Below are 70,971 nucleotides of genomic sequence, written 5' to 3'. Positions count from 1 at the left end.
TGTGACTTTTTACTAGTGTGTGTTTACTTTCAAGTAAAAAGAAAAAACAATTAAAAACAAAATAAACAATTGTCTTTATGCATCATGAGGACCCGAATGATTGCGTGAATACACATGTGCATGCATGAGAGATTGGGAAGTGTCTGAGATTTCTCCTGCTTCCCCCAGTGCTGAAAACTCTTCCCAGGGTCCCTCCTCCCTCAGGTCAGATCACCCAGTGGGTGCCACAACTGGGTCTAAATCCCATTCCTAAACAACTTCCCACATCTACCCTCCAACCCTCCCAGTGACTCCCTTGGGGGTCCTTCCTGCCCCCACCCTATGTCCCAGAGCCCCCTGCCTGTCTCCTTTGTGACCTCTTCACACTGGTTATCATCCCCTCCACCCCACGCAGTTGCACCTTGGGCACCACCAAGGCAGGAACCTGCCCCTCTTTGCTTTTCATTTATATGCACAGAGAGGAGCCTAATAAATGTTTGGTCAGTGACATAAGAATGAATACTAAAGGAACCATCAGAGGGACGCTGGACGGGAAGGGACCTCTGAGATCAGCCAGCCCACTTTCCTACCCAACACCCAAATGCCCTCGGCTTGACACCTCTGGTGATGGGGCAGCCGCTCCCATCCAAGGCAGCTCACACCCCGCTTCCTGTGAGGAGTTAGTGGCTTCCTTGGGTTAATCAAGAGCAGGGGCAGTGGCTGAGGCATTTCCCAGGTAAATTTAAAGTCTGTGGTCAGTTCAGCTGGTAGTTTAGAAGCTGGACAGGGTGAAATGAAACCCCTCCATTTCTCCAGCCAGGAGAGACCATACCTGCTGCATACTGCACCTCATCCAGTTCCAGCAGGTCAGCCCCACCCTAACCACCACGCTGGCCAAGTAAATTAAGCATTAAAGACAAACTAATTAGTACTTCAGGGTAGCTTCATTCAGAAAATTACCACACCAAGGAGGTGTCTCATTTCGAACCGACTTAATTAGAAGACACTTGGTAAATTCCTGTAAAGATGAAGACAGCACTTCCCAGAAACGCTTAACTGAAATGTTTTACTCTGTATATCAAATGGTTATTAAATCTTTAATATCATAATTCCTTAAGAATGCCATTGTCAGTGACAAACATCAACCCTCGCAACGAAGGAGTCAACTCTTCCCTCCTCTTGGCTCTGCAAAACTGCAGGAAGTCGTAATTTCCCTGGTGTACTCCGTTCTGTGCCAGCTCTGGGAGGAATCCACCATAAAGATAAAGAATTGGAAGAAGACTGTTTCTGACTGTTTCTGACTGGTTGACTTGTGGTTTAGAAAAAACCGCATCTTTCCCAGGTGAGACGGCAGGGGTTGGTTGAATATCTGCCGTGGTGGGTGGGCTGTGGTCTGGGGGTAGCACAGAGATGCTGAGTGAGTTGCCTAAGTTGCCCAGCAAACTGGAGGTTGGAGAGAAGACCCTGCCCATCATCAGTGTGGGATGGCCAGGCACTGTTCCTGCCCTGGATGTGGCCTGAGGTAGGCAGGATGGTGTGAGCAACCTGCTCTGTCCTCCCACTTCCCACCTTGAGGGTTTCCTCCCAGCTCAGCTCTTGGGGGACTGAGCAGGTCTTCCTACAGGATGGGGGTCAGGCCTTCTCCCAGAGCACCTGGCCCTGGCATGACTCGGAGGAGGAACCTGGCAAACGGTGGAGGGCCGGGCAATAGGTCCACTGAGCCACGGGAAATTGACAAAATACAGAATTTCTCAGGCTTTGGGGGTGGGTGTGTGGGAGGGGGGACTGAGGGAGTTTGTGAATAGAGTAGGGGCCTTCTCAGAATAAACTGAAAGTTACCTTTCTGCTGACTTGCTGTGGGGCTGGGCAACTGGCATGCCCACTCCTTGCTTCCGTTTCCCCACTTACAAAAGAGGTGGAAACGTCATGAGGGCCTGTGTTTGGAGACAGCATGATCCGAGTTTGAATCCTGCTTAGTTATGTATTTTGGGATTTGGAACCTCTGTCCCTTCACCTTGCAAAATTGGGAGCGTGGCCCCAGGGCATGCAGGTCAGAGTTCAGTGAGTGAGCACAAGTACATTGACAGGCACCGCTGCTCAATGCATTGATTGGTGTTGATTGTTCCTGCCACTTCAGCTGGGTTTACAGAAAGAGGAAAGGGAGAAGGTGCGGCTGGTGTCACATCCAGATGAGGAGTAAGGGGGACCTGCTGACTTGCTCAATAGGGCTCTGACAAATAATCAAGCCCTCAAAATGGAGCTGGAGACGGTTGGTTATTGGTTGCCCTGACCTGTGCAAGCACCCTAGTGAGTCTTCTCTCTCGCCCCGGCAGGCGGAACGCACAGTGGGTAGTGCAAGGACTGCTTGTAGATTCTGAGAATAGACTTAGAGCGCAGAGCTCCGTGGGACCATCGGAATTGGCTAGCCACCCCCCCTCCTCAGACAGATGGGGGTACTGAGGCACAGAGAAGGTATTTCAGGTTCCCATCTGGAGAGCCATGGCCGAGTGGGAGTCAGGGCCTGGCCCCCTGGCTCTTGGTCCAGGGCTGCTGCAATTCACTGCTCCAGTCCACGCAGCCGCTGGCCCTTCCAGCACCTTTGGGAAAACTGCAAGAAGGTGTTCCATCCCCCTCGCTGGAGGGTGCGGGCTGGATTTCAGCGTCCCTGGCTCCCTCGACCGCGTGCTCTTGTGCAGGGCACAACCCACACAGTGTATGTGGCGTCTACGCTGCCCACTCTTCCTGCAGCCAGGACCATGCACACTGTCAAGAATTACCCAGAGGGCTCTTCCACGGGGGCTGGAGAGGGAGGGGGTGGCTTCCCTGGCCCTCCAGACGCCCCCCACCCCTGCCCTTCGTGCTTCTTTGCTGGGGAGGCAGGGAGGTGTCTTTATCTACCTGGGTCACAGCCCCCTGTGACTTACCCTGATTCCCCCACCCACTCACACAAAGCCCATTCACTAATGTGCCCAGCAACAACCTCATTCCCAGTTTGACATATTTCTAATATTATGTTTGAAGAATTTTTTGCATCTTGTGAGTTTTTCAGGGAGTTTCTTAAGCCAGTTCTTATTAGGCCTTAACTCCCGGTCAACCAGTGCACTTCAGAAGCTTCTAAGAACACATGGCAGACCTCCTGCATCCTGTCCTGATTTGCTGAGGGAAGTTGTGTGAATTGTCAGATTGGTACTCTGGAGGAAGAAGAAAAAATGCCCTTCCTCCTTCAAAATACAGGACAAGTTATAATAATATAAGTAGCAAGAATAAAACAATGCTGTTTCCTGGAATAAGCTTTTCGTGTTTTTTTTTGGAATAAGCTTTTCTTATTCCTAGTTGTAGGGACCCCCGTTTTCACCTTCTCTCACAGTGTTGATTCATAAGAAATATTGTTACATACAGGAAAACTTCATCTGTATGGGATATTTATTTGCAGTGGTGTTTGAGCACTGTATTTTTTCTGTGCATTACCTTAGTGTCAGAATGTTGTCTTTATTTTAAGATCATGTGCATGTTCTCCTGCCAAAGAACCTTTACCCAGACCCAAACAAACAAAAATTCCTTCATATTCTGAGAAAATGAGGCACAGCATGGGAAAGGAATAGGAAGGAGAAATCAGTCACAACTTGGGACACAGACATATGTCTATAAAGCCAGTGCACACAGGAACAGTGGGCCTGGGTAAAGGGTGATGTTGGTAGGACCAGTAAATAAAGAATAATAAAAGACAAAGGGAAAGAAGAAGAAATGGAAGACCTTGGGAGAAAGTCATTCATGTGTAGAAGAAGGGGCACTCCTTCCCCTGTAATTAGGAGAACGTCAGTCTCAGCAGAATTTCTCACTTTCCTTATTTTCAATTCCCTTTCATCTCTCCCCCTGCCCAGAGGAGGGGGGATTACTAGGGGGACTTGGAAGTGTAAATAGGGGCCTCTCTCTAGCATATCCCCCAAAGGATGCACTGAAGGACTAAAGGGTTGAATAATTTAAAAGCAAACTGTACAACCAGTAGAAAATAGAATTAGTAACTTCTCTGGAAAGGGAAGGTGCTTCAGACCTGGAAACAGTGGATGAACATGTAGAAGGGTAGGTGGTGGATGGAATAGGTCTACATTTCCATATGTAAAACAAAACAAAACAAAACATAATTGAAAGGAAAACATGCTTGAAAGATTTTAAAATGCACCATTTGAACCAGTAATTCAATTTCTGGGGAGTCTTTGCTAATGAATAGACATATATAGAATTTCGTTATGCATGAAGTTGTTTATTGTAGAATTATTTATGAAAGTAGGGGAAAAAACAGAAAATAACCTAAATATGCTGTGATTGAGGAATGGCTCAGCCTATTTGAAAGAACACCAAGAAGTTATTTTAAATGCTCTTTCTAAAAGTGTTCACTGAGAGTCAGTGATACAATGCATTAGCAATATAGGCTTGGGATCGGCTAACTTGGGTGAGAAACTACACAACCTTGGAACTTAATCTCTCTCTCTCTAAACCTTAGTTTATGCATCTGTAAAATGGGGATAATGATAGTACCTACCTCATAGGGTTATTGTGAGTGTCACATGAAATAATATATATAAAATACTCAGCACGAAGTAAGCCCTCAACTGTCACATATTATGATTATTATTACTTTTGCATAACATAGAAAAATTATCTATGTTCATTCATTCCTTAATTCAGCAGATATTTACTGAGGTCCTATTTGTGCCAAGCACTGCACTAAATGCTGGAGCTATAGCAGTAAATGAGTTAATGCTAAATGAAGAAAAATCAGAAGGTATGCATGCAGCATGAACACAGACATGTTAAAAATAAAAAGATGCCGTGGGGGAAAAAAGATGAGACAAAAAATAAACCAAGGTATTAACTGTAATTTTCCTTGGATAGTGAGGCCATCGGGTGGTCTGTCCTTACCACCCAATTTTCTTTAATGAGTATGAACTTTTTTTTTCACATTTTATTTTATTTTTTTTAACATCTTTATTGGAGTATAATTGCTTTACAATGGTGTGTTAGTTTCTGCTTTACAACAAACTGAATCAGCTATACATATACATATGTTCCCATATCTCTTCCCTCTTGTGTCTCCCTCCCTCCGATCCTCCCTATCCCACCCCTCTAGATGGTCACAAAGCACCAAGCTGATCTCCCTGTGCTATGTGGCTGCTTCCCACTAGCTATTTATTTTACGTTTGGTAGTGTATATATGTCCATGCCACTCTCTCACTTTGCCCCAGCTTACCCTTCCCCCTCCCTGTGTTCTCAAGTCTATTTTCTAGTAGGTCTGCATCTTTATTCCCGTCCTGCCCCTAGGTCCTTCATGGCTTTTTTTTTGATTAGATTCCATATATATGTGTTAGCATACAGTATTTGTTTTTCTCTTTAGGACTTACTTCACTCTGTATGACAGACTCTAGGTCCATCCACCTCACTACAAATAACTCAATTTCGTTTCCTTTTATGGCTGAGTAATATTCCCTTATATGTGCCACATCTTCTTTATCCATTCATCTGTCGATGGACATTTAGGTTGCTTCCATGTCCTGGCTATTGTAAATAGAGCTGCAATGAACATTGTAGTGCATGTCTCTTTTTGAATTATGGTTTTCTCAGGGTATATGCCCAGTAGTGGGATTGCTGGGTCATATGGTAGTTCTATTTTTAGTTTTCTAAGGAACCTCCATACTGTTCTCCATAGTGGCTGTATCAATTTTCATTCCCACCAACAGTGTAGGAGGGTTCCCTTTTCTCCACACACTCTCCAGCATTTATTGTTTGTAGATTTTTTGATGATGGCCTGAATGTCTTTTATGAGTGGTGACAAAGCTCCTATGTTTTTAAAAAGTCAGAGAAAAATGATGGAGCATACTGATTAACATTTTATGACCCAGTATCATGCCGTGATGTGGCGTTGTGAAGAGCAGGGCCCGGTGGTGAAGTTGCCTCTGAGACCCTCATACGTGTCCTGCGTCACTGCCAAGCCAGCCTCGCCACCCACGTGGGAACACCACTGAGTCACGAGCTGATTTGCCTCGCATATATCCACATGGCACAGAAAAGTGTGCAGAATCAAAACAGAAAACAGCAAAGGCAACCCCAGAGGGCTGGTTGCAGCTGATGGCAGGGTCTGCAGTATCACCTAAGGAAATACTTCTTGGCCATATGACAGTAAGGAGGCAGCCTCAGGGGAGAGGCCTGGGAGGCTCTGCAGTCTTTTCTGGCCTGGCGTTCCCTACTGCGGGGCTGAATGAGGACCCTGTGGCCTGGAGATGGGCAGGAGAGTATCTCTTCTCTCTCCTGCAGGAATGGTCCTCGGAGGCCTGGCTCACACCCCCTGCCCTGGAAGCCTTCCCAGTCCCCCGGGAACCTCTCCTTACCACATCCCAAACTCCTGTTTGGAGAGACCTTGGCAGCACCTCTGACGTCACCCCTCCCCCCAGCTATGGGAACACTTACTGAATCTCTGTTGCCTCTGTGTGGGCACCGCGCCCCTGGGGGACCCCATGGACTGCTTGCCTGTGTCTGCAGTCATGCAACACCCAACTCTATGAAGCAGGGTTTCTTCCCTGCACCAGCAGGTGGCTTTATCATGCAAAAAGTATCCCTTTGTTCCCTTTCTGAGACCCAGTTAGGTATCAAAGGCTTCCTTCCCTGGGGAGATTCCAAGAAAGTGGCCTCCCCACTGCTCTGGGGAGGGGCAGGAGAAGGGTTCCAAGGGTCAAGGGCACTTGTTTGGTTACCAGGTCTTCTGGGTGCATGTGTGCCTCCCTGCCCTCTCCTGGCCTTCACGTCTCGCATTTCCAAATGTGATGAGTAGGGCGGTGGGGGGCGGCTGAGATCACTGCCACAGCTCTGACAGTGCAGCCATAATGCAAGCTCATTGCACCCTCAAACCAGGCTTCGTGGTGGCTCTCCTCATCATCCCCACTTCACAGATGCAAAGATCGAGGCGCTGAGACATTAAGCCACATGCCCAAGGTCACCCCACTAGTAGGTGGTGGAACTGGTGTGAAAAACAAACCAGGTGCTATTGACCAGTCTGCCCAGCATATTTTAGGAGACTAGCTTAAGTTTGGGGGGCAGCTTCTTTCTCCTCTATCCTGAGGTGCTGCCCCAAAGGACAGAGAACCAGGGGGTCTGCAGCCTGAGTTCTGGCCTTTACCCAACCGCTTCAGACCTTGGGTAAGTCCTTCCATTTCTGAGTGTGGGAAGCAGAATGATGTTCCCCACCTGCCTAAAATGCCTGGGTCCTAATCCCCAGAACCTGTGAATACGTTTCCTTACATGGCAAAAGGTACCTCACAGATGTGTTTAGGTAAAGATCTTGAGATGGGGAGATGACCCTGGATTATCCCAGTGAGGTCAAAGTAATCACCAGTCTCCTTCAAGTGGGAGGCAGGAGAGTCCGTCAGAAGAGGCGACACAACAAAAGCAGAGGTGAAGGAGGTTTCAAGCTGCTACGTGGCTGGCATTGCAGACCGTGGATGAGGTCAAGACCCAAGGAATGCAGGCAGCTTCTAGAAGCTGGAAGAGGCAGGGCAATGATTCTCCCCTAGAACCTCCTGAAGGAAGGCAGGCATGCTGACACCTTGATTTGAGGACTTCTGACCTCCAGAGCTGTAAGTTAATAACATTTGTGTTGTTTTGAGTCACTGCGTTTGTGGTAATTTGTTATAGCGGCAACGGGAAACAGATACACAGGGCTTCAGCTGTGCCCTCTGTAAACAAGTTGGGCGCTGGTCAGAGGGGCCAACACGCTGTGCTTCTCCACAGGCAGCCAAGTCTACGCCAGCCGGGCCTGGAGTTGTTTTGATTGATTTTGTGGATTTTCTTTGGGAATCTTTTTGGCCATTCTTTTTCCTCCATGGAAGGAGCTGTTGCTTTGTCCCTCGTTGGCACTAGGGGGTTGGCCCGTGAAGAGATCAGGGATGAAAAGAGTGGGGCTTTGCCAGGCGGGCCTTGTTGGGGGTTGCTGGGCCTTTGCCTTGAGACCAGCCCCCCAAAGGCTAAAACTGCCCTCTGGCTCCCATGTAGAATTAGAGCCCTTTCCCCAGCCTCCCTTTCCCAGAATGGCCTGGGTTGAGGGTTCCCTCTATCAGGGCTCTGCTCTCCATGTGGCCCAGGTCTCTCTTGTGTTTCCAGAACTGGCACAGTGACTCTCATGGAGCAGGTGGTCAAGAATTGTTTGTTGAATGAATGATACAGTGACACAGACACACAGCTCAGTAAATCACAAGGTCTTCGCTATACCTGGACACACGCTTCTATAGGTACCTGAATACAAGTGAGCACACACACAGATAGCAACATGCACACACAGACACACACATATAGGAATGTCTACACACACACACACACACAGATAGGAACATGCACACACAGACACCCAGAGGGGAATGTGCGCACACACGTGCTGTTGAGCCCCTCTTCTGAAGGAAGAGGAACCACCTCTGTTTTGTGGAGAGAGTTGAAATGCCAGCTAGCTTAGCAGGGCCCTGGAAGTTTTTATGAATCCACAGGCACTGGGGGCTTCCCTGAGGGCCCAGAAGCTGAGGAGGACCAGGCAGGAAGGAGGCGGCAGATCTCCCATTGATAGTCGGTGGGTAGCCAGATGTTGGCTGCCGTTGGTGGGCACACACACCTGCACACAATGCGAGCTGGAGCTGGGTATGGGGAGGGACTGGGGCCCCTGCACAGATGTCTGAGTCCACCTTCCTCCAAGGGGAGATGAGCCCCTGAAGGTTAGGCCCCAAACCACAACCCACCTGGGATCCTGGAGGAGACCCAACTTTGGGGCAGTTATCATGGAAACGAGGAAGTGCAAGCTCGAAATTCCACTGGTAAAGAGACAGGGGAGGGAGGCAGGGTACTGAGCAGAAAAGAGCCTGATCTGTAGTGGGAAAGGCTGGCTTCGTGTCCAGGCTGCCACTGACCTGCTGGGTGACCTTGGGCTTGTTGATGAGTATCAGCTTCCTGATCTCTGAAATAGGCTGATGAAGGTGCCGACTCCTCAAGGCTGGAGAGGGGTTTAGATGAGAGAATGAGAAACAGATGCTTAACTCATTGCCAAAGAACTGAAAAATGGTCGGAGCTGAAGAAAATGGAGTCACTCAGTACAAAGTCTACTCAACCCATCCTAGACCAGAATAACCAAGGAAGGAGGTGAGGAGTCCTCTCCAGCCGCTTCCCACCAGTCAGCGCCACAGCCTAGAATCCTGCTCTCGTTGGGCTGATTCCTGGGAGGGGTATGGCCCATGCTAACCAGGTGCTGGCTTGCTGTGTGACCTTTAGTAAATTTTTATTTTTTTTTGGCCGCACCACGCGGCATGAGGGATCTTCGTTCGACCAGGGATTGAAACTGTGCTCCCTGCAGTGGAAGCGCGGAGTCTTAACCACTGGACCGCCAGGGGAGTCCCTTTAGTAAATTGCTTTGCTTCTCTGAACCCCAGCTGCGTCATTTTTCTCCAGCCTGGAAGAGTCGTGAAGCTCAAATGAGCTTCAAATGAGAAGCTGTGCATCTGCAAGTTTCAGGAAAAGTGAGGAATTCTCAATCAGTTGGGAGCATCTCTGGCTATCCTTGGCAATTCATTATTGATGATACCACTCTGCCAGGCCAGCTGACCCTTGAGTCTCTGACCACGGTCCTCCTGCCACCTCTCACACCAGGCTCATGGGTGTTCACTGAGGCTGTTGACAGGATCCAGTAGCACCAGATGGGCCTCTCTGGGCCTGGCTTCACTTGCTCCCGTTCCCTCATCCAAACTCAGGAAAAGGCCCAGGCAGGTTCCCCAGCCAGCATGTCTCCCAGGGCCCACACACCCTGGGTATCAAGACAGGGGAGTCCCCAACCACTTGGAGCCTCCTGGTTTCTGCCCTGCTGTGTGCTCCCTCCAGGAGGGTGGAAACATGGGGGAGCCCAGTTTCATCAGGAAACAAAAGTCCTACAAGCAGATGAACCAGAGCCTGTCTGGACCTGCCCTGCGGCACCAGTGCTGAGTGAGCCCACACTATCTCACCTGCTGACCAGGAGCTCCCACGAGGCGGGCCCGGGTATGATTCATCTGGTCCTGGGCACTCAGCACGGGCCTGTGGGCTGTGGGCGGCTGAGATGGAGGGTGGGCTGTGAGGTCCACAGTCACTGGCTCGGTTTCCATTGCCATGCCCTGTCTCCTCACCCCTCCTTGCTAAGGGAGGAGACCTGGCCCCATCAGGGCCTAGTCCCCTGCCAGGTCTAGTCTGCCCAGGCTGAGTATGGGGTGAGCAAGGGGTGGCCATGGCCTTGAGCAGCCGCTGCTGTCGGACCTGGGCTCACCGGAGCACGGTGCCGGGTCAGTGGGCAGCCTTGTTTCTGAGCCTGCCACGCCCTCCCTTGACTCATCTGGAGAGAGCATTGCCGTGAGGGTTTCTGGCCTCTGTATTCACCTTTGGTCTGGTTTCTGCTCGGGAAGCTCAGAGCAGTTTTGTTTTTAAGTGCAAACCCACAGAACTACTTTCCCCTTTCTCTGATGCCCCAAAACAAACAAAGGATGTTGGTCTGCATTTTGGTTTGTTTTGAAGCTGAGGGAAACGGGTCACCTCAAGAGCTTCAAGGGTGGCCAGGCCAGTCAGGGAGTGTGACGGTGTCTGAGGAGGGCTGGGTGGTGGCCAGGCTTGTGCCTCAGTCCCTTGGAGGGTGGGCTGTCCAGCCCACCCCGTGTGGGCCCTGCTTCCACGGAGTCCCCTATTAGCAACAGGGAGGCTTGGAGCTGGGGACTCCTCATGGGGCCTGGGCAGGGCCCCGTACTGAAGGCAGGAGGCCTGGGGCAGAGGCATGGCTCTGAGGACCCTTTCTGTGTGACATTAGGCAAGGCCTGCCCCTCTGTGAACTTTAGTTTCCTCCCTGGTGAAATGAGGTATTGAGGGTTGGTTTTTTTCCAGAGAGAGGAAATTTTTATTTCATTTAGTAATTCACTTTCTGTTTTTTTTAAAATTATTAATTCATTTATTAATTTATTTATTTATGGCTCTGTTGGGTCTTCGTTTCTGTGCGAGGGCTTTCTCTAGTTGTGGCAAGTGGGGGCCACTCTTCATCGCGGTGCGCGGGTCTCTCACTATTGCGGCCTCTCTTGTTGCGGAGCACAGGCTCCAGATGCGCAGGCTCAGTAGTTGTGGCTCATGGGCCTAGTTGCTCTGTGGCATGTGGGATCTTCCCAGACCAGGGCTCAAACCCGTACCCCCTGCATTGGCAGGCAGATTCTCAACCACTGCGCCACCAGGGAAGCCCTCTGTTGTTTTTAATTTATGAAAATTAAAAAGGAAAATAAACACAATATTGTTGTATAAATTTGAGAATCTATTAAAACTTTTTACATCATGTTAACTTTTTGTTTCATGTGCACGTCACTTCATCAAACCAATACTCCATGTGGCTCTCTGGGGAAGTTAAGGTAATTCAGGGAGAAATGCCTTCTAGAGTCCCCTCTTTCTTATTTGGGAAGTAGGCACACTATTGGGTACCTGGGTTTTTCTTCAAAGGGCATTTGGAGATGGGGAGCCAGTGGCTTCTTTTAAGGCATGAGTGCTGCATGCTTAGGGGTTTCTCTTGGTTGCCAAAAGGGGCAGTAATTTTCCTGCGGACTGAGGGAACTAAGGCCCCGCTCCCCGTCCTGAGAGGGGCCTGTTTTGGTGGTCCTGGTAGGCTCACCGCCTACAAGGGCTGTGCTCGCACCCCTTGTTTTCTTAGTTGACAGGCATGGGGGAGTTTGCTCCGTATGTGTGTGATGGGGTGCTCTTTCTGGGATCCCCTGTAGCCTACAAAGGCCCACGCAGGCTCCAGCCAGGAGCAGTCTGAAAGTTTTGGGGAAATGTCTGTGGGCAGACACCCCACACTCTTAGGGTGAAAAAAGCCCCTGGGGGCTGGAGGCTAGCGCCTGCCCCCTTAATCTGGAGGACTCTGTCTCCTCCCAGGAGGGTTTGAGAACAGCCCTTTTGGGCCTGATTCTAGTGCCACCTGGTGGCTAATTCTCTAATAGCAACCAGGTCTCCACCTGGCGGTAGAGGGTTCTCAGCCCTCGCTGCGTCCTAGATTCACCAGAGGGAGCTTTTCAAAGTACTGCTGTCGGAGGGCCATCCCAGACCAATTAAAGCGTCATCTCTGGGGGTGGGGCCGGCATCAGGGTTTTGTAGCCCCTCTGTTGCACTTTTAACTCTTTGAAATGTATCGTTTATGTGTTTGTTTTCTTGTTTATTGTTTGTGAACCCCATATGTTGTAATTCCTTGAGGATAGAGGCATATCTAGAATTTACTACAATACCTCAGTCCCTCACACAGAGATGTGATTTAATAAATACCCTTAAAAAAAACTCCTTTATTTTGAAATAATTTTAATTATAAAAATAGTACTGAGGGCTTCCCTTGCGGTGCAGTGGTTAAGAATCTGCCTGCCAATGCAGGGGACACGGGTTTGAGCCCTGGTCCGGGAAGATCCTACATGACGCGGAGCAACTAAGCCTGTGTGCCACAGCTACTAAGCCTGCGCTCTAGAGCCCGCGAGCCACAACTACTGAGCCTGTGTGCCACAACTACTGAAGCCCACGCGCCTAGAGCCGGTGCTCCACAACAAGAGGAGCCATTGCAATGAGAAGCCCGCGCACTACAACGAAGAGTAGCTCCTGGTCGCCACAACTAGAGAAAGCCCGCGCGCAGCGATGAAGACTCAGCGTAGCCAAAAATAAATTTAAAAAACAAATTTACTAAAAAACATTGTACTGAGAGTTCAGATATACTTTGATTCTGCTTACCCTATGTATCATTTATAACCATAATACAATCATCTAAAAAAAGGAATTAACACTGATACCATACAATGTGCTAATCTACAGATCTTTTTAAAAAATTTTACTGAAATACAGTTGATTTACAAAGTTGTGTTTAATTTCTGCTGTACAACAAAATGACTCAGTTATACATATATATATTCTTTTTCATATTCTTTCCATTATGGTTTATCACAGGATATAGCACAAGGTCCTGTGCTATATGGTAGAGTCCTGTGCTATATGGTAGGACCTTGTTTTTTATCCATCCTATATACAATAGTTTGCATCTGCTAACGCCACACTCTCAATCCTTCCCTCCCCCACCCACCTCGGCAACTACAAGTCTGTTCTCTATACTTGTGAGTGTTTTTGTTTCGTAGATATGTTCGTTTGTGTTGCATTTTAGATTTCACATATGTGACATCATATGGCATCTTTTCTCTTTCTGACTTAGTATGATAATCTCTAGGTCCATCCATGTTGCTGCAAATGGCATTATTTCTTTTTAGTGGCTGAGTAATATTCTGTTGTATATATATATATATATCAGTATATATATCATATCTTCTCTATCCATCTGTCGATGGACATTTAGGTTGTTTCCATGTCTTGGCTATTGTAAATAGTGCTGCTATGAACATAGGGGTGCATGTATCTTTTCAAATTAGAGTTACGTCTGGGTATATGCCCAGGAGTAGGATTGCTGGATCATATGGTAGCTCTATTTTTAGTTTTTTGAGGAAACTCTATACTGTTTTCCATAGTGGCTGCACCAATTTACATTCCCACCAGCAGTGTAACAGGGTTTCCTTTTCTCCACACCCTCTCCAGCATTTATTATTTGTATAATCTACAGATGTTAATAGAACTTAAATGGACCCATTAGTGTCCTCTTTTTTCTGGTTGAAGTTCCAGTCCAGAGATTGCATCCTGTGTTTAGGTGTCATGTCTCTTCAGTTTCTCCAAATCTGGGACTGTTCCTGGTCTTTCATGACCTCGGCACTTCAAGAGTTTTGGCCAGTTATTTTGTGAATGTCCCCCAAACTGTCACAATTAGGCTGAGGTTATGCATTTGGCCGGAAGACCACAGAGGTGATGCTGTGCTCTTCTCAGAGTGTGACAGCAGGGGGCACATGTGTCTCCATGTCTCACTGCTGGTGATGCTATCTTTGATCACGTGATTAAGGTGGTGTCTGCTGGGGTTCTCCACTGTAAAGCTACTATTACTAAGAAATATCTTGAGAGGAAACACGTTGAGACTATGAAAATATTCTATTTCTTGTCATATTTTCGCTCACTCATTTTAGCACCCGTTGATGATTCTTGCCTGCAACAATTACTGTGGTATTTGGCAAATGGTGACTTTCTATTTCCATCAGTACGTCTACATTTATTAATTGGAATTCTAATGTAAGGAAGAGTTGTCCTTTCTCCCCCATTTATTTATTTAATATTTTTTATATCAGTATGGATTCACGGAGATTTATTTTAGTCTGTGGATTATAATTCATTAATAGCACTACTTTTTTGCTCAAATTGTCCCAGGTTTGGCAATTGAGAGCTCTTTCAGGTGGTCTCCTGGGTATACCTATCCTTTTTTTTTTTCTTAGAAAATTTGTAATTTCTGGAATCACAAAATACACCAGGCTCACCTTGTACAGTCCCTGCCTCAGCCCAGGGGCAGCCATTTCTCCAGAAAGCCCTGGTCCTCTCTATTGGAGCCTGGCGCTTAGAAACCAAGATCTGGGGGCTAGGTGGACTCATTGTTCCTGGAGCATCATTGCTTCTAGGCCCTGTCAGTGGACAGAACTAGGAAATACATGGGCATGTAGACACATACACATACATCTCAATCTCTTTCTTTTATTTCTCTCTCTTAAAACAATCATGACTTTATACTGATAACTCTGACCCAATTCAGTACCCCAGGGTTTATTTTAATTTATCCTCTTACTTATTTGTAATGCCTTTCTTCAAAAATGACAACCCTGGTCCTCTTTATCCACATATGTTTACTTATTTGCTCAAGCCCAGTATACACATTTTATTAATTTCGTAAAGTCACTGTAACAAATTACCACAAACTGGGTGGCTTAAAACAACAGGACTTAATTTTCTTCCAGTTCTGGAGGCCAGTAGGCCAAGATCAAGGTGTCAGCAGGGTTGATTCCTTCTAGAGGCTCTGAGGGAGCAACTGTTCTATGCCTCTCTCCTAGCTTCTGGGGACTGCCGGCCACCATTGGCGTACCTGCACAACTCCAGTCTCTGTCTCTGTTTTCACATGGCCTTCTTCCCTGTGTGTTTCTGTGTGTCCAATCTCCCTTTTCTTTTTCTTACAAGGACACCAGTCATTGGATTTAGGGCTCCCTCTCACCTCGAGATCTTTAACTTGATTACACCTGCAAAGACCCTATTTCCAAATAAGGTCACATTCATAGATTCTTGGACACATATTTTTGGGGGACACAACTCAATCCACTACATACACAAAGTAGTTTTAGAATTGCTAACCCATACACTCCTGAGAAACAATTTTTTTTTTAAATGACTTTCACATGTCTTTTACTTATTTATTTTTATATTTTGGCCACACCACATGGCATGTGGGATCTTAGTTCCCCGGCCAGGGATTGAACCCATGACCCCTGCAGTGGAAGCACGGAGTCTTAACCGCTGGACCGCCAGGGAAGTCCCCTGAGAAACAAATTTACTAACTGAAATATATATGTATAGTTCTTTTCTGGTCTAGCCATGTACAGTCAAAATCATGTTTTCCAAAGTTACTTAGATTAGCACTTTTCTTCTTCACTTTCTGGTGTGACTGGTTCCATTGTTTCTAATATAATTAAATTCATTTGTTACTGTTTTTATTCCATTTGAGGCTCCCCCATATCCTGGTTGATTTTCATTAATTTTTTTGGTATATGAAATATTCCCATGGTTTTAAAACGCAGAACGATACAAAAAGATAAACTCCGAGAGGGAGCGCTCCCCCATCATGACTTCTACCCATTTCCCTTCCCTCCTTCTTACCGTCCATTCCCATCCTCCCGTGTAGGTAAGCAATCTAATAGTTTCTCCTTCCTCAATTTTACTTCTTTGCAGAATGAACAGATATACATATATTTTCTTATATCCCCTTTTTCTTCCATGAAAAAGTAGGATACCATAGATACTCCTTTGCATTTTTCTTCCTTTACTTAATATCTCTTGGGAATCAATTTGTACTAGTTTCCTCATTTTTATGTATAGCTGCATACTACTCCATCACACGGTCATACCAGAGTTTATTCAACCACTTTCCTGTGCATGAACACTTAGTGGATTCCAGTGTTTTGCAATCACAAACAATTCTACAATGAATAACCTTGTGCATGCATATTTCACATTGGAGGTGTAGCTTCAGAGTAAATTCCTAGAAGTGGGTTGCTGGGTCAAAACTTAGGTGCACATGTAGTTTCGTTAGGCAATATGTTAGTCTCATAATGCTGTAACAAATTGGCATAATTTTTGTGGCTTAAAACAGCATGAATTTACTGTCTTACGGTTCTGGAGACCAAAAATCGGAAATGGTTTCACTGAGCCCAAACCAACGTATTGCAGGGCCATGTTCCCTCCAAGGTTCTAGGAGAGAATCTGTTTCCTTGCATTTTCCAGCCTCTAGACCTGCATCCCTTGACTCATGGCCTCTTCCTCCATCTTCAAAGCTAGCACGTAGGCTTATGCAGTCTACTACAGGTAATTAATTCATGCTTGTTTGAACTAAGTGAATTTGATACTTATAGATTTATTCCAAGTCTTCATTTTCCCATCTATAAAAGGCAGGGATAAATCCAGAAAGTCTTTAAGGTTCCTCACTCTCTAAAATCCTATACCTGTGTTTAGCTCTTTCTTGATCAGCTGGAATGGTCAGTCATGGCTGCTTCAAAATCTGACAGGGTGGTCATCCAGGGCCGCATTGGGGCAAAGTGTGAGGTCCTTGTAGTCTGTCTCATGAGCGACAAGTGATAGTGATGAAAGTGGTGGGTGACTGGAGCACTTTTCTTGTTGCGTCCCTTGGGCTCCCTAGAGGTGAGAACTTGTTCTAGAACGTCTGGGCCTAGTTCATGATTCTAGCACAAATGGAGAGGTGAGGGGAAGACTTTTCTACCCTGAAACCTGCTGGCCTGCACTTTCTTCTTATTAGAGCCACCAAACAGAACCTTGTGAGGCAGTGAGTTCCCTGTCACTGGGAGTTCTGAACAGAGGCTAACTGACCAGAAGATATTCCAGGGGGATCTGTGCATGATACAGGGCCTCACTGTCCAACATGGTAGGCACTAGCTACATGTGCTATTTGATGCGTTATTGCTTATATTTAAAAATTTTTTAAACTTTTTATTTTGAAATAATTATAGATTGCTGGAAGTTGCAAAAATAGTGCAGAGAGGTCTCATGTACCCTTCACCTAGTTTCTCCCAGTGGTTACATTTTATGTCACTGTGGTACAATATCAACCAGGAAATTGCTGTTGGTACAACGTGTGTATAGTCCTATATCATTTTCTTACGTGTTTAGATTTATGTAACCACCAGCACAATCAAGATACAGAACTACTCCATGACCACAAAATTCTCTCACATGCTGCCCTTTTATAGCCACACCCATCACTATTTCCCCCACCATCTGTAACCCCTGGTAACTACTAATCTGTTTTCCATCTCCATAATTTTGTCTTTTTGAGAATGTTATATAAATAGAATCATACACATGTGCTATTTAAATTTAAAGTTGAATTCGTTAAAGTGAAATCAAATAAAAAAATCAGTTCCTCGATCTTACCAGTCACATTTCTAAGCTCAGTAGCCACAGCTGACCAGTGACTATCACATTGGACAGCACAGATATACCGCTGTTTCATCGTTGCAGAAAGGTCTATTGGAAAGTGCTGCTTTAGGGAATAAGACCAGATCCATGGTTCACAAATGCTGATTCATAGCCCACGGCACCCGGGAATGTCATGAAATAGAGAGTTCTGAGTATATTACTCATCTGTTGCTGTTTAATAAATTATCCCCAAAGTAGTGGCTTGAGACAACAGTCAACCTTTATTATCTTGCATACTTTCTGTAGGTCAAGAGTTAAAGAGTGACTCAGCCGTGTAACTAGGCCCAGAGTCTTTCACAAAATTGCAGTGAAATGTTGGTCAGGGCTGCGGTGTCTGGATGCTTGGTTGGGGCTGGAGGACTGACTTGCTCACATGGCTGGAAAAGTGCTGCCTGTTGGGGTGACCCCTCATTTCCACTTGCCCAGGACTAACAGGTTTCATGGGATGTGGGACTTTAGTGTGAACACTGGGACTGTCCTGGACAAGGAGAACAGTTGTTGGCAGGAGGACTCAGTTCCTCCCACCATGGGCCTCTTCCGGGGCTGCTTGAGTGTCCTTATGACATGGCCATCGGCTTCTCCCAGAGTGAGTGATCCTAGGGAAAGCAAAGCAGAAGCTCCGATGTCTTTTCTGACCTGTCTTGGAAGCACATGGCGTCACTTCTACTGCATTTTTTCATTAGAAGCAAGTCACTAAATCCTTTGATCCACAATCAGGAGAGGAGAATTAGGATCCTCCTTTGGAAGGAAGGATTGTGAAAGAATTAGTGGGCATATTTTAAACCCTCTACACCGGCCTATGCTTGGGATCCTGATTGGGCAAATGGGGCACAGCCCAGGAAACCATACCAAGGTTCCCTGTTGACCCCTGATGTACAGTCACATTTGCCCATCTCAAGGTCCTGTCCCACCATAAGATAGCGGTCATCCCACGTACCTCAGTGGATACTCACAGGAGGGAAGGGGGGAGGGCAACTCCAGGCTAGTGAGATTGGTGAGCTGAGCATGATTCCTGAAGCTCTATTACATTGCTTGGATGTCCTTTCCCACAGGATGAGGGAACAACAACTGGGGAACCATTGAGAAAAGTTAAAAAATTCTCGCCACACTGAAATGCTTTTACAAATGACCATCACCAAACTACATAGCAACAAGGGAGAAACAAACTTATGACACAATATATACACTCATGGGATGATTGAAATGCTATAGCAATACAGGGACAAGGTCTGGAGATGAATTTATTATACAAGCAGCAACATAGTTGCAGTTATGGTAAGTGGGCGGGAGAGAATTGTGAGTAATGTAAAGAAATGCATGTTAGTGTTACGTATATTGTCTTTTCAATAAAAGAGAGTGGTTCCTTCTTCAGACCTCAACTGTCACCTTTCAGAGGCCTTTCCAATCTTGGTTAAAGTTGGGCCCCTCTAGTTTTTGGTATCTCAGTGCCTTGTTTGTGCCTATGTAACACTCGTACCATTTGAAAATATGTTGTCTCTCCCTGCAGCCTCTGAGCTCCTTGAAAAAGGCAGGGACTTTATCTGCTTTTGTCCCCTGTGGTCTCTCCAGGGCCAGAACAGTGCCTTGGACATGTTTGCGGATCAGGAACCGTCGAGTGAGGCACGAAAGAGGTGATGTCTGTGGGAAGGAGGAGGGAGATGCTGCAGGTGAAGGACGCAACGGGAGGCCTCTCATGGCTGCCTGGGGGAGGGGGGCTGGGAGTCAGCCTAGTCCAGTGGCCCCTGGTCCATGGATGTCCAAGACCCCACGAGCCACCCACTCTTGAGACTCTGATTAAATTGGTTTTCTCACGCTTGGCGCTGTTGCTCACCTGGGCTAGATGGTCCTCCTCGTTGTGGGCGCTGTTTTGTGTACGACGCTTGGCAGCACCCCTGGCCTCTCTCCAGTCTTTGCCAGTAGCACGTGCTCCCCTGTGGTGACAAACATATCTCCAGATGCAGCCAAATACTCCCTGGGGATCACCCTTGGAGCTGGATCAGAAAACCAGCCCAGCACCCTAGTGGCCTGAAATCTTTGCATGAAGATGAGCTGGGGGTATAAATGAGGGAGACTGATGCCTGGCTCACCGGAAAAGCTTCTTCGGTTTTTTTTTTTTTTTTTTTTGGCCGCACCACGCAGCGTGTGGGATCTTAGCTCCCTGACCAGGGACCATACCCGTTGCCCCCTGCAGTGGACACGCGGAGTCTTAACCACTGGACCGCCAGGGAAGTCCCCCGCCATTTTTTTGTTTGTTTGTTTTTGGAAAAGCTTCTTTGAGAATTTGTTGTTCAGAGCCTCTCGGTGATGGGCACGGAGTGTGCTGCCACCTGTTGGTGGATGGGTGGGAGTGCACCCTTGGCTCAGCCAGCCCAGAGCCAAGTGGAGCAACTTGCCTTGGCAGGTGGGCTGCAGTCGGGCTAGTTAAGGGCCACTCCTTAAGGCTGGGCCAGAGAAGCCCCACATAAGGCCAGGGTGTGCAGCAACCAGGGAAGTCAGCGAGAATGGGACATTTTCCCATCATTTTGGTTAAATGTTTAACGATGTACTTGTTAAGAAAAAATCAGGCCAACTTCATTGGTTGCTCTCTCCCCTTTTCCTACAGACGTGATGATTCCTCCACCTCAGACTCTCTTTCCCACCAGGCTGGGCTTGGGGAAAAAGGCAGGAGGTTGGCGCCTCCCATGGTCAAACCCAAACTCACCATCTTTCCCACACCTGTCCCTCCTCAGTGCTCCCAGCTCAGTAGAGACAGTACCAGCCCCTCATTACACAGCCAGAAGCATTACCTCCATCACTGAGCCCTACAGGTTCCTCTACTTCCTCCACTCTTCCCATCTTCACTGCTGTTCTCACCATTGTCTGAGCCACATTCATCCCAAGCCTGGGCTAGTGCAGGGACTCAGCTGTTCCGTTCCTTTGTTCCATGTTGTGTTGCCTGGGGTCACACTTGTGGTCGCATTTAGCTGGGAGCTCGGCAGAGCTGGAGTGTTCTAGATAGCTGCTGGGGGTGGGGGTGTGGAGGCAGCTGGGCCTCTCTCTCCAGCAGGGTAGTTGAACTTATTTGCGGGGGGGGGGGGGGACAGGGCTGCAAAAGACAGAGAGCGGCAGTTGACTGGTCTCTAAGGTCTAGACTCAGAACTGGCACAGTGTCTCACCCACCACGTTCTGTTGGCCACAGCAAGCCCCGAGGCCAGCCCAGTTTTAGTAGGAGGAGAAGCAGACTGTACCTCTTGATGAGAGGAGAGGTTGGGGTGAACTGACCTCCATCTTTACAGACAACCGACCACGCCCACCTTCCTCAGGTCAGGTCAGGCCCTCCATTCAATATCCACTTGCTCACTTCATTCACATCCTTCATTTCTATTCAGAAGTCACCTTCCCAGAGAGGCTTTCCCTGACTGTCCTGAGTAGATCACTCCCCTGCCATTGGTCTCTACCCCAACCCTGACTTAATTTTCTAAAGAACACTTACCAGCACTTGACATTGTAATTCATATTTATTTGCTGTCAGTCTTGCCCACTAGACAGTAAGTACCAAGAGAGGAAGGACTATATCTGCTTATTTTAATGCTGAGTCCCCAACATGTAGAACAGTGGCCGGCCCATTGTAGGAGATCAATACGTAGTTGTTGAATGAATGAATGAATGTTTCTAAGAATCTTTCTTCCATAGAACTTATCAAAGTTCATCTTTACGTGTTTATTTGTATGATGATCTGAGCAAAGTCTATCTTTTCCACAAGGGAAGGGACAGTGTCTGTTTCTACCAACCATTATATTAGATCCCCAGTTCTTAGGGCAGTGTCTGGAAAACAGCAACCTGCAATGAATATTGGCTGAGTAAATGAGTAGGAGGGACAGGACAATGGCAAAAAGTGAAGCATCTTCCTAGAGAGTCACATCCCTCTCTACAGCACACAGATGTTGGATCTTGAAGAAGAGCAGTGTTAAAAAAAAATCTTCTGAATTTATTTCCTTTAACACCCCAGGGGACTGATGTTCAGAGCAGCCACACCCCGTATTTCTTCCTGTGAGGTTATGTAAGGTCACAGCCATTCTCTGAGCCTGCTGTTCCAGGATCAATTGGGGTGCTTGTGAAAAATGCAGGTGCTGGCGCCATGCTGGAAATATTAATGGAGAAGCTTGAGAGGCGAGGCCCCGCTCCCTTCACGGTCCACCAGCCCTGCAGGTGACTCTCATGTACACCACATGTTCAGAAGCATCACCTTTCCATGGCTGTGTTCTAAGTTTGGATTTTCTTGGACTGCTTTTTCCTTTAGGCTAGCTTGTGTCTCTTAAGACCTTGGTAGCTTTATTTACTTATTTCCCCAGGAAGGCTTTGTAAATAAGCAGCCTGTTCCATAATCCCTGGAAAATAAAGAGTGTTTCCTTACTTTTGCTGAGCCTGATGCTCAGGGTCATGAAGAGGTCATGTGGTCCAATCTTCTGTGGTTGGGCAGGATGATGCTTAAACCACACCAGACAGGGAGGAAGCTAAACTTGGTTCTCTCCTACTTCAGATTTACTGTGCATGGAATAATGAGGTTTGTGTTTGTGGCTTAGGGAGAAGAGGGGTGAGGTCCTTGGGGGTAGGGGTGTTTTAGCACCCTTAAGGGGAAGCAAGGATTTCCCCAGGCGTTAGGAGGAGCTGGGGAGGAGTGAGGGAGGGAATAAAGGGCCTAATCTTCTTATGTAAGAGTCATGGATGAACTTGTTTTGTAATACCAGGGCAGTAGGGCTGCTAAGTTTATTTTATTTTATTTTTAAAATTTATTTATTTATTTATGGCTGCATTGGGTCTTCATTGCTGCACACAGGCTTTCCCTAGTTGCGGCGAGTGGGGGCTACTCTTTGTTGCAGTGCACGGGCTTCATTGTGGTGGCTACCCTTGTTGGGGAGCATGGGCTCTAGGCGCGCAGGCTTCAGTAGCTGTGACATGCAGGCTTCAGTAGTTGTGGCACACAGGCTCAGTAGTTGTGGCACACGGGCTTAGTTGCTCCACGGCATGTGGGATCTTCCCAGACCAGGGCTTGAACCCATGTCCCCTGCATTGGCAGGCGGATTCTTAACCACTGGGCCACCAGGAAAGCCCAGGGCTGCTAAGTTTAGATTTGAACCTGAAACTTCTAAACTTCTGAGAGGCATCCAAAGCTGCTGCTGTCTTGGGCTCTGCTGACTGTGGCTGGAAGTGAAACAGGAGGGAAGGAGGCAGGGCACACCTCTGAAAGAGTGACATAGCCCGAGGACATGACATAAACTGATTAGAACCAAATGCATCCAAGATGGCAGACAAGTCGACTTCCACTAGACCTTGAGCCTCAGTACACACTCACTGTAACACATCAGCAAGCTAAATGACACACCCACAGGCACTGTGACAGATCCAAAACAGACCTCAAGGATCAAAAAGTGGTCGGTGGCCCAATTCCTGGAAACCCCCGCCCCTTCCTGAAATAGCTGGAATGCTCCTCCCACTCATTAGCCTATGAAATTACCCACCCCTATAAAAGCTGACAACCCCATACCCTGGTGCCCTTTCTCACCTTCTGAGGTGGCCCACACTCTGTCTGTGGAGCGTGTGTCTCTCTAAATAAATCCACTTCTTACCCGTCACTTTGTCTCTCACTGAATTCTTTCTGCCATGAGACATCAAGAACCTGAGCTCCATTAAGTCCTGAAACCAGGTGTGTTATCTCAGTTGAAAGACTGTGGGTTTTGGCCGGGTTCGAGTCCCAGCTGCATGGGTTCGAGTCCCAATCTGAGTTTAGGCTAGGTTCGAGTCCTGGCATGTGTGTTTAAGTCCCAATCTGAGGTGCACGGTTCCAGAAGGACTTTGTCTGTGGCTCTGCAGTCTCCTCCTGGGCAGCTGGGGGAGCTGGTGGGCAGTAGAGAAAGGAGGGTCCTAACAAGTTTTAGGAAAGCTCCAGCATTTCCAGAGAAAACCCTGTTGGTCAGCCCACCCTCTACAATCTCTTCTCCAGCACAGACTAGAGTAGGTCACAGAGGAGAGGCCTATGAGAGACTGGGGTGGGGACAATAGCAGGGACACTTGAGCTCCTAGCCAGGCTGCTGATTTGTTGTCTGTCTACCTGTCACTGCCCACACTGGAAAGAAAGTTCTTCCCAGCAGCCAGGAAAGAGGAGCAGAGGAAGCAACTACTCTCCAGCTCCTGGAGGAGGCCTTGGGGAATAAAAACCAGTAGGCAGTGTGCTCCCAGCCGGGGCAGATGCCTGGTGGTCTGACAGCAGACCTCAGTCAGCCAGGAGAAACCAGGAAAAGCCAGTCCTTGGGCAGTGTGTGTGTGTGTGTGTGTGTGTATGTACACGTGTGTGTGTGTGTAGGGGTCAGGGCAGTGCAACATTGGAGGGAGGACAGTCAGCAGGACGACCCCCACTGCTGACACCAGTTGCAAGTTTGGGGTCTCCAAGACCATCCTTACATTTGATAATTCAGTAGAAGGACTTGCAGAACTCACTGAGGGCCGTTATACTCACACTGATGGTTTGTTACAGGGAAAGAGTACAGATTAAGATCAGCCAAAAGGGCTTCCCTGGTGGCTCAGTGGTTAAGAATCCGCCTGCCAATGCAGGGGACACGGGTTCGAGCCCTGGCTCGGGAAGATCCCACATGCCGCAGAGCAAGTAAGCCCATGCGCCACAACTACTGAGCCTGTGCTCTGGAGCTCACGTGCCACAACTACTGAGCCCGCGTGCCACAGCTACTGAAGGCTGCGCGCCTAGAGCCCATGCTCCGCAACAAGAGAAGCCACCGCACCACAACCAAGAGTAGCCCCCGCTTGCTGCAACCAGAGAAAGCCCGCGCACAGCAGCAAAGACGCAATGCAGCCAAAAATTTTAAAAATAAATTAAAAAAAAAAGATCAGCCAAAAGATGAGAAGCGTGGGGCAGAGTCCAGCAGGGCTCCAAATGTGGAGCTTCCAGCTGCCCTCTCCCAGTGGACTCACAGACACTGTTAATTCCTCCAGCAACGATGTGTAACAATACCCATGAACTATTGCCCACCAGGGAAGTTCACCCAAGCCTTGGTGTCCAGAGATTCACTGGGGCTCTGTAGTCGACTATCCACATAGCTGACATCAGCCTCCAGTCCCCCTGGAGGTTCAGCTGATACCGTGTGAGTCAAAGCACCCGCCCTAAATCATAGTTAGTTTATCCTGTGTGGCCAGTCCCCACCCTAAATCACACTGTTAGTTTATCCTGTGTGGCCAGCCCTTGCCCTAAGTAAAGATACTCCTATCTGGCGTGACATTGCAAGGGCTCAGAGGTTTCTTTCCTGAAGCCTAGGGCAAAGTCCAGACCTTCCTTTGGGTGAGGTTAAATTCTTTACACGGGCAGATTAAACAGTACCAGCCCACACCATGGCTGTGAGTCCATTCTTCCTGGAGGATTCACAACGCATGGAGCATGATTCCTAGATGTCTGGCCATTAGGACAGAAAACAGCGTTTGCCAAGGTGTGCAACCTGCAAAGAGGAGCGTTAAGTGACTCCAAGTCAGTCCTCTTTCTTTCTTTTTTTTTTAAACAATATCTTTAAAAATATATATTTATTTTAGGCTCCATTGTGTCTTCTTTGTTGCTCACGGGCTTTCTCTAGTTGCGGCGAGCAGGGACTACTCTTCGTTGAGGTGAGTGGGCTACTCATTGTGGTGGCTTCTCTTGTTGCAGAGCACGGGCTCCAGGTGCACGGGCTTCATTAGTTGTGGAGCATGGGCTCAGTAGTTGTGGCTTGCAGGCCCCAGAGCGCAGGCTCAGCGGCCATGGCGCACGGGCTTACTTGCTCCGCAGCATGTGGGATCTTCCCGGACCAGGGCTCGAAACCGTGTCCCCTGCATTGGCAGCCAGATTCCTAACCACTGCACCAGCAGGGAAGCCCCAGTCCCCTTTCTTTATGCTGCGTGTCCCTCGTCATTTATTCAGTCATTTATTTACTCACCATTTACCGAATACCTGCAACGTGATCAGCACTCATTCTAGTTGGGGAGACAGATAACAAAGAGCAAACCAGCTGTTAAGTCATTTTAAAGGGTGCTGCGTGCTGCGGAGCAAACAGGGCTGAGGTCCGAGTAAGGACGGAGGGGAGAAAGGAACCTGCCTTAGATTGTGGGCGGGGAAAGGCAGCTTTGAGGTCGTCCAACTGAAGCTGAGGCTCAGAGAATGAGAAGGCACCAGCTGTGGGAGAAAACAACAGAAGTCAATGCCTGGCAGAGAGACACATGGGCCTCAGCTGCCAGCTGACGCCTCCAAACAGATTGTGAAAAGGTGCCCAGAAGCAGAAACACAGTCCTTTTCTTGTGGCTGACACAATCTTGTTGGGACCCAAGGCTCCGTGAGCTGTGGCAGAATTTCAGCCCCACGCATCCCCTTGGCCTGTGCTTGTGCAGTGTGTAAACCACTCCACCCTACATGGCGGGCTTGGACAGACAGTGTCTGGAAGCCAGCATCCCTGGGCAGCCCTACAAGGTTGGTACCAGATATAAACTCCATTTGACTTCACCCACCATTTAAATTAAAAAACAAAACACGTTGTGCCTCTTAGCAGAGTCCATGATGTAGAAATTGGGAAATTCTTCATCAAACCCCAGACCCTTGGGCAGTGAAGGCAAGTCATGGGGAAGAGGCAGCTCCATTTCTGCCTTTAGAGAAAAGCACATGTGTCCACTTACTGGTAAGGTCTGGAAAAGGGGTTCCCTGCAATAAAAGGGGATCCCAGCTGAATTTCCCCCCTGTTTTCTTCATCTCTCTCAGGAGCCAGCACATGCTGAGCGAAGGAGAAACTCTTGCTCCTCTTAGCTCAGAAGTCTGTGGTAGGATTCCAGCCCGGGTCAATTCTACTCACCACCCTCACAACCCACACCCATGTGCACAGGCACACACACTGATGTCCCTTTTAGGGGACCGGACAAGTAACAGAGCCGGGCCTGGATTGAGGCCTGGGTTGGCTGCACAATGATAGGAAGGTCTGTGTTCCAAACTGCAGTTGGTTTTATATAGCAGAAATCCCTGCCTCTTTTCATGATTGTTTGCTTTTAATATGTTTACCACATTATTTAAAAGTTGGAAAGTAGAGAATATAAAAGAAAAAAGCCACTTGGAACCTTGCCATTTATTGGGGCCACGTGTTTGTGTTTCCCCACCCCAATTCCATTGTTGAACCACCAATGGGAAGGTCTTAGGTTGTGGGGCCTTTGGGAGGGAATTAGAGCTAGATTAGGTCATGAGGGTAGGGCCCTCACGATGGGATTAATGCCCTTATAAAAAGGAGAGGAGACAAGGGATCTCTCTGCCTGCACACATCAAGGAAGACCATGTAACCAGGCAGAGGGCTCTCACCAAGAACCCGATCATGCTGGCACCCTGATCTCAGACTTCCAGCCTCCAGAACTGTGAGGAATAAATGGCTTTAAGCCACCTGGTCTTGTTACACATAGCAGCCCGAGCTGACAGCATTCTAATAAATCATTTTTAATATTGTCTTCCAAAGGTTCATGTATTAGTTTCCTACTGCTGTCATAACAAACTACCACAGATTGAGTGACTTAAAACAATTTAGATTTATTATTTTACATTTCTAGAGGTCAGAAGTCCAAAATCAGTCTCAGAGGCCTAAAGTTAAGGTATCAGCAGGGCTGGTCCTTTCTAAAGGTTCTAAAGGAGTATACATTTCCTTGTCTTTTCCAGCTTCTATAGGCTGCCTGCATCATGTAGCTCACGGCCCCTTCTTACATCTCAAAGCCAGCCATGTAGATCTTTTGGCTTCTCTCTCTCTTTCTCTCTGATCTCTTCTTCTGTTGTTACATCACCTTCTCTCACTCTGAGGCTCTTATAAAGATCCTTGTGATTACATTGGGCCCAACTGGGCAATCCAGGTTAATTTTTCCATCTCAAGATCCTTAGCGTAATCACACCTGTTAAGTTCCTTTTGACATGGAAGTCTTGTGTGATGAGGGCAAGGACCTCTTGTGGAGGTCATTATTCTGTCTACTATTTTTAAGGTTTTTAAGCTGTGGTTGCAGTAATACTGAAATATAATTGTGTTCAATGAGCACTGTAACAGAAATATTTCCCCAGAGGAAGTCTTTGTAACCTTCTTTCCTCAAGGTCATGAGTGCTCCATTGAGGGGATGTGCTTCTGTTTGCTCATGCTGGAAACCAGTCTGTATTGCATTCTGGGCTGCGATCCATCTTTCTGAAGCTAGCATTCCCCATACTTGGGATTGTTGCCTTAGCATAGGTTCTCAGGAACAGGTCAAAGGGAGCAGGTTTATGATTTGTATTACATATTGCCTAATTGCTATCCCGGATTGTATCACTTTACGTGATCTCTCCTAATCAACCTCATTTGGCTTTGTTAAAAATGAAAGAAAGTTCTTTTTATAGGAAAGGTATTACATCCTCATTAAAGAATATCTGGGAAATACAGAAAGAGCCAAAGGAATAAAAATACCTCATAGTCCCATAAACTGAAACACAGCTTTCATTAGTATTTAATACCGTTCTTTCTAATATTTCTGTCTTTGAGCGTATATATAAACACCACCACCACCACCACCATGGTTATGATATTGGAACTTCTTGGAACTATTTTAGTTGTAGGACACCTCATGGTTTTGGATATGGGGGAGAAAAACTTTTATTGTTCTTATCTTGGGATGGTTACCATCTTGTTTTTCCAATTGATTTCTGCTCTCCGTGTCACTCAGAACCTGGAGGCCTGGTCAAGTCCTTTCCTGGATAATGAGTGACAGGGCACATTGTAGGGAGTATGGACTGGGATTCTTGACCACAAATCCTCAGTCTTGACTCCTGCTACCCAGTCTCTAGCCTGAAAAATGGTTGGAAAGTTTAAGTTTTATAACAATTCAGCTTTATAATCCAATTCATTGATGCTGGTTACAAGTAGACTATTTTTAAAGAATAATTTATATATATATGTTCCATCTTCCATCTTCCATTTCTATTTTCATGGACCTCATCTTCAAGCTCTGGTTACTTGACTAAGACAGTATTAAGAAATCATATTGAGGAAGTCCTGGCCACAGCAGTCAGATAAGAAAAAGAAATAAAAGGAATCCAAATTGGAAAGGAAGAAGTAAAACTGTCACTCTGTGCAGATGACACGATACTATACATAGAAAATCCTCAAGATGCCACCAAAAAACTACTACAACTCATCAATGAATTCAGTAAAGTTGCAGGATACAAAATTAATATACAGAAATCTCTTGCATTTCCATATACTAACAATGAACTATCAGAGAAACATCAAAAAGAATACAATACCTAGGAATAAATCTGAGAGGTAAAAGACCTATACTTGGAAAACAATAAGACACTGATTAAAGAAACTGAAGACAACATATACTTACACTGATCACCCATTCCAATATTAAAAATGAAAGTAAAATCTCCTCTTTCCTAGATGTTGTACATTGCTCTGCTTGCACAGAGGAGAGGAACAGAGTTAGGACCGGGAAGAAAACCTAATCCAAACTGGACTAAGCAAAAAGGGAATCTTTCATTTCAGAGAGCTAGAAAGCACAGGGGGTAGTCAGAGGCAGGGCTAGATCCTGGAGCAAGATGTCCCCAGGACCTGGTTTCTGTCTCTTTTGTGGGCTGGCTTCATTTTTAGGGAAAATCTTTATTTCAACAGACCCAGGAAGTCTGGGCGGGTCTCACTGGTCCACCCCTATAGCCAGGGGAGTGCAGTACTCTGATTGGTCAGGCTGAGCCAGGGTCACCCCAAGGACAGCCCTGGAGTTAGGGATGGAGTCAGCTCCATTAAAGCTTGTGCACTGAGAGGAGAAAGAGAAGGGTCATTCCCCCAAATGAAAACTTTTAGACTTGACCTGGATTTCTTAGTTTGCAAGAGAGGACCTGATTGGCCACTCTTGGGTCAGGTTTCTATCCCCAGCCCAATCAGCTGTAGCAGAAGGAGTGGAGGCAGGGCTGGCAGTGTGGCTCTTGGTGGTGTGGTAAGCCTGGTAGGACAGGCTGCCTTTGCTCAGCTCTTCCCTCAGGGCTGCGGTCGGGAGGGGTCAGCACTAGGTCCTGAGGCTTCCGTGTCCTACCTGATTTCCTTCACTGTTTTCTGAGTGCTTATTTGTGTGTGTCTCATTTTAAAATCACAAAAACCCTCTGAAGTTGAAGCTGAGAGGTTGTGCCTCTTGCTCAGGGTCACACAACCAGTAAGTGACTCAAAGGGCACTCGGGTGATTAATCTGAAAGTGAAACTGTGCACCTCAGATTGGGACTCGAACCCATGCAGCTGGGACTTGAACCCACGCAGCTGGGACTCGAACCCGGCCAAAACCCACAGTCTTTCAACTGAGATCACACACCTGGTTTCAGGACTTAATGGAGCTCAGGTTCTTGATGTCTCATGGCAGAAAGAATTCAGTGAGAGACAAAGTGACGGGTAAGAAGTGGATTTATTTAGAGAGACACACACTCCACAGACAGAATGTGGGCCACCTCAGAAGGTGAGAAAAGGCACCAGGGTATGGGGTTGTCAGTTTTTATAGGGGTGGGTAATTTCATAGGCTAATGAGTGGGAGGAGTATTCCAGCTATTTCAGGAAGGGGCGGAGATTTCTAGGAATTGGGCCACCGATCACTTTTTGATCCTTAAGGTCTGTTTTGGAACTGTCACAGCATCTGTGGGTGTGTCATTTAGCTTGCTGATGTGTTATAGTGAGTGTATACTGAGGCTCAAGGTCTACTGGAAGTCGACTTGTCCGCCATCTTGGACCCATTTGGTTCTAATCAGTTTATGTCATGTCCTCGAGCTATGTCATTCTTTCAGAGGTTGTGCCCTGACCCCTTCCCTCCTGTTTCAAGAGTAGCACCTAGGGGAGCCCTAGAAGGGACCCAGAGACGGTGGGGCATGGGGAACTCTCCCCAGGCTGAAGGTCAGTGAAAGGGGGGTTGACAGGGAGGTGCTGGAGGGGAGGGAGCACCTTGAACATTTGGTCCCAGTGTCACACCTGGGCGTTACTGACCTTGGGCAGGCATCTGCTCCTAGCTCGTGAGGTTTCTGAAGCTGCATCTTCTAGAAGAGCCACCTGGTCCTACCTACCTCTCTGAGGTCCTGTCCTCCCAAGTTCTTCCTCACTGCATTGGTGGGTAACTCAGTGGCTTTCCAGGAGTGGGCTGGGGCCTTTGTATGGGGGTGGGGATGGCCAGGTTGGGGAGCTCCAAGTCTCCAGTCAGTCATGGAGCAGGTCATGGGCCTGGGGAGAGTTCTGGTATTAGTCTTCTACTCTTCAGGACCTCAAGGCGTCCAGGAGATCCTCGTCACATTTTCAGTCAGACCGGAGCCCCTACAGGGGCAGGGCACTCTGTTCACACCCGCCCCCCCCACCATAAGCTCCTTTCTTTCTCAACACCCCCAGGGCACTGGGATACTACTTGCCACTTTCCTCATTGAAGCTGCTGCCTCTTTCCAGCAGCCTGGCCTGCTTGCCTCTTTGAACGCCCCAGTTGCTTACTCCTCTAATTTGTGCCACAACTGCTGCGAGCAGGTGTCCTGATTCTGTAGACTGGCGCCTCCTCCAAGGGGCCCTAGACGCCTCAAGCCTTGGAGAACGTTTTTTGGCCAAAGGCGAAGGATGTGCAGAATCTTCATCCAGCCTGGCATTCATTAATTCTCCAAGTCCGCTAGGGGTGGGTCGCGTAGGCCTACGGGGGAGACTGCGCAGGCTTTAACCGAGCCCCGCGGGCAGGCAGGCCCTGTCTGAACGCGGGTTCCCGAAGGGCCCTAGGTTGGTCCGCGCGCCATAGGACCCAGCAGAGGACGTTCTTGCAAGAGGCAATTTACTTTTCTCACTTCTCAAATGCTCCGAAAATGGCTGCTAGCAGCTTCGCTATAGGGGTAAACTGTGTACTCATCTTGAGGGGTTTTCTCGGCGCGTTCCGTTCCAGGCCCCTGCAGGGATTTGCGAGCCTGGAGCTGCAAGACGGAGGGTCGGAGGCGCCGGAAACATTGTGTCTGGAGCCGGGAGCCGAGGGCCGAGGGCCAAGGAGCAGCATTCGTGGGCGCTACTCTGTATCCGCGCCGCCTCGGGCGCCCATTCCCCTCGCCGAGTCTGTGACTGCCCTCAGGGGCTCGGAGTCTGATTTAACACCCTGAGCAGGTTTTGCTGGGGAGGACCCGGGGGTCACCTCGTCCACCCAGGCCAGGCCTTGGTCCAGCCACCCGCCACATCAACTCCCGGGGGAGGGGTGTTGTCTCCCAGCTCCGAGGCCGAGCAGGAGGCCCAGGTCCCCGCGTGTCTTCTGTTAGCGCAGGGGACCTCGGCCACTGCTCAGCTAACCGGAAGACCCTTCCCTCCCCGAATGCTTCAACCTGGAGGGACCTCCAGCAAGGTCGGCCCGCGCGGGCGGCGACACGCCTGTCCCTGCGCACGCACACAACTCTGCACACGTCAGCCCCACGCTGTCCCGCCGCCCTGTGCCCGGGCGCACGCAGGCAATCACGCGTGTCCGCACTCGCCCGTGGGTACACGCGTCCGCTGCGAGTACCGAAGGGCCCCGAAAGGTCCGCGCGCGGATCAGGCGCTGGAAGCGAACCCGGTCGGGGCCCGGGCGGTGTCCCGGGAGGGCCCAGGGGGCGGAGCTCGCGGGGCCGGCCTCGCTGGGTCGGGGCGGGTCTGCGCCGCCGCCGTCTGTGCCGCCCCGCCCTCGGCCCCGCCGCTGGCTCTGTTCCTCACGCTGCAGCCCCCGCCGTAGCCGCCGCTGAGCCCACTGCCACCGCTTCTGAGGTAGGCGCAGCGGAGAGGGGCCAGGCCTCTGACTGCGCCCCGAGTCGCGGGCCGGCCCGTGGGGAGTTGGGGGAGGAGATGGGACGGGGAGCGGGTGAGGGCGAGGGGCCCAGAGCCGGGCCGGGGCAGGGAACGGGAGCGGCCCGCCAGGGCCTGGCGGGTCAGCGGCTGGCAGAGCAGGCCGCGCGGGGCGGGCGGGCGGCGAGCAGGCCCGGGCGGGGGAGCGGGTGGCCGGACATCCGGAGGCGCCTGCGGCTGGGGACCAAAAGCCCGCGGGGACCTTTGGGCGGAAGGGCACGGGCCGCCGCGTGGAGGCCCGGCCCGCCTTAGGTCTAGGTGACCTTCCTTGGAGGCGACCTCTGGCCCTCGATCCCGCCAGCGCGGGTCGGGCAGGGACCCGCCCGCCACCTAAGCTCGCCGGGCTGGGCTCACGGACCTGTGCGGGCCACGCTGTCGCCTCGGGGATGAGCTCATGTGACGACTGGGGTCCCGCGCCCCCGGCCCTGCACGCCCTGTCGGGTCCATGCCCGGAGAAGCTGGCTCCCGGCACTGCCTGCGCCTGCCAGCACCTTACGGGCGGAATGGGAGGCTGACAGTCGACTTAGGCCGCAGGGACCAGGGCCGGAGCTGGGGGCTGGGCAGAAGGTTAGGCCTTAGAAAAAGAGGTCCCGCGGGTAGTGATGTGGCCTTCTTGGCCTTAGGAGGGATTCCTGCCTGATTCGGTTGCTCATTCATTCATCAAATGCAGCGGTGCCTTCACGAAACTGCTTCCGAGCCCTTTGGATTTGAGGCACGCAGCATTAGTGATTTGTCCAAGGTCACACAGCCGGGAAGATACTAAGCCTCTGTTTTTTCATCTGTAGAACGGGAGCAATCATACCTCTTCTTCATCGGGTTTTTGGGAAGAATAAAATGAGTTGATTAACTTCAAACATTCAGAACAGTGCCTGGTAGGGAGAAGGTCTGGGCAGAAACCTTGACACTTACCCTTGAGGCTTTTAGGGGAGGATCTAGCCCATCCCCTGCAGACTATTTTGCTCTGCATGGTGCTCTGGAAAGCGTTCAATAAAGGTGGTCTCTGTTATTTTAAACATTATTATTAGGCATTTGTGTGCCAGGCATTGAGTAACTTTCAGGGTAATTTAAAAAACCTTTAAGTTTACAGACAGGATCAGGCTGGAGCAGAAAGTTGAATGTGGGTTCAGACCTGGGCTAAGCCTAGGCCTGTTCCACCTGAGGCCCCCAGCCCCTGGACCAGCCTCCCCTCTCCAGAGGAGATAGGGAAATGAACACCTCCTTTGCCTAATGTGCTGTAGGCAAGGGCAGGGCAGACTGCCCAGGGTCTGCCTTCTTTCCACCCCAGCTCTGGACTGAGTTCCTACAGGGTCAGGCTTAAGCCTTATACAACTTTGTTTTCAGTGCGTGGGATGGTGCCACCTGGCAATACTAGGTACTTGAGAAGGGTCTGTGGGGGTGAATGCACTCTTGCTGACAGAAGGATAGTTTTCACCGTTCCAGCATGTGGCTTATAGTAGGTGCTCATTAAGTATTTGTGGGATTATTGAATGGGTATATGTAGTGGCTGCAGGCCCAGACCATAGTCCCTTGATCTTGGACATCCTTTTTGAGGGACACACGTCTCATTCACTTTCAGAAAATAGCCTTGCCTAGCAGAGAGTCACAAATAAATAAAGGGCTACAAGGGTGTGTACAGCCCTAGAACAGTGATAGGCAGAACTGTTGCCTAATTTGAAATAATTGCTTTGAACGTGTTATCCTCATTCTGTGACTTTCTAAGTCCTTTGGGAAACTTGTTGAACTGGTGTTTCTGGGCTTGCAGGGCTGGGGGTGACACTGGTGAAGGGGATTCTCCTAAAACCCTTGGGCCTGGTGCCTCTTCCCTCTCAGATGGTGAGGGGGTCAATGGCTTCTACTGGAGTTGTCCTGAATAAAGTGCTTGAGCCTGGGTATGGGGGGCTCCTCTCAGTCAATTAGTTTATTTCTGCTATTCTATAGGCAGGGGCTGTTTGTAGACAAACAGAGGGGCTCAGGGGGACCATATAGTGAGGATTTGCCTTTGGGCCTCTGGCCCCACTGGACAGTAGGCACACGTCGACAACCACCTCCAAGATGGTGGTCATGGGGAACATTCACCGCCACCTTTACCGGTAAGGTGCTCCCAAAACCCATTTTGCCCTTGATGGGATTTCTCAAAGTGTGACATCTTTGGTAAGAGAGAGGCATGTATGGCTGAGAGCCAGCCCAAGCCTGCAGGCAGCCCCCCAGGGTGCTCAGGGGCTCCCCTCTGGTTGCCACTGAGGAAAGGTGATCAGGTGATCAGCTGGGCCTGGGCACAATCCTCCATTTCACTGCCTGCTCTCAGAGGGGTGAGGGTAAGTGAGAATCTTAGCCCTTTACCCAGAACTCTGCTGGAAAGAGTCCAGGAGAGCAGATTGAGCTCATATAACACAGCTCTGACATGAGCCATAGGGTCTAGTTACAGGCCAAGTTACTTTCTTGTTCCTCAGTTTCTCCACTCTAACTGTGATCGTCATCATTACAGTCATTCTTTATTGAGGGCCTGCCCAGCACTCTCCTGGCTGGTTGACGTATGTATTATGACGTTGAATCCACTGTCCTCCAAGCTCTGGGAGAGAGGTACTGTCGTTTCCATTTCACGGGTCAGGAGACTTGAGCACAGAGTGGTGAGGTAACCATCCCAAGGTCACACAGCTCAGCAGGAACGGGGTTGGGATTCAGGGCCTGGACTGGCTAGCTCCAGTGCCGATGCTTTCACACTGCAGTTGCCACTCCAAGGGGCCACTGTGAGGAGCTAATAGATTTGAGTGCCTTTTGAAAGGTAGAACTTGCTATTCAGAGCAGCACTGTTACCCTTTTACACTGATCAGAGGGAGCATGTGCATGGCTGGGTATAGTCTAGCTGTCAGTGGACAGCAGTCAATGGAGTTACCCTGTTTGTTGTGAGGACAGTGGCACAGGGTGTTTATCAGGAGAAGGGTCAGTTTTCCGTGGGATGAGGTAGGAGGCATTCTTCCAGTACCTGGCTGGACAATATTCAGCCAAACAATACCTCATTATGGTTGGGGAGAACTCTGGACCCTGTGGTTCAGGGTGACCTTTCGGCAACCTGCACGGCAGCTATAATTATGATAAGAAATATATAAAATGAAAATCTGTAATAAGTTCTCGCTGTGTGTGTTACATGTTTACTGGGTACCAGCCACTGTACTAAGTGCTTTGTACTAGCAATCTCATTCAGTCCTCAGAATGATGCTGAGTCAGGGACTCTTTTCCTGTACTGGAACTGAAGAAAAATGAGGGGCAGATAGGTTGTGACTTGCCCAAGATCTCGTAACAAGAGAGTGGTGGAGCAGGATTGGAACTCAGGTCTGCTCGAGTCTACCTGCCCAAGCACCGTCTATTTTATCTCCACTGGGTCAAGCCAGGCAGCGAGCAGGAGCCCTAGGTGCACCTGGGATCCAGACCTTGGCATGCTGCCTGCCAGCCCCGGTCTTCTCCTCTTGATGGGTGGGTGGGTGGGCAGGCAGGGTGTCCCCAAGTCAGCTGCATTCTCTTGAGGCTTGTGGAAGGCTGTGCCGGTGGTGGCCCACCTCCCAGGGTGTTTTAAAATAGAAGCAATACCTGGAAAGCCCAGCTGCCCTGTGTGAGACATTCATGGAGGGGGGTGGGAGGACAGATGCACTGAGAGGACCGACCTACCAGAGTCTGGAGTGGATCTGGAGGGGCAAACAAAGAATGTCCAGAATAATGGATTGTGGTTCCACTGCCACTTATTGAGCCCGGGCATTGGCTTTGCCAGCATCCTGGAGATTCAACCAGGGCCCTTCTCCTGGGCTGCCATTTCTGGTGAGAAAGTATGGGGTAGGGGTGTAGGGAGGCTCCTGATGGCGTTGACCTCACATACTGGCTTTCAGAGCAGCTCTGGCCTCCTGCGGGCGAAGTTGCTTTTCCTGGTCCCCAGAGTTAGGAGTAGTTGCTTTTGCTCTAATCCCTGGCTGGTCTGATGCCCCTCTTATAGGCTGGCCCAGTTCTGCCCTGACAGACTACCTAGAATGGTGTTAGAAATAGCAGAGCCAAAGGCTTTCCTACAGTTCTCCCTTCCTAAGGGGAACCCGGGATGGTGATGGTGAAGGCGATGATTGCTGTGTTGGTTGGAGTCCTTGCAGGAGTCAGATGTACACTCCCATGGGTTAATTAAAGAAAGCGTGATGAAAGGATCATCTGCAAAGGTATGGGCAGAGTGTGGGGGACCTGACAAGGGGTGTGGGCCCCTTGGTCCTTTAGAACAGGAGGGGGTCCTTTGGCAGGAGCTGTGGCGTTGGGTAGAGGAAAGTCACTGCCCACCTGAGGACCAACAGGGAGGCAGCCTGGGGGATGAATACCCCAATTGCACTCTCCTATCTTCTGCTGGTGCCCCCTATTTGCTGAGCCCAACCCATAGCTCACTGAAAACAGTCCATAATGATCAGCTCTTGGGGCACAGAGCAGGACGGAGGAGGAGGGTGGGTCTGGAGGGGCAAACAGAAAATCTCCAGATTAATGGATTGTGGTTACACTACCATTTATTGAGTGCTCACTGTGTGTCAGACATTTCTGCATGCTCTATTTTCCGTACTTAATCCTTGCAGCAACAGTGGTAGCAAGGCACTATTGTTAGCCCCATTTTATAGCTGAGTAAAATGAGACCCTAGGAGTATAAGTGCCTTGTCCAAAGTCACACAGCTAGAACGTCTGCCAGGCTCATAGCCCCTTCCATTCGTCACTGTGCCCTGCCACCTGGGTACTCGGATGGGTGCAGAAATGCCATGGCAGGGTGGCTCTTGGTGTTTAGGTCCTAGCCCAGTTATACCCTTGCCATTAAAAATGTTGTCTGTTGACCCACTGGGTGTTGCCTGTGTTCAGAAAACTTTTCCTCTCCACTGTTCCTGACTCAGCCGTTTGGACCCATGGCCGCCCTGCTCTCTGTATCAGCCATTGCAATGGTTGCTGGCTTTCTGAGAGCACCAAGGCTCCCCTGCCTGGATCCTTCTGAGGGAGCTTCTGCAGAGAAAAGAACATGCTTCAAAGTGGGGGTTCTGGGGGGTGCTTGGTGCGGGGAGCCAGCCCACTCTTCTCAGTGGCATCTGAGGGCTGCCCTGCCTGTGCAATAGGCAATGAAAGACTGAGAGGGAGGAAGGAGGCTTTTGAAAACGTGCCTCAGGTGACTCTCATGCACACTGAAGTTAGGGAGCTCTGCCCTACTCCTACCTTCTGGGCAGGGTGGCCAAAGCCGTCAGTGGTCACCTGAGGGTAGAATGTGCCCCCCACAGGCCTTACCTGTTAACCCTGCCACCTCGGTGTGATTTGAATCTGTTCTTGGAACCAGTATAGACACTTTGATGGTTTTCCCTTCTGGCACCTCTGCTGCAGTAGCCTTTTGGAATGGGACTTGTGGCATCATGAATGCAGCATGGCTTAATTTTGAACACATTCGTTAGGTTTTTAAATTTTCTGTCCTTAGTTTAAAAAAAAATTATCAAGTACACAAACAACTTAAGTGATTAAGTAGAATCAAAAATGAAAATCCTATTTTAACTTCACTCCTTTCCTAAACCCCCTTTCCTTTCTAGAAGCAGCTCCAAGGCAGCCACAGTTTACAGGTTAGCTCATGTCCTTCCCTTTCACATGCTTTTCCATCCATTCACAAATGTGGAACATATAAAGATGCATATGTAAAATGGTTTTCCTCCAATCACATGGAATTATACATTTTCTGTGGCTTGCTCTTTTCATTGAACTATTATCATAGGTAGCTTTCTATGCCACCACGTAGAAATCCACCTCATTCTTTTTGATTACCACATGGTATTCCTTAGTTTGCAAGCACCTTAATTTTTATTCATTTGTTTCCTTATTGGTGGACATTTAGGTTGCTTCTGGGTTTTGTGTTAAAAATAACCCTTCAGTCAGCATCCTCCTGTATACATCTTTGGGTGCCTTGGGTGCCACTGTGAGTGTGTTCCTAGCAGTAGAATTGCCGCTAGAGTTACTGCGTGTTCACTTAGGCACTGCCCACCAATGGGCTCCTCAGGGGCTGTACTGTACGTAGTATTCCTACTTGGGGAGAATGGGAGTGATCATTTTCCAATGCAACAGTAGATATTGTCATTTACATTTTTGAGAATCCATTGGTTGAGTGAGCTGCCCAAACACAGATGTGTCAGACTTTCTAATGTGGCTCTCTGAGGCCCTTTTAATAAAGTCTGCTTGGTTCTGATGTCAGAAGTGGCAGTACTCTCTTCCGAAGGCGCTTGGTTGGTCTCAGCTTGAGTTCAGCTCTCCTTAGGCCATTGTGGCGGTGGGGCATGCTAGTTGTGCGTCTCCCCCCCATCCCTGGTGATGCCGCAGTTTCCCTGTAGAGGGAGCTCCTGCCTACTGGTTACATTGTCATTTACTTAGTCCCTATTGTCGGATACTGTTTCCTTTTTTTTTCTACTGTAAAAATACTTTGATGCTTACTGCGCGTATACTTATTAAACAGACAGTGCTGTCAGAACACCCTGCTTCATGCTCAGCCTCTAGAAGCTGAGTTTCTTCTTTTTTTTCTCTTTTTTATTGAGGTAACATTGGTTTATAACATTGTTTCATGTATGCAACCTTATATTTCTACTTTTGTGTGCACTACAGTGTGCTCACCACCAAAAATTTAGTTTCCATCCATCACGATATCAATCCCTTTACCCATTCCCACCCTCTCCCCTCATTTTCCTTTCTGGTAACCACTATTCTGTTCTCCGTATCTATGTGTTTGTTTTGGTTTGTTCATTTATTTTGTTTTTTGTTTATTTATATTCCATATTTGAGTGAAATCACAGGGAATTTGTCTTCTCCATCTGATTTATTTCATTTAGCATAATACCCTCAAGGTCCATCCGTGTTGTCACAAATGGTCAGATTTCATCTTTTTTTTTAATGGCTGAGTAGTGTTCCAGTGTGTGTGTGTGTGCGTGTGCGCGCGTGCGTGTGCGCGCGCGTGCGCAGTATCCAGTATTATCCATTATCCATTCATTATCCATTCATTTGTTGGTGGTCTCTTAGGTTTTTTCCATTTTTTGGCTATTGTAAATAATGCTGTGACGAGCATAGGAGTTCACATGTCTTTGCGAATTCGTGTTTTCATATTCTTTAGATAAATACCCAGAAGTGCAACTGCTGGCTCATATGATAGTTCTAGTCTTAATTTTTTGAGGAATCTCCATGCTGTTTTCCGTAGTGGCTATACCAGTTTATATTCTCACCAACAGCGTATGAGGGTTCCCTTTTCTGAAGACACGTGGGGTGGATGCTGCAGAGACAGATGGGGAGTGATTTGGAGCTGATTGAGGTGGCGGGAGGGGCCAGGACCAGGGTTCAGTCTGCAGGTCAGTGCAGGCAGGGTGTTAAGTGAGAAAGCAGAATGCTGAATTCTCTCCCCATCTAGTCCTGGCCTGAGAAAGTGTGTATGGCAGTCATTGTTTTTACATTAAAATTGTTTTTGAAGCAGGTGCTGAGAACTGTGCTGGCTGCTGTTTGCAGCTGTAGGAAAGCTGGGCTTCTCAGAGAGGCAGAGCTGCTTCAGTCCTGTCAGATAAGTGCAGCAGGAGGCGAGAGGTGGGGAAAGAGGAAGACTCCATGAGAAGCAAAAGGGGAAGCTACAGCCACACAGCCTTTGGTGCAGGGGAGTCAGCGTCTTGCCCCCCTTGGTGGGTGTTACCTCAGGGCCAGGAGTGGGTTTGGCTCCACTCAGCTCGTGGCTCCTGTGCCTCTTCCCTGCCCGCTGCTGCGCTGGGGATGCAAGGAGAGCCTGGCCTTATGTGAGTTCCCTCTGCCATCCCACCTCTCCTGTCCTTGCATGGTAATCTCCTCAGTGGCCGCTTTAGGGGGATTTTTGCTGTGGGTGGAGTGTGTTTTGACAGTTGGCTTTGCTTTTCAGTTTTGGGGATTAGGGATAAGCAGGGGCATTTGGGGAGCATTAAATGATGAGTGTTCTGACTTTTTCCTGAGGGATGGACCAGTCCAGACGTGAAAGCCACGTGTGCCACGTGTGGTGAGGCGGGTCCTGGAGCCAGGGGAGGGTACTCGGGAAGGCCCTGACCTCTGAGGTACAGGAGGTCTTAGCTGACCCGGAGATATTGCCACTGGACTGCTCTCCCTGTCACCCGGCTGGGGCTGAGTTTGTAGCCCAGCTGGGAAGGGGACAGCACTGAAGAGGGGTGTTCTGTCCACTGATAACTGTTAGCAATCGGTGTGTGTGTGGAGAATGTTCTGGGCCCTTTGCTGAGATGTTTTGCACGTTTCCTTGGGGCTCTGTTACCTAGCCTTCAGTCCAGGGTTGTTTCATTGCTTCTCCTGGGAGGGGCCCAGGCCCATCTGTGGCTGGGGCGTGTGCCTAAGGCAGAGAGTGTTTCTGGAGGACCTGGTGGATGGTTTCCTGGTTTGTCCCTGGGGTGGGTGTGCCTATGGGGTTCATTTGGGGTGGAAGGGGAGAGGGGAGAGAGCCTTGAAAGAGCCAGTGGGAACAGCCTGAAATGGGTCTTCCACCGTGTTCTTTATGCCCTGATCCTAATGGAGACTGAGTTGCCCATGGTTCTGGCCCGATCATGTGTGAGAAATACAATAACAACAGCAACAAAAATAGGAGCGCGTAAACAGCTTACTGGGCTGCTCCTCTCTGCTCTGACACAGAAGGGAGCTGGGACAGAATTAGCAAAACCTCTGAAAAAAGTAAAATAGGACCAGGACCACAGTTTTATAATTTAAAATTGTGCAAGTTTATAGTTTTTTAACATTATACTCATTGGTTTTTTGGGCTCCCTGCAATGTCTTTGAAGTTGAGGCTTTGGTCAGGATGCAGCTTCCAGTTGTGATATTGTTCCCCTGAGATCACTTGCACTACTTTTCATTGGGTTCCCATTTAACCAGGAATATGCCATGTGGGTGTTAATTTGTGTGAATACATTTATATGTGACTTTAGGTGAGGTGTATGCAGTTTGGTAATTTAGGTATGCTGTATTTAAAATGGATGGAACCATCCTTGGGTTAATTGAATTTCTGGCTGAGGCTAACAATTTTGGAGATGGAGAAGATGCAGGAGATGGTGCTTTCTCGCATTCCCCTCTCCTTCTGGGTGGAGCACAGAGTGTGTGCCATCTGGATTAGGGTTTTAATTCTGTGTACATAATGTATCAGTGCAGAGCCTCCCAGCAGCGCAGTGTGGTCCTTAGGGCAAGGACTATTTGAAGTTCTTGCCTTCCTTGAACAGCGAGGTGTTTAATATATGCTTGTTGACTGACTTAGTGATGTGCATCAATCCCAAGTAGTACTTTGATAGTTGGTTTTAAAAGTCAAGTCACATTGAAGCTCAATAGATGTTTATTTGAATTAAATTTGGGGGGGATGTGGTTGCATTTCCTTCCATGTGAAGAATTGCCTAGTTAGGTAGGTAGGTTTTACTGTTTTCTCTATGAGGAATATGATACTCTAAAAGTGGGTTCCCGTAGCAAAGGTTTTGTGAAAAGTTGGGTCCATTCTGACACATAGTAGGTACTCCATAAATATTTGTTGAATGAATGATATCAGAACTGTATAGAAAATACATTGCCATGTATTTAATATCCTAGCAGTTGATATTTTGTAAGAAGATATGTTTTATTGGCAAGAGTCCTGCAGTTCAGTAAAGTAGCTGGCTTATGGGACTGTGTCTTTGCCAATGAATTCATTTAGAAAATATTGACTGACTCCTACCATATTCTGGGCCTGTGCTCAGTCCTGGGGATGCCTAGGAGAAGAGGTCCAAAGTCAGGCTGGTCTGCTGTCAATAAAAACTTACTGGGTGTTTCAAGCTCTGGCCACAGAAAGAAGCAGGAGATAGCACAGTCTTCTTTGTCCACACCTGGGGGAATAAGGTATGTGGAACTCAGTGCTGATGATTTTTATTGGTGGAAAACTTACCAATGTGTTTATTCTGGTGGTTCTTTTATTATAGCAGAAGATGGCTGTGCCTCCCACGTATGCTGATCTTGGCAAATCTGCCAGGGATGTCTTTACCAAGGGCTATGGTGAGTGTTGCATGGAGTGGCCTTTCAGCTCAGAAACTGGGTTGGCATGTTTGGTATTTTACCCATTACAGTTTGAGAGACTTGGGTCAGTCAGCTCTCAGAAACTTCATGTCAGGGAAAAAAGATAAGCCTTCTATGGCTAGTGAAGCAGTTTTGGTTGTGCACCCAGTACGGGTAGGCTTGTGAATTGCTGCAGACAAGTGGACATTCTTGTTTCTTCTCCTAGGCGGGAGCAGGTCTGTGGATGCTGCTGCAGTGGAGCGCGGCTTCTAAATTTGGAGCTCGTCTTAGGCATGTGCTCACGCTGTCATGCACCCTTTTCTCAGACTCCACTGGGAGTGCAGGTGGGGCCTGTGTCTGTTCTGCCTGCCACTGTTCCATGGCAGCCGGGCTCCACACACAGAGAGGCAGGCAGCAGTGGAGACCGGTGCCCTCTGCACTCATCTCATTTTTAAACAACCTAGGGGAGGCAGAGATGCTGCTCTTGAGTTAGTTATTTAACCTATTAACAGTTACCATGTTCTTTCTTTAGGGTTTGGCTTAATAAAACTTGATTTGAAAACAAAATCTGAGAATGGACTGGTAAGTTGTCTGCCTCTATGGAGCATGGATATTTATTGTAGATCAATAAATAATCAATAACTTCCGTCTGGGTGGCGAACAAAGGGACTTTTCTGATTGTGGCAGCTTGTGGTTGTCACATTCATTGCATCCTCTGTGGCATGGGTGGTCCAGGGGAACCATGTGACTAGGTCCCCAGTTAAGCAGCTGTTAATACTCATAGGAATATGGGGCAGGCCTCAATTTTATTTTTCCTCATGTTTCTTATTTCAAAATTGACCTGTGTTCCATACCACATAATTATTGAAAAAAAACCCCAAATCTTAGTAATCCCTTTTAGATTGTGAATTGTTGGAAGGAGGAAGTTTTGGGTAGAATTACTGCAATGTCAGCTTTAGCTCAAAGCTTTTTCTCTGTACGAGCCTGGAGGTAGGACAGAAGGAGAATTGCCTTCCTGTCCAGACTAAAGAGTTACAGGGGAGGAAGGAATCTTTCTCCTGATAAAGAATTCCCTGAAAGATTCCTTTAATTAGCAGCCTCCATCTGTACTTCAAATATCTAACTGAATTATAGAATGAGCTTTCGCACCCACACGTTCAGGGTCTCACCTCTTGCATAAAGGAAAGTACAGTGCATTTAGGGGTGGAGCAGTGCAGAATGAAGTGCTGGCATGCAGGCTGTGACTCTCTTCTTTAAAGGAATTTACAAGCTCAGGTTCAGCCAACACCGAGACCACCAAAGTGACGGGTAGTCTGGAAACCAAGTACAGATGGACCGAATATGGTCTGACGTTTACGGAGAAATGGAACACTGACAACACACTAGGCACGGAGATTACCGTGGAAGATCAGGTAATGGTCACTTGTGAAAAGACACAGTTTTATTAAGTGACATCGGCTGCCTGTCTTGTGACTAAACCTGTTGGTGAATTTCTTTTCTGTTCAGCTTGCACATGGCCTGAAGCTGACCTTCGATTCATCCTTCTCACCAAACACTGGGTAAGAATATCATCTGTTTTCTCCATAAGGACCTTTAGTGGTGTTTCATAGTAAGATTTAAGATTCATTCTGTGCTGTTTGTTATTGTTCTCCTGGCCTCAGCTGTGGAGGCTGCAGGATTTCTGGTCCAGTAATGCTCCATTCCACGTGGGTGAGGCGGCTCACAATGTAAGTGGCCAAGGCTCTAGGGCAGCAGGCAGTGTTTGGAAGCAAGGGCTGTTGGTCACTGTTGCCAGCCCCATTTTTCATGCTGGAGGGCCTCTTCCCTAGCTTCCTACTTAGGGACACTGAGAGTATGTGGGCTTAATTGCAAGGTGGCTCCTGAGACTGCACTTTCCTGCTTTAGGCCCTCCAGTCACAGATAGATTAGACTTGCTGGTTATTGGGCACATCAGGAGGCAAGAGGGCATGTTGATCTGCCTCAGCTCCTGGTGCTTTTCAAAGTGGCTAGAGGGAATCAGTCTCTTCTAGAACACTCTCTTGTTTTTTTCCATTCAGAGCAGTGGGTCTCCTAGGCCTGGGAAGGTTGTTTTGCACACTGATGACAAGGCCAAGGGCATGTATTGAATTTCATTTCATAGTTTTTTTAGTTTTTAAAAATTGTGGGGACTTCCCTGGCAGTCAGTCCAGTGGTTAAAACTGCACGCTCCCAGTGCAGGGGGCACAGGTTCAATCCCTGGTCGGGGAAGATCCTGCATGCTGTGTTGTGTGGCCAAAAATAAAATTTGTGGTAAAATACACATAAAATTTACCATCTCAACCATCTTTAAGTCTTTATTTTTCATGACTCTGACACTTTCAAAGATGATTGGCCAATTATTTTGTAGAATCCTTGATTTGGATTTGTCTGATGTTTTCTCATGGTTAAACTCAGGCTATTTATTTATTTATTTATTTTTCAGGTTATTTATTTTTGATAGCTGTAGATAGGATGTTGTGTTCTGTCCATCTTGGTGCATGACATCAGGGGGTATATATCAATGCGCCTCATTACTGGTGACGTTACTTTGGTCACTTGATTAAAGTGGCGTTTGCCAGATTTCTCTGTAAAGTTACTTTTTTTCTCTTTATAATTAACAAGTATCTTGTGGGGAGATGCTTTGAGACCATGCAAATATTCTAATTTTTATACTTTGACTCACAAATATTAGCATCCATTGGTGATTCTTGCCTACAACAACTGTGTTTGGCAAATGGTGAATTTCTTTCTTTTTTTCTTTTCAATTTATTTTTTTATATGTTATTTATTTATTTTTGGCCGTGTTGGGTCTTTGTTGCTGCACTCAGGCTTTCTCTAGTTGCAACGAGTCAGGGGGCTTATTGAGGTGGCTTCTTTTGTTGCAGAGCATGGGCTCTAGGTGCGTGGGCTTCAGTAGTTGCAGCACGTGGCCTTCAGTAGTTGTGGCATGCGGGCTCCATAGTTGTGGATCACGGGCTCTAGAGTGCAGGCTCAGTAGTTGTGGTGCACAAGCTTAGTTGTTCTGTGGCATGTGGGATCTTCCTGGACCAGGGCTCAAACCCGTGTCCGCTGCCTTGGCAGGCGGATTGTTAACCTCTGTGCCACCAGGGAAGTCCCCCAAATGGTGAATTTCTATTCCCATCATTCCTTCTACATTTATTAATTGGGATTTTACTGAAAGGAAGAGCTCTTTCTTCTCCACCTTTTATTTATTTGATCAGTCATCTGTATCAGTACGGATTCTTGGACATTTATTTTATTCTATGGATTGTAATCCATTACTATATTTTGTTACTTATATTGTCCCAGATATGGCCATTGGGAGCCTTCAAGTTGACATCCTGTGTGCTTTTGACAAGCCCCTGTCATTTTTTTGGAGCACTTCTTCAGAAAGTGTACTTGTTCTTCCCTAGTCCTGCTATCAGCTAGTTCTCTGAGGAGCCTTTGTTCCTTTTATTGAAGAATGGTGTTTAGAAACTAAGACTGTGGGTACAAGATGTACTCATTGCTACTGGGTATTTGAGGAAAGCTTTGATGACTCGATGGAGATTGGAAATGAAAGCTGACTTTCCAAAGTGTCTGAGGGGTACAGCCTGGGAAAGTATCCTGGCTTCCTTTAAAGAGGTAAGCATATACCACATTTGGATGAAGCTGCAGACAGACCTCATCAGGGGACTGGCACCCACACTGAGTACTTACCACAGATAAAGCCAGCTTGTTAACCACAGATTAAGAGTATACCTCTCTCAGGTGCTGTCACATTAGCACCATTATTTAAATAGCTTTAAAAAATCCCAATGATATTTGAAAGAGGAAAAGCTCCGAAGGCATAGAATGCTGCCTTAGAGCCAAGCCTGGAGAGAAACCTAGTCGCTGCCCCACCAGTGCCCTTTCCCTGGGGACCTGGTGCCTCTGGCCAGAATCCAGTGGGGTGGCATGTGGAGGCACTGTGTAACTGTCCAGTGTGGCTTGTGCACACCACTGGTCAGAGGCCCTGGTACAGGTGTCACATTTTGTGTCAGCAGCAGCATTTTACCCAGTGGTTAAAAGATGCCGAATTTCTACATGTCTTGATTTCCCCTTCTTTCTGAATGTCAGCCTCTGAGCAGCTGTGTTTTTCATCAGTCATCCTACCCTGCTTGGTGCCAACTGGATACTTGGTTGTAACCCAGGTCTCTTCCTCTAAAGAGCCGGCAGACCAAAATAGGTTTATTTTAAGTTTTTCTTATTGAGAGTTAGTTTGGTTGTCACTCCTTTCCTTCACAGCTTGCAAAAATGCACAGAAGCAACTTGAACAGAAGTTGTAAGTTTCATTGTCACTAGGGACGGGTGTTAACTTTATTTTCACCTATGACCTCTGAAATTCTGACTCATTGGAACTTGGAGTGTTTAATCTTTAAATTTTTTATTATGGAAAATTTCAAACATGCGAACGAATACGGAAAAGCATATTATACCTTCATCATGTTCTCATCACTCAGCTTTAATAACTATCAACCCATGGCCAATCCTGTTTTATTTATACATCCATAATCAACCCCTCCCACCCTCAGATTATTTTGAAGTAAATAACAGATATCACATACTTTCATCTGTACATATTTTCATATGTATCTTTAAATAAGTTTCCTTTTAAAAAAAGCATAGCCACCGTATCATTACATTGTGAAAATTAATCATAATTTCTTAATATTGTCAAGCCTGATCTCTTCAAATTTACATGATTTCATGAAAATTTTTTAGAGAATCAAAAATTGTCCATGCAAAATTGTAAAAATTGCTTCATATGGCTCCTAAATCTTCTGGTTTTTTTCCCCTTGCAGTTTATTTGTTAAAACTAGATCATTTGTCTTCTAGAATTATATATAGAGTAAATTTTGCTGTTTGCGTTCTGTGGTGTTGTTTAACTTGTTCCCCTGTCCCCCACATTTCCTGTGAATTGCTAAGTCTAGAGGCTTCATCACATTTAGATTCCGTTTTGGGGGTTGCTGAAATCTGCTTCCATAGGGAGGCACACAGAAGGCCTGGTTTTCTCTTTGTATGTTAGTGCCATTCATGATCTACTCATAAGGGGTTACGAATTGGTGATAATTCCACCTTTATCTTTCCTTCTTCATTTTTAAGCTGGAATATTTCTATAAAGAGAAACTTATCAAATCTTTGGTTATTTTGAGATATAGTTAGTATAGGAAAGGTGGGATACATGTTTGATTCCTTTCTTATTTACCCTTTTCAAAATAACAGATTGATCCTCTAGTCTCCAAAGATGACCAATGTGTGTGTGTCTTGAGTGTCATTATGAGTTCATAGATTTAAACATTTGATGTGCTTCAGTCGCTGCTGATACTATTCTTGATGCTTATATTGTCTCATATTTGAAGCCCTTGGGAGCCTGTTTTTTTTTTTTTTTAATATATTTACATATTTACTTATTTGGCTGCACTGGGTCTTAGTTGCAGCATGCGGGATCTTTTAGTTGCGGCATGCGGGATCTTTTAGTTGCGGCATGCAGGCTCTTAGTTGTGGCATGTGGGATCTAGTTCCCTGAACAGGGATCGAACCTGGGCCCCCTGCACTGGGAGCATGGAGTCTTAACCGCTGGGCCACCAGGGAAGTCCCTGTGGGAGCCTCTTCTTCTTAGCTCTCCAGTCCTTTTGCCCCAACCTCAAAGTCTTTGATAGCTTTGATAGATGCTTCAAGCTCATTTTGCACGTTTCCTGCCCCAACCTGTAATCTGCAATTTTCTGAGGAGTGCTGGTTCCTTTTAGGAGGGAATGGTATTTAGGGCCCCCAGTTTGGGTGCTGGGGATGAAGCTTTAATCTCAGTGTGAATGAAGCTGGGCTGGACAGGGCTGTGTGGTCCTTGAACCTTGAAGCATATCTGGTTTCTCCTGTGGTGTCTGCTGAGAATGTTTCTCGTTGTGGAAGATGTCCATTTTGCAGTTGAATGACAGAAACAATCAGGTGAAAATAGTCTAAATTTTATTTGATAGATGTGATCTTGTCTCTAATGCTGACTTTTGGTAAAAGTCATTGTGATAATATATTTGCAGGTGACATGAGTCACCTGCCTTTCCTAAGAAATGCTGGGTCTTGAGTAATAGTCAAGGGAGGCACTATCTGGCCGTATATGCAAATCTGGGATCAGCAAACTAGACCTGGGATCTTGTCCAGTCCACCAGGGCTTCCTGGCCCCCTATGACTGCAGGGCCCCAGGTTCTACCTCACTATCCAGTTCTCTGAAATATATATTCATTGGGATCTCATAGATACTGAATTAAAAGCTATCTAACTGTTGTATTTACTTAGAAGGGAATTAGTATATATTTCTTTACTAAGTGAGCCACAAAGTAAGAAGATGACCATCTCATTAAAAGCTGCTGTTTAGATAGCTGCCTTCATGACAGATGTATCTTTTCCACAGACTTGGAAAATAGCAAAGATGCATCTGTTTCATAATTACATGGTGGTGCTCTGCATAATGAATGCCTGTGTAGGCCACTGTATTGAGCACAGGGAGAGGATAGTAAAAATTACTTAGCGCTTCTTTTTCCAGCTTTTCTTGCCTGTGTTCTCGCTTCATTATGGTGGTGTTTCTTCCTTATTCTGGATTCCAGTTGAAGAGAGGTTGTGTTCTGCCCATTGTGGCACAGAAGTTGCTTAAGGGAGATCTGGGGCCCTGGCTTTGCCTTCCTACCCTCCTATTCAAACGGGGATTATTATTTTTATAAATTTGTGTCTCTTGGCATGCTTGTTGCAAGATGAGTTAGCTTCTGATTTTAATACAATTTCTTTTCCTCCAGGAAAAAAAATGCTAAAATCAAGACAGGGTACAAGCGGGAACATATCAACCTGGGCTGTGACGTGGATTTCGACATTGCCGGGCCTTCCATCCGGGGTGCTCTGGTGCTGGGTTACGAGGGCTGGCTGGCTGGCTACCAGATGAATTTTGAGACCGCAAAGTCTCGAGTGACCCAGAGCAACTTTGCAGTTGGCTACAAGACTGATGAGTTCCAGCTTCACACCAATGTGTAAGTGTATGTGAGTGTGTGCAGTCGGGGGATTGTTTACCATGATTTTTTTCTAAGCTTAATTTTTAATCACTGGGAAGTGAGTTTGTTGGAATCAGATGAGCCAAATGGCCTGCTAGTATTGTTCTTGTTTCCCACCTACCCGTTTCCTGAAGTGATGTAGTTTCTTACTATTCTGTGAACAGTAAATGTTGTCCCTGGTACACACAGAATGGCTGATCACTTACGGCAAGGGCATGATGTCAGTCCACAGGCGTGTTCCTTCCCTGCAGCTTTATGGACGTTGGAGGGCCTTTCATTTTAGTTAACAAAATGGGGGTGGGGAGGTGTAGCTCTCTTTCTCTGTATACTGCGTGAGGACCAGCTTGCTGTGCTTTAATGAAATGTAGGCATGGGAGCCAAATTAGGAGTTGATTATCTCAGTTAAATACTGAGTGTCTTCTCTGCATGACAGAACATTTAAAAGTTTATTAACTGGACAGTATCATGAAGGGAAGAGGAAATTACAGGGTAGGTTAGAGAGAGCCCTTTGTAATCAAACTTGAGGGTTGAAGCAGAGTGCTGATTTAGATTTAAGGGAAACAGATTTCATCCATGAAATCTCTGTAGACATGAAGAACTAATGCATGGTGCAAGTTGGGTACAAATTTACCAAATTTCTCTCTTTCCACTAGAGGTCACTAAAGTGACTTTTAAAATTTAGAGACAAGTAAATGGTATTTGGGTCTAATAACATTGGGTCTAGTAACATTTCCGTAATAAAAATTTTTGAGGAATTTTTATAATTAATAATATAATACATTAATATAATAAATTAATAAAATTTGAGTCTTTTAAAACTAAAAAAAATCACAAGAAAACTATGGAGATGGACAGCCCAGTGGTTGGGGGAGGGGAACAGGAAGGGTGTCACTTTGAAGGGGTGGCACAGGGGAGTTTGGTAGTGGGACTGTTCTGTATCCTGGCTACAGGAGTCTTTGTATTAAAATTCATAGAAATGTTTACTGAAAAAGGTCAAAAAAGATACGTAAATTTAAAAAAAGTAACATGCAAAAAAGCCATAGGAAAAATATCACATGCATAGAAGTGTTTTTTAATTGAAAATTTTGGCTGACATGGAAAGTGCTTCCTTGGTTTGGAATTGGGAACTTGCACCAGTTCCAGGAAGAGCAATGACTTTTAGGTTTTACTAACCTGAGTTTCAAGATTTTTAATAAGTGGACCTGGTTTATTTTTGGAACTGGCATGGAAACAGCTGACACAGCTAATCTGGGTTGCCCTGGTCTTGCAGAGGCCTAGGTGTGTAACAGGTGTTCTGTGTGCTTCATGTAGATGGCTTTTTTGTTTTGGTTTTTGTTTTTGTTTTGGCGGTACGCGGGCCTCTCACTGTTGTGGCCTCTCCCGTTGCGGAGCACAGGCTCTGGACGTGCAGGCTCAGCGGCCATGGGTCACGGGCCCAGCCACTCCGCGGCATGTGGGATCTTCCTGGACCGGGGCACGAACCCGTGTTCCCTGCATTGGCAGGCGGACTCTCAACCACTGCGCCACCAGGGAAGCCCTAGATGACTTTTTTTAAACAAATTAATTAATTAATTAATTTTTGGCTGAGTTGGGTCTTCGTTGCTGTGCGCAGGCTTTCTCTAGTTGCGGCAAGGAAGGGCTACTCTTCATTGCGGTGCGTGGGCTTCTCATTGCAGCGGCTTCTCTTGTGGCAGAGCACGGGCTCTAGGCGCATGGGCTTCAGTAGTTGTGGCGTGTGGGCTTCAGTAGTTGTGGCATGTGGGCTCCGGTAGTTGTGGCTCACGGGCTCTAGAGCACAGGCTCAGTAGTTGTGGTGCATGGGCTTAGTTGCTCCACGGCATGTGGGATCTTCCTGGACCAGGACTCAAACCTGTGTCCCCTGCATCGGCAGGTGGATTCTTAACCACTGCGCCACCAGGAAGCCCTAGATGATTTTTGTTTGTTTGTTCGTTTGTTTTTGTTTTTTTGCGGTACGCGGGCCTCTCCCTGTTGTGGCCTCTCCCGTTGCGGAGCACAGACTCTGGACGCGCAGGCTCAGCGGCCATGGCTCACGGGCCCAGCCGCTCCGTGGCATGTGAGATCTTCCCAGACCGGGGCACAAACCTGTATCCCCTGCTACGGCAGGTGGACTCTCAACCACTGCGCCACCAGGGAAGCCCCCTAGATGATTTTTTTTACAACGAGTTCCTTTGTGGTTTTAAGAGTTCAGTACAGGAAGGCAGTGTTGCTGGTTTTAGAATGTATTGAAAAATCTAATGTTTAAACACATTTAAGCCCAAGGAAATTTCCCCGTTTGAGTTAAAATCTATTATTTTTGACAAGCTGCTGTTTTGTAGCATGCTCAAGACTTTCTGAAGAAGTCAGGATTCTCTGTGAATCAGGTGGTGTCTATGCTCTTCCTGTACTTTCTGGAAGCACAGTGTCTGTCTGGCTGAATTTCAGGGAAAACTTAAGAATTTAGAATGTATTTAATGAGCATCTACTTTAGGGAGAGTATATTAGTGAAGAGCAGAGTTTGCAATGAAACAGCAACAATTTATTCATGGGTTAGTGAGTTCTAAGCTCTTTGCTGGATTCCAAAGCGTATGGGACCTGCCTTAATAGTTTCCAGTGCTATTTCCAGTGGAGACACCCAAAATGATGAGGCAGAACTTTGACATTGTATTTTTTTTTAAATTTCTTTGTTTTCTTTGTTTATTTTTGGCTGCGTTGGATCTTCGTTGCTGCACACTGCCTTTCTCTAGTTGCGGTGAGCGGGGGCCACTCTTTGTTGCGGTGCGCATGCTTCTCATTGCGGTGGCTTCTCTTGTTGTGCAGCACGGGCTCTAGGCGCGTGGGCTTCAGTAGTTGTGGCACACGGGCTCAGTAGTTGTGGCTCGCGGGCTCTAGAGTGCAGGCTCAGTAGTTGTGGCGCATGGGCTTAGTTGCTCCGTGGCATGTGGGATCTTCCTGGACCAGGGCTCGAACCCGTGTCCCCTGCATTGGCAAGTGGATTCTTAACCACTGCGCCACCAGGGAAGTCCCCTGACGTTGTATTTTTATGTTAAAAATGTTAGAGTGGGGAAGGGGATATTCCCAGAGGCTGCGGTCAGTACGGTGTGTTTGGAAGAGAGGAAGGAGTTTGGCTTGCTGGGTTTCATTCCATTTTTGAAAGACAGAAACATTTGTAATGTAGCAAGTTGCTCCTTTTCAGATCTCACCAGGACCATAGATGTTGCAGCATGGGCCAATAGTATGCATAGGCCAACAAGTCTGAATAATAGGTTAAGCTCTCCTGTAATTGCTGTTCCTCCTAGGGCCTGGGTCAGTTCTGGCTGTGCACCCTCAGCAGTGGATGCAGCTAAGGGTGCTAAGGGTGCTGGTGCTAAGGGTTATAAGCTGCCTTCTGAGGAACATGAGTGGCCCAGACTTTCTTGCCATTTCTGGCTTTGTTCTCTCTTTCCATTTTTATAATAGAGCATTTATAAAAGTAATAACCTTAGCAGCAGAAGAAAGAAATCACTCAGAATCCAGAATCCCAGTGCCCTAGTTACTGCTTTTATTTTAAAGATTAATGTAGAAGCAAACTTCAAGTTCCATGCAGCCTGAGTAGTTGACTGAGCTGCCTCTGGGTGTTCCCAGTGATGGCTGAGATAGCCTTTCCCTTCCTCTGAACCTTCCTGACCCTGGTGTCTGTGCCATTCCTATCAGGCTTGCCGTAATTTGGTGCCTGTTTTGTGATCAGTTGAATCCATTTACAACATGCTTGTCCTCTGTTAGACTTTGTCAGCTCTGCCCAGCTCAGGTCGCCTTCCTGGGCTGCTTGGCATCCGTGCTGTGCTTATTTGCAGAAATGACGGGACAGAGTTTGGTGGCTCCATTTATCAGAAGGTGAATAAGAAGTTGGAGACTGCTGTTAATCTGGCCTGGACAGCAGGAAACAGTAACACTCGCTTCGGAATAGCAGCCAAGTACCAGATCGACCCTGATGCCTGCTTCTCGGTGGGTACCTGTGGAATCATGTATCTCTGAGACCTTACCCTGACCCTTAGGTTGGAATCCTTTTGGACTGATGGAATTCCATGCTTTGGCTAGAGATTTTCTCACTGTGAGAGGGTTCACAATGAGTAAAACGATCAGAGTAATGGTATTTACTATGGCTGCCAGGCACTGTATGGAGACCATTATATGTGACTTACTGTATTTAATTCTTATACAACCCATTTGAGATAGGTGCTTTTTTTTTTTTTTTTTTTTTTTTAATTATCCCATCCATGTTTTCACAAATGAGGAACTGAAAGCTTAGAGTGGTTGAGTAACTTGCCCAAGGGCAGGCAGGTGGTAAGTGCTGGGGTTTGTGTTTGACCCAGACTGCCTTGCTGTGAAGCCTGCTTCTCTAACCAGTCCCTGGTCCATGCTGCAGACTGTAAAGGGGGTTACCTTGAACCTGAAGGTTTTAAATGTTCCTTTCCCCCTCAGTTTTCATTCTCTTGCCCAGCTCCTGTACTGCATATTAAGAAATCAGGCCCTGGCATTGGGTGGTTGGCATCTTGTCTTGCAGACCCTGTAGCATAGCTAATGGACCCTTGCGTTGCTGCACAGTTTTTGCGTTAAATCTTGTTGAGCTCATCTCTATTGTCACAGGGCACTGCCGGCTGTATCCTTTTTGGGGTGGAATGAGGAAATCTCATGTTGCAGGACGGTTTCTGGGCTGACTTGTGTAATTTACAGACAGCCTATTTTAAGTCTCCTGAAATAGGAACTGAATTTGGCTTCCTTAATGTCAGGCACTTTATAACAAAGGAAAAGGGGCCTTATTATTTGGAGGGCATGGGCAAAATGGAACATCTAGATGGGGCACTGACTGCCTGGAGGCCTACCTTCCTGTTTTCTCCTGTGGGAGATGCTGCGTCTAAAAACAGCATGTGAGCAGGAAGACACACACCCTGGTAGCTCTGGCTTTCGCCAGGTGTTCTCACAGCGTGAGCTTGCTCTGCTCCTGACCTCTCCTTACTTCCCCAGAAAGGGGTCAGGGAGAGGCCTAGATTTTCCTACAACTCAGGCAGAAGAATAAGGGCGAAATCATTATCGACTCAGCTGCTTTATTGATTAATTTATTAATCAGCATTCAGTAAGTGCTGACATTTAAGTGATTGTCTAGGTTATTGTTTTGCTCCAAAAATTCAGGCTTGTCAGTGCCAAATTTTTTTGATTTTTGCTTCTCTTTTTCATGAAGAAAAAATTCGAACAATGTTCTGCTGTTTAAAAAAACGCTTTAAAACCCCATCTGACATTTGGTCTGTTTTTCTTTATCCCAACAAATACAAGAAAGTCTTTTATGTCTCTGGCCATAAATGAAGGTGTCCTCACCTGTTATAACTTAAAAATACAGACCTACTATGTATAAATGGAATTGGGCACACATACTGTAAGGAATCAAATGTAAATAATAACTTTCTTTTACTTGAAAATTGTGTTGTTTCTTTGCGTTACCCTTCTGAGACCTAGTTCCTAAATTTGATATAGTTCATATTGAATTTAATGAATCCTATAAACAGAGTGGTCATGAAAAAAGAGAATTTGATACTGAAGTCCAGAGTTGGTTGATTAAAAAGCTCTTATTCAGTTTGGAGACAGAAATGTGAAGTACTTAACATTTTCACTCTCTTATCTTTTCCTTGACTAGGCTAAAGTGAACAACTCCAGCCTGATAGGGTTAGGATATACTCAGACCCTAAAGCCAGGTATGTGTTGGTTGTGTGAAATTAGTTCTTTGTCTTAAAAAAGATGTGGTGCTCGTTTGCTGCTTTATGTTATTGCTTGTAAAATGACTGTGTAGTACATTGTAAATGAGTGTATATAAAGTTTTATAGTTGACTGTTTGTAAAGGAGTGCAGAGTCATTATAAAACGGTTGGCGAATAGGAGAAGTAGTAAGTAGGAGGAAAAAGGCCAAGGCTAACATGTATTACATTTTTGGTTATTTTCTTCCATTCTTTTTCCCAGTGTGTGCCTAATGCTTGATACTTATTGCCAGCAGGTTCTTAAAACCAGCCTATAAGTCATCCCCATTGTGAAACTGGTTTGTAGGTTTCCTCTGCACAGTTAGCTAGGCCAGTCCATAGTATGTTACAGCTACAGGAAATAATACCCCCTTGGGGTTAGTTTGGTCAGACTGGGGCTTTGAACCCTGGAAATCTAAGGTTACATGATGGCAGAATCAAGCTGTTCTAGAGAAAATAGCATTTAGTCGTGTGTGTGTGTGTGTGTGTGTGTGTGTGTGTTGTGTTTGCATTTGTGTGCATGCTGTGATTGGGAGTGTAAGACCATGGAGTCTGATTTGTGGTTGGGGTTTCATTTCAAGGGGCTTTTGCTAAGGAAGTTTTCTGCATGGATTTTGTAGCGGGGATGATGAGAGGATGAAGGAAAGTGGATTTGGGTGAGCTATGGAGTCGTCATTATTGTTGCACAAGCTCATCCTCAGCTACCCAGTCATTAGTCGGATGGCGCTGAGTAACAGGGATTCAAGGGCCTGTGGTTTTGCCCCTGCTGATCACACTCAGCTGGAACAGGTTCTGAATCTGGTGTGGTGTCACCAGTGTGCTTCAGCCGTCCTCCATTTGCTAACCTTTCTTCTCTTTTCTTTCCTCCCTCTCTCCTCCCTTCCTCTCCCTGACTTCTCCCCCTGCAGGTATCAAACTGACACTGTCAGCTCTGCTGGATGGCAAGAATGTCAACGCTGGTGGCCACAAGCTTGGTCTAGGACTGGAGTTTCAAGCATAAATGAATACTGTACAATCGTTTAATTTTAAACTATTTTGCAGCATAGCTACCTTCAGAATTTAGTGTACCTTTTAATGTTGTATGTCTGGGATGCGAGTATCGCTAAATATCATGTTAGACTTCCAGGTTAAAGATGATTCAGCTTTAGAGTGTTACCCTTTCAGAGGTACAGAAGAAACCCAATTTCAAAAAAGTTCCTTTCAGCTGTAGACTTGAGGGGGAGCTTGCTGGCCCCTCTAGAGATGTCAGGTTTCTTTTTTACCTAGAAATGGCTGCAAGTGGAAGTTGATAATTTGCAGGCACTTTGTAATTTGTAAATTCGTATTGAGTAAATGAATGAAATTGTGACTTCCTGAGAATTGAACCTTGGTTTCCTACCCTGATTGAGGAGAAGCTGTTTGATGGTGTACACAAACTCATCTGAAAGGGACTTTTTTAGGCAGGGACTTTTTCCACCCCAATCCATCACCTCTTTTACACCAAAAGTAGTCTGCAGGGCGTGGTAGCTGTTTCTTTTGTGCCATTTTGGGGTGGAGAAGGTGGATGTGATGAAGCCAATAATTCAGGACTTAACTGTGTTTTTTCTCATGTTGTGTTTTTTTGCCCTTGCACCAGAGTATGAAATAGCTTCTAAGAGCTCCAGCTGCAAGCTGGGAAGAGTCTCTGTGACTGTAATCACATGGTGACAACACTCAGAATCTAAATTGAACTTCTGTTATATTCTCGCCACTCAGTTTATTTTTTAGCAGTTTAATGGGTACATTTTAGGGTCTTCCATTTTGTGTGGAATTAGTTCCTCCCCTTCAAATGCTGTAATTAACATCACTTAAAACTTGAATAAAATATTGAAACCTTATCCTTCTTTTGTTGTCTTTATTAACAGGAGTGTGAATAAACAGGACATATGTTTGGTCTTGTTCTTTGGCCCCTTGGTGTGGCTGTGTGTGTGTGATATTTTTAGTTTTCTATTGCTGCATAACAATTACCACAAATTTAGTGGCTTAAAACAACACTTAATTATTTCACAGGTCTGTCTGTCTGAAGTCCAAGCACCGGGTGCCTGGGCTCTCTTAAGTTTCTCACAATGCTGAAATTAGGATGTCAGCCGGACTGTGTTCTCATCTGAAGTTTGGGGTCCTCTTCCAGGCTCATATGGTTGTGGCAGAATTCAGTTACCTTTAGTTGTAAGATAGTGGTTTCTATTTCCTTGCTGGCCATCAGCTAGGGGCCACTTTCAGCAAATAGAGGCCACCTGCACTCCTTGCCATGTGGTGTCCTCCATCTTCAGAGCTGGAACAGAAAAATTTCACTGTCAAATCCTTCCCTACTTCAAATATCCTCCAGAAGAGCCCAAACACCTTTATAATTTTTTGAAAATTTGTTTTTAAAATTAAGATGTAATTGGCCTATAACATTATATTAGTTTCAGGTGTACAACATAATGATTTGATGTTTGTATATATTGTGAAATGATCACTACAATAAGCCCAGTTAACATCCATCACTGTACAGAATTGTTTTTTTCTTGGGATAAGAACTTTTTTTTTTTTGCGGTACGCGGGCCTCTCACTGTTGTGGCCTCTCCCGTTGCGGAGCACAGGCTCCGGATGTGCAGGCCCAGCGGCCATGGCTCACGGGCCCAGCCGCTCCGCGGCATGTGGGATCCTCCCGGACCCGGGCACGAACCCGTGTCCCTTGCATCGGCAGGCGGACCCTCAACCGCTGCGCCACCAGGGAAGCCCGGGATAAGAACTTTTAAGATCTACTCTCTTTGCAACTTTCAAATAAATAATGCAGTACAATTAATTATGGTCACCATGCTGTACATTACATCCCCATAACTTATTTATTTTATAAGCATTCCTGTCCTTTTAAGGGCTCACCTGATTAGGTCAGGTCCACTGAGGATAATCTCCCATTAAAGTCAACTGTCCACACATCATAACCTAATCACAGGAGTGATATCCCATCATATTCACAGATTCCTCCCACACTCAAGGGCAGGGGATCATATAAAGGCATGGGTCATTGGATATGGTTTCAGAATTCTGCCATATATATTAAAAAAAATAACACGGATTTCAAACGTTTACGAAGTATCAATAGAATAGGAACAACTCTGCATATACATTATCCAGCTTCATCAAATGTAGACTTTTTTTTTTGCGGTACGTGGGCCTCACTGTTGTGGCCTCTCCCGTTGCGGAGCACAGGCTCCGGACGCGCAGGCTCAGCGGCCATGGCTCACGGGCCCAGCCGCTCCGCGGCCTGTGGGATCTTCCTGGACCGGGGCATGAACCCGTGTCCCCTGCATTGGCAGGCAGATTCTCCACCACTGTGCCACCAGGGAAGCCCTAGAGAGTTTTTTCTATTCAATGATAAATATTTTTAGGCAGAATTCCTTTTTATGGACGTTTGGAAGTGACAATTCCCAACAGGTATCAGATTTACTTCCAGCATTTTGTGTAACTGGTCACCCCAAACCTGCTGGCCTCAGTATTTGTTATACTGTCTTCATCAGGTTCATAAGGACCCGCAGCTATTTCAAAGTTCACTTTATTAAATGTGTCCAGAGATTTTTGTCCATAATGGTTGTTGGGTACATCCAGTCAGAAGCCAGTTGCATTTTTGGTATTTTGAAATGTACAAAGGGCCCTCTGAGGGAATATTTTCCTCTCATTTACATATTTTCTGGTTGTTGCATGTCAGAGTATTGTGCAAAATGCCTTGAGTTCATGATATCTCACCAGTAAGAGAATTGAAATAATCTGGTATGGGGCCAAAGGAACAAAGTGGACAAAGAAGAGAGGATTGAAGGTGTGTTTATTACAGGAAAAAGGCCTGATTAAGTCTGAATCTCCCAACATGCAGAAGCTAGAACTGAGAGGCTTATTCGTTAAACTGAGTGAACGTTTCTGTACTCACAGAGGGAAAGCTCCAGGGGAACTTGGGAAGACTTTGTACCCTGGCTACCCTGGAAGTTTTGCAATAAGTGCACCATTCAGTCTATCTGGGCTTGTGGTGGGCTTAAGGAAATGAATAGATGAATGACCTCTTAGTTTTCTTAACAACACAGAGTTTGTGTTTTTGAGCGGTCACTAGTGCCAGATAAAATGTTAAAGGAAACCAGATTGAGGAGAACACAGGCTTTTCTCTCTTCAAAGAGGCAGCTCAACTGTCTCTGGGGGATAGCAGCAATCCTCTGAGGAAATCATGGAGACCAGAGTGGTGAAGCTGTGGGGTAAAATAAATGTCTTGCTTCATGCCATGCTGATTTTCCTGCAAATCAATCAAATGTAATTTTACGAGCTGAAGCCTATAGACATTAAGAAAATATTCACAGAACACACAGACCAAAGCATTGTGGCTAGGGCCCTAAGGGAACTTCCTGGAAGTTTCTAAATTTGCACTTTCATATTCTGGGGGGTTTAAGTTAACAACATTTAAAAGAAGCTTATTGTAGGAAATGTGGAAGCTGTTTGCACACCTCTTTCCTAGCCCACTTCCCTGCTTTTCCTCCATAATACCTTTACCATTGTATATAGTATGTATTTTACACTATAGTCTCCCTCACAGAAAAATAAATTCCACAAAAGTGTTTTGTTCAGTGCTGTATATTGAAATATGGACAGGTACTAAGTATTTGTTGAAGTAATAAATGATTATGGGGAAATGTTAAAAATAGAACACTTAACCTAAAATACCACCAACCTAAAATCCCACCACCCACTCAACATTTATTTCCTTTGCCTTTTCTCATTTTTGGTTGCATTGGGTCTTTGTTGCTGCGCACGGGCTTTCTCTAGTTGCGGCGAGCAGGGGCTACGCTCTGTTGTGGTGCTCAGGATTCTCATTGCGGTGGCTTCTCTTGTGGAGCACAGGCTCCCTGCGCGTGAGCTTCAGTATTTGTGGCTCATGGGCTCTAGAACGCAGGCTCAGTGGCTGTGGCACAGGGGTTTAGTTGCTCCGCGGCATGCGGGATACTTCCTGGACCAGGGCTCGAACCCGTGTACCCTATATATTGGCAGGCGGATTCTTAACCACTGCGCCAGCAGTGAGGTCCCCCTTTGCCTTTGGGAGGGGGAGGGCAGTTACTTCTCTTTTGGGATCAGTCTATTACACAGATGGATACTCCTTCTAAAAATGTTCTAAAAGTTATTAGCTGATACTAGCCCATCACGTGGGAAGAAGGGGCTCGTTCTGACTCTCTTCACACCTTACACAATACATCCTTAGCTTACAGCCGAGTTTCTGGCGCTTCCCTTTGCCCCAATTCCCGCTAACACTCTCCCTCATTTCCGGCTCCCAGAACCCAACTCCAGGCTGACACGTCATCACGTTGGGACGTAAACGCCTACGGCCGCGATGCCATACGCGGTGTCTGACGTCATGACGTAGAGCCTAGCAACCGCGCAGGCTCGCAGCCGAGACCGTTATGGCCGCCGCCACCCTGAGGAGGATGAGGAGCGCCCAGCAAGCGAAACTGCGGCCCAGGCCGGCCATCCAGGTCCCCGGAGGGCTGGCGCTGCCGCTGGTCCTGGCGCTTCTGCTTGCGTCCAGTGGTAAATGGGGCGTGGCGGTAGGGAGGTCGCGGGAAGACGGGGAGGGCCCGGGCGCGGGCGCGGAACGCCAAGACGGGCCCGACCAGGGAACGGGCGCTTCCGAGTGTCCGGAGCAGGTGGCGATGTCTAGAGGGGCAGGGTCTCTACAGCCCCGAAGAGGGAGAGTAGGCTGTCTGAAGGGGTCTGTGGAGGTGGGGTCTCCAAGAGGCCTGAGAAGTGGGGTTGAGAGCTGCAGGGACCCAGGCAGGGAGCGTGTAGATGGGCGGGGAGGGAGGAGTGGTGGTGGTGTCTAGAGTCTTGAAAAATGGGTTGCCACAGAGAATGGCGGTGATGCGGTCTCCAAGATCCCTTGGAGGTGTCGATTACAAACAAAAACGCACAACTGTAAGAACTGTGAGTTTATTCAGTGTCTTACTGAAGGCTGTAGCGGGGGGAGCCAGTTTCTCAGTTCTGAGAAATTGTTCGAAGAGGTGAGGCAGGAGCCAGGTTAATGGATGAATTTTTTGCTGGGAAAAAAACATGTAGTCAAACATCAAAAGATTACTGCTCATCATAAAGAACAGACATCTGAAGTTCATAATTTTAGTACTTTGTATGGGAAGACGCAAGAATCTGGGGTTATTGAAATTCTTCCTTAGGTATGCATCTTACCTGTCTAGGACCCGTGTATCCAAAACAGAATACTTCATCCTGTTTTTCTCCATCCTTAGTTCCCCTCAGATCCACTGTAGGTGGGCAACTGCAGTGGCTAATAGCTTGATTCTTGTAGAACTGGAATGGCATGCAACGTTCTTTTTTTTTCTTTACAGAGATGGGAGTTAGGAGGGTCTAGAAGAGAGCACAGAGGGGACAGGTGCTGAGAAGACAGCCGAGAGTAAGAGGTGTGGTGTCTAGAGAGAGTCCCAAGGTCAGGTGCGGGTGCCCAGGGGTTTAGCTGGGCCAAGGGAAGGCGGGGGCTTTCCAGAACGGGTGAGATCAGCGGTAAAGACGAAGGTGGGTAGGGGCACTGACCGAGCCGAGCTGATGGAATAATTTGGAGAGCGAAAGTGAAAGGAAAAGAGCTATCTTTGAGTATTGGTGCATCTGTGAGGACTGGGAGGTTCCGGGGCTTGGTAAAGAGCCAGAATGCTGGGGCGTTGGACTCCTGAGGGTCTTGGGAGGAGAAGAGGAGTTCTGGGACAAGGGAGATTCTTTGTAAACATGGTCCCCCTTCTCTGTGTCCTGGGTTAACCAGACAACCCTGCTTCATTTCAATGGATCTGTAGGATTTAAGTATTTATTTTTTAATTGAGGTATAATTGACATATTAGTTTCAGGTGTATAGCGTAATGATTTGATGTTTGTATACACTGTGATCGCACACTAAGTCTAGTTACCATCCATCACCACACATAGTTAACATTTTTTTCTTATAATGAGAACTTGTCAGATTTACTCTTAGCAACTTTCAGACATGCAGTACAGTATTATTAACTATAGTCACCGTGCTGTACATTGCATCCCCATGACTTATTTATTTTATAAGTGGAAGTTTGTACCTTTTGATTCCCTTCACCTCCACCCTGCCCCTGTCCCCGCCAACCACCATTCTGTTCTCTGTATTTATGAGTTTAGATTTTTAATTTGTTTTTATTTGTTTTGTTTTGTTTTTTAGATTCCACATGTAAATGAAACCATATATCTGTCTTCCTCTGACTGATGTATTTCATGTAGCATGTAAATGAAATCATATATCTGTCTTTCTCTGACTGACGTATTTTACGTAGCATAATGCCCTCAAGATCCATCCGTGTTGTTGCAAATGGCAAGATTCCATTCTCTTTTGTGGCTGAATGATAATCCACTGTGTGTGCGTACCACAACTTCTTTATCCATTCATTGATCCATGGGCACTTAGGTTGTTTCCATATCTTGGCTATTGTAAATAGTGCTGCACGATTAAGTATTCCTTTTCTTAGAAATGTTACATTGTGAATCAAGATATTGAAGGCTTTATTGAGAAAAGAGGAAACCTGTAGACCATGGCCTGAGACTTAGGGGGAACAAATCCACTAATAAGAATTTATAATGATTAAGCAGTATTTTGTTTAGTAGTCCCTTTTTTATTTCAGGCCAAGACATGATCCTTCTTTTTCTGCCTAAGTCTTGTTTGAGTTCAGATGAAAAACAGTATAAATGGGATAGTGTTCATTTATTTGCCAACAGGGGCTGTCTAGCCATACATTCCTGTACTACAGTGCTGTGGTTACTTACTTGGGTTTCCCCAGCAGCCGTGAGGGCAGGGCACCTGGACCACCCTCCCAGAAGTGTTTGTAACTCAGTGGGAAAGGACTGTGGCCCATTTTCCCAAGGCCCTTTCATTGTTAGTAAAATATAATGAGGATTTCTCTGGTTGATGCAGATACTCCTGTTCCTAAAGTTCCTAAGTAGCATGGTTGTTTTGGTCATTTAATCATCTAAGAAAAAACTGACATTTAAGCATTTATATTTCTTGCTGGAGTGCTTAAGATATACAGTTTGGGGAATATGTAGCTGGTAACTATAGTTTCAAAAACAACTTTTTCTCTTAAGAGATGGTTGAAAATTTTCTGATCTGTGGGTAAGCAGGGTGAGTGTGGAGTATTAAGGTGTCCTCTTGTCTTTTTTTATTTGTTAAGGCCCCATAAACATTGCTCCAACTATACTAGGACATTTCAGGGAATGGTTTTCTTTTATTAAGTTTTTGTATATATCAATTTTAAATTCAGATTATTCCCTATTGAAAATAACTTAAATGAAAACTAACATGTATGCTTTTAATAGGGAAGCAGCTCCATTGTAGTACAGTGTAGCATGTGTAAAGCTTTGGGTAATATAAATGTTTTTTGTAAGCGTGCCTTATGGTAAAGTGATTTCAAAGTAATTACTCTTGTAATAAGAAAATTAAAGTCTAGCTAGAATATATTGCAGTCCAAACTTCAAGTAAGCATAGGAAGTTAGAAAGTTTCTATATCAGATTTATTTAAACTTGTTCCATATTAGGTTTCTTAAAATTTCAGTGCTTGGGTATATTCTTGGCAATCTGTAAGACTTTTTACAGATGTTTTTGTTTTGGTAAAGTTTAAAGAAGTTAATGTAAGTGTTATTTTGGATCACTGGATGCTCACTGTCTGACCTAGTCTGGCCATGCCATTTCAAAAGTGCCTGCTTTCTACATTGACCATCATATTGCTCCTAGATGTTGCCTAAATTTATTTAATGTGTATTTAATTTTTAAGGCATTGTTTCCCAGAATTCAGTGTGTGAATGAATTCTCAGGGTCTTCTGCATTCTTGTTCGAGAAATATTGATATAGTTTATTTTAAGGCAGTTTTTAAAAAGGTACCAGTAGGAGAGAATTAAATTAAAAAATTTTAATTTTAAAGTGTTAAGTTTTAACTAGAGAGGTGATATCAAATAGGAAAGGGTAGAAATGGAACATATATCAATATGTAAAAGTCTAAAGTTTTTATATATATATATATATATATATATATATATATATATATATATATATATATATATATATATATATAAACTGAAACAAATCCATAAAGTCAGAGTTATCACTTTGTTCTGAATACTCTTTATAGCTGACTGGATCAACCTCTTTCATTTGAAGGAGTGGCAGTCCAGGAGGTTGATCTAATTTACATCAAATGTTTCAGATGAAGTCCTAGTTTGTTTTCTTGTATATAACGTCCACGTGTTTTTTGGCTGTGTTTTGTGGCATGTGGGAACTTAGTTCCCCAACTAGGGATCGAACCCTTGACCTCTGCAGTGGAAGCGCCAAGTCTTAACCACTGACTGCTAGGGAAGTCCCAACTTCCAGATTTTTACTCCTTGAACAATATTTATTAATTCTGCTCCTACTTGGTGCTAGGTATTGGAGTTACAGCAACAAATAGGGTGATGTTGGAGATATCCTTAGAAGAGTGGCGGGGTCTTACCTGGCTGAGAACTATGAGAAAGGCTTTTCAGAGGGTGTAGTAGGTGCAAAAACGCTACTTGGGAAGCAGTGTAGGATTTGTGGTGAGAGTTGAGCATTTTCAATAAATATTTATTGAATGCCTGCTATCTGTTAAGTAGGCAGTGGGGATAGAATAGTTAGGAAGATTAGTAGGAGATAACAGCATTGAGATAATGGGGACCAGATCATATAGGATCTTATAGGCTATTATAAAGACTTTGAATTTCACTCTTGAGGGAAATGGAGAGCTACTAGATGGTTTTAAGCAGAGGAGTAACGTCATTTTAACTTAAGTTTTTACAGGATGACTCTGGCTGTTATGTTGAGAGTGGACACTAGGGGTTAAGGGAGAAGCATACAGATCATTTAGAAGGCTACCATAATAATCCAGGGGAGATTGTGGTGGCTTGGACTAGGCAGTAGCAATGGAGGGGTGAAAACTCTTCAAATTCTGCATATATTTTGAAGGCAGAGAAACAGATTGGATGTGGGGTGTTAAAATAATGACTCCAAGGCTTTTGGCTTGAGTAACAGAAAAATGGAGTTGCCATTAACTGAGAGGGAGACTATAGATAGAACAAGTTTTTGTTTTTGTTTTTCTTTGTTTTTTCTTTTTGGAGTGGGAAGAAAAAATGCATTTCTTTAACCTTTTCATTCTGAAATAATTGTAGATTCACTTGCAGTTGTAGGAAATAAAATACAGAAATTCTGTGTACCCTTTACCCAGTTTTTCCCAGTGATAACATCCTGCAGAACTGTAGTATAATATCACAACCAGGATACTGATATCGATACAATCAAGATACAGAGCATTAACATCACCATAAGGATCTTTCCTGTTGCTCTTTTATAGTTATCCTCACTTTCTTCCTATCCCTACTCCCTCCTGAAATCCTGGCAACCACTAATCTTTTTTATTTCTACAATTTTATCATTTTGTGAATATGATACATGGGATCATATGGTATGTAACTTTTTGGGATTGGCTTTTTTCACCTAGCATAATTCTCAGGAGATTCTTCTAAGTTGTTTCATTTGTCTATAGTTTGTTCCTTTTAATTGCTGAGTAATATTCCATGGTATGGATGTACTACACTTTGTTTAACCTTTCATCCATTGAAGGACATCTGGGTTGTTTCCAGTTTTTGGCTATTATGAATAAGGCTGCTATAAACATTTATGTACAGATTTTTATGTGAACATGTTTTCATTTCTCTGGGATAAATGCCCAGGACTGTAACTGCTGGGTCACATGGTAGTTGCACATTTAGTTTTTTAAGAAACTGCCAAGCTGTTTTCTGGAATGGTCGTCCTGTTTTACATTACCAGCAGCAACATATGAGTGATCTTGTTTCTCTGCATCCTTGCCGACATTTGGCATTGTCATTATTTTTTATTTTAGCCATTCTGATAGGTGTGCAGTGATATCTCATTGAGTTTTTTAAAAAAAATTAATTAATTAATTATTGGCTGTGTTGGGTCTTCGTTGCTGTGTGCGGGCTTTCTCTAGTTGGGGTGAGTGGGGGCTACTCTTTGTTGAGGTGCACGGGCTTCTCATTGTCGTGGCTTCTCTTGTTGTGGAGCACAGGCTGTAGGTGCACAGGCTTCAGTAGTTGTGGCATGTGGGCTCAGTAGTTGTGGCTTGTGGGCTCTAGAGATCAGGCTCAGTAGTTGTGGCACACGGGCTTAGTTGCTCCACGGCATGTGGGATCTTCCCGGGCCAGGGCTCGAACCCGTGTCCCCTGCACTGGCAGGCGGATTCTGTGACCACAGATTCGTAACCACTGTGCCACTAGGGAAGCCCTCTCACTGAGGTTTTAATTTGCATTTCCCTAATGGTTAACATCTTTTCATGTGCTTATTTGCCATCTGTATGTTCTTTTTGGTGAAACGTCTCTTTATGTCTTTTGCCCATGTTCTAATTGGATTGTTTGCTTTTTCACTTTATGTATTCTAGATACTAGGCCTTTGTTGGGTATGGGGCTTACAAATATTTCTCCCACTTTGTAGCTTGCCTTTTCATCCTCACAGGAAGGTCTTTCACTGAAAAAAGTTTTTAAGTTTTGATGGAATTGGGCTTCCCTGGTGGCGCAGTGGTTACGAATCTGCCTGCCAATGCAGGGGACACGGGTTCGAGCCCTGGTCTGGGAAGACCCCACATGCCACGGAGCAGGTAAGCCCATGCGCCACAACTACTGAGCCTGTGCTCTAGAGCCTGCGAGCCACAGCTACTGAGCCTGCGTGCCACAACTACTGAAGCCCGTGTGCCTAGAGCCCGTGCTCCACAACAGGAGACACCACCGCAATGAGAAGCCCGCAATGAGAAGCCCTACTCTACCGCAACGAAGAGTAGCCCCCACTTGCTGCAACTAGAGAAAGCCCATGTGCAGCAACGAAGACCCAAAGCAGCCAAAGATAAATAAATAAAATAAATAAATTAAAAAAAATTTGATGGAATTCAATTTATGAATTTTTCCTTTTATGTATTTTTGGTATCAGGTCAAAGAATTTGTTGTCTAGTCCTAGATTCTGAAGATTTTGTCCTAAATCTTCTTTAAAAAATCTGTGTAGTTTTACATTTAAATTTGTGATACATTTTTAGTTAATTTTTGTAAAAGGTGTGAGACTTAGGCTGAGGTTCGTTTAGCTTGTTAATATGGTGGATTACTTTGATTTTTGAGTATTGAGCCAGTCTTGCATCCATGGAATAAACCTTAGTGATCATGGAGTATCATTCTTTTTATATATTGCAGATTTCTTTCTTTCTTTTTTTTTTTTTTGGCTGCACTGCGTGGCTTGTGGGATCTCAGTTACCCATCCACGGATTGAACTTGGGCCACGGCAGCGAAAACCCTAACCACTAGGCCACCAGAGAACTTTATATTAAAGTTGATTTCTTTTTAAAAAATATTTATTCATTTATTTATTTTCGGCTGTGTTGGGTCTTTGTTGTTGCACGTGGGCTTTCTCTAGTTGCGGTGCGTGGGCTTCTCGTTGTGGTGGCTTCTCTTGTTGCGGAGCACGGGCTCTAGGCACGCGGGCTCAGTATTTGTGGCACACGGGCTTAGTTGCTCCGCGGCATGTGGGGTCTTCCTGGGCCAGGGCTCCAACCCATGTCCCCCGCATTGGTAGGTGGATTCTCAACCACTGCGCCACCAGGGAAGTCCTAAAGTTGATTTCTATTTGCTAATATTTTGTTAAGGATTTTTGCATTTCTGTTCATGAAAGATATCAGTCTGTAATTTTCTTTTTCTGTAGTGGCTTTGGTTTTGGTATCAGGATAATAATATTAGCTTCATAAAATGAATTGTGAAGTGTTCCCTCCTCTGCAAGTCTCTAGAAGAGATTGTGTAGAATTGGTGTTAATTCTTCATTAAACATTTGGTAGAATTCTCCAGTGAAACCATCTGGGCCAGGAGATTTGATTTTGGGGAGTTTTAAAATTAAAAATTCAGTTTCCTTGATAGTTAAAGGGCTATTCAAATTATGTATTTTGTATGGGGTAAATTGTGGTACTTTGTGTTGTTAAGACTCTGGTCTGAAACTTTCTCTTTTAGTTGGCTTTTTATGACATTGCTCTGGCAGGGGAGGTGGGGATTGGTGCACATTACTGGCAGGTAGAGCTAGAAATCTAGGGTCTCCACTTGATCTGTGTTGGCACCTGAAGGGTGGTGGTGGTCCTGTTAGTTCTGGGCAGGGGTGGGAGTTTTGGCTCCCCTCATGGTCTGCACTGACATATTGTTGGGGGTGGCCTCATTACTGCTAGACCATGGTTAAAGTCTTGACTGTTCACTAGGCCTCCTCTGACATCATCCTATTGTGGAGGGGAAGGGGCACCTCATTACAGCTTGGTGAGGGTGGAAATCTAGGCTCCCCACTCGGTCTTTGCTGGTGTAGGTGTGAGTGGAGCCACAGTTTTTTCTGTGTTGTTTGCTTGGAGTAGAGCAGTCACTGTCTAAAAGTTTTCTTTCTTGCTAGGCTGCCTCTCTCCTGATCTCCTGGCAAAAGAGAGCAGGCTTTTTGGGTGGCCCTTTTTGTCCACACCCGTGGTGTTTCCAGGTTGCTGGGCTCTTCAGCTCAAGTCTGGAATATGTGAGGTAAAAAGAAAATCCAGAAAAGTCACCACTGGGTTGTTTCTCATGTCCTCAGGTCTCTAACCACTCTGCCTTATTCTTTCCACCTTTCAGAGTCATCTTATGTTATTTTATATGTAATATGCAGGGTTTTAATTTGTTTTTAGTGGGAAGAATAGGGAAAAATACATCTACTCCATCTTCCTGGAAGCCGAAGTCAGAATTCATTTTGAACATGTTAATTTGAATGACAGACGTCTAAGAGGAGATATCAGGTAGGCAGCTGGACTTATGAGCCTAGAGTTCTGGTAGTACATGGAAGTTCTCTTTTGATGGCTTCATTTTTCTCAGAGAAATTAGGAAGTGATGTTAGCCTTTAAAAATGAGGACAACAGAGAAGGTGTTAGAAGTTTGAGGACAGAGGAAATGTGAATGGTCTGCTAAGGGAGTAGAAGGGTGAACGGACTAGGAAAATACAGTATAATTGCTGACAGCATTACATGTATATCTCAATTTTGGGCATTGAATTTAAAATGAAATAAAAAAATGAAAAAGTTAAAATGAAATAAATTGAAGCAAAAAATGAAATATTCATCAGATAACAATTGCCTTGCCAGATAGTAACAACTTAAGCAGCATAAGAGACCTACTGCATTACATAGCCTGCCACTGTAAGAAAAAGAAAAGAAAGAATAGAGAGGGGTTTGACTTTAGGTCACAGTGGCAAAGTTCACACAGAGCTTGTACCCTCTGTTTTCATTTCACAGAGGTTTGACTTCAGGACCCAGACTCTACCCCAACCCCAGAACAGAAAGACAGGTGGCTGATCCTAGCTTAGTGGAAAATTTAGGTATATGTGCTTCTAGCTTGGTGGAGATAAATTTGAAGATTTCAGTTTAATGTTCTTTATTTACTTATTTTAGCTCTATCACAGGCTGATTCGCCGAGCCAGACTGTACCGAAGTCACATGTTTCTACTCCAAATATGGATGCTTTAACAAATGAAACCAAACCTTCTGTTTCCCAAATCAACATCACTCTCCCTCACACAACTAGTACAGAAAAAAGTGGAGTGGCATCTCTGTCCCCTCATCCCTCGCCTACTACTTCTCTGTCCCAAGAGGAAGCTGATAACAATGAAGATCCTAGCATAGAGGAGGAGGATCTTCTCACACTGAATAGTTCTCCGTCCACTGCCAAAGACACTCTGGACAATGGAGATTATGGAGAACCAGACTACGACTGGACCACCAGCCCCCGGGACGATGAGTCCAATGAGGCCTTGGAAGAAAACAGGAGCTATATGGAAATTGAACAGTCAGTGAGATCTTTTAAGACCCCACCCTCAAATATAGAAGAGGAAGATAGCCATTTCTTTTTCCATCTTATTATTTTTGCTTTTTGTGTTGCTGTTGTTTATATTACATATCACAACAAAAGGAAGGTAAGTTTGGGATTTTTCACCCCCTCTAGTTGCCCTCTATAATCTCAGTCATATTTCTTATTAATACTTCTGCTGATTCAGAGTTTTTTCTTTTTTGGTCAGGTTTCTGTTGATGGTAAAATATCAAGATGTCTCATATCAGTTTATAAATTTGTGGTGTATTTTAACAAATGAAAGACAGAATGCTTTACTACATGTGCTTCTGAAAAAAGAAGCCAAAATATTTTTATTGAGCAAAACCAAAGCCCAGTGATTTTTTTAAAAAAATGTTTTGTATCTTAACTTAGCATTGCTACTTCACTGGGAGTGCTTGTGGAGAGAGATTGTTAATTTAAGACTTCTAATTTATTAAGCACTGAACTTTATGATATTTTGATAACTTTTTTCCCTGGTTGTTAAAGTATTACATGTCTTTTTTAGGGACACAGAAAAGTGTAGAAAAGAAAATATAAGCTACTACCCAAAGCTGAGCATTATTAACATTTTGGTATATTTCTGGTCTGTAAATGTGTGTATAGTTCAGACATA

The 70,971-nt window shown here is 46.1% G+C and overlaps 2 protein-coding genes across 3 annotated transcripts in view; both read left to right on the top strand.

Moving 5' to 3' along the window:
- Positions 1-32,270: 32,270 nt before the first annotated feature.
- VDAC1 (voltage dependent anion channel 1) lies at positions 32,271-57,232 on the top strand. Of its 2 annotated transcripts, none has more exons than XM_067731748.1 (9): positions 32,271-32,426; positions 42,473-42,545; positions 43,078-43,127; positions 43,805-43,957; positions 44,052-44,104; positions 49,367-49,594; positions 53,446-53,596; positions 55,281-55,338; positions 56,285-57,232. In XM_067731748.1, the coding sequence occupies exons 2-9, from the start codon at positions 42,479-42,481 to the stop codon at positions 56,374-56,376; spliced, it is 852 nt and encodes a 283-aa protein (XP_067587849.1). In that variant the 5' UTR covers positions 32,271-32,426; positions 42,473-42,478; the 3' UTR covers positions 56,377-57,232. The 2 variants fall into 2 exon arrangements, with proteins under 2 accessions (XP_067587849.1, XP_067587851.1); XM_067731750.1 differs by having other exon boundaries at positions 32,348-32,426; positions 42,476-42,545.
- A 3,546-nt stretch (positions 57,233-60,778) lies between these two features.
- C3H5orf15 (chromosome 3 C5orf15 homolog) overlaps positions 60,779-70,971 on the top strand; it is a 12,918-nt gene continuing 2,725 nt past the window's right edge. The window contains exons 1-2 of the mRNA XM_067731747.1: positions 60,779-60,938; positions 69,923-70,443. Of these exons, the coding sequence (XP_067587848.1) occupies positions 60,812-60,938; positions 69,923-70,443 (648 nt within the window). The 5' untranslated portion in view covers positions 60,779-60,811. The remainder of the gene's footprint in view (positions 60,939-69,922; positions 70,444-70,971) is intronic.

Source organism: Pseudorca crassidens, chromosome 3, assembly GCF_039906515.1.
Source record: "Pseudorca crassidens isolate mPseCra1 chromosome 3, mPseCra1.hap1, whole genome shotgun sequence".
Taxonomy (NCBI): Eukaryota; Metazoa; Chordata; class Mammalia; order Artiodactyla; family Delphinidae; genus Pseudorca; species Pseudorca crassidens.
Note: the sequence above shows the minus strand (reverse complement) of the source record. Positions and strands in the feature narration are given on the sequence as shown.

Bases quoted from the DNA above. Each gene is read 5' to 3' on its own strand.
- VDAC1 (XM_067731748.1), top strand. From the start codon at position 42,479: ATGGCTGTGCCTCCCACGTATGCTGATCTTGGCAAATCTGCCAGGGAT. The intron at 43,128-43,804 runs GTAAGTTGTCTG...TCTTCTTTAAAG, and splicing joins CAAAATCTGAGAATGGACTG to GAATTTACAAGCTCAGGTTC. The intron at 49,595-53,445 runs GTAAGTGTATGT...GCTTATTTGCAG, and splicing joins TTCCAGCTTCACACCAATGT to AAATGACGGGACAGAGTTTG.